General features: G+C 38.1%; 4 protein-coding genes across 11 annotated transcripts; 2 read left to right on the top strand and 2 right to left on the bottom strand.

Moving 5' to 3' along the window:
* The first annotated feature begins 345 nt into the window (after positions 1-345).
* On the top strand, positions 346-13,279 carry LOC137180144 (uncharacterized). 4 transcript variants are annotated; one of them, XM_067585405.1, is made up of 10 exons: positions 346-515; positions 3,920-4,116; positions 4,300-4,420; positions 4,550-4,652; positions 5,472-5,559; positions 5,662-5,795; positions 5,969-6,167; positions 7,072-7,168; positions 7,299-7,377; positions 9,910-13,279. In XM_067585405.1, exons 2-10 carry the CDS (start codon positions 4,017-4,019, stop codon positions 10,912-10,914), a joined length of 1,926 nt encoding a protein of 641 aa, XP_067441506.1. In that variant the 5' UTR covers positions 346-515; positions 3,920-4,016; the 3' UTR covers positions 10,915-13,279. The 4 variants fall into 4 exon arrangements, with proteins under 4 accessions (XP_067441506.1, XP_067441505.1, XP_067441508.1 ...); XM_067585404.1 differs by having other exon boundaries at positions 347-515; positions 4,547-4,652; XM_067585407.1 differs by having other exon boundaries at positions 351-515; positions 4,547-4,640.
* LOC137180145 (snake venom serine protease-like) lies at positions 12,363-15,754 on the bottom strand. Of its 3 annotated transcripts, none has more exons than XM_067585411.1 (5): positions 15,477-15,754; positions 13,875-13,922; positions 13,380-13,565; positions 12,886-12,947; positions 12,363-12,565 (listed from the first exon to the last, which is right to left on the bottom strand). In XM_067585411.1, the coding sequence occupies exons 1-5, from the start codon at positions 15,563-15,565 to the stop codon at positions 12,363-12,365; spliced, it is 588 nt and encodes a 195-aa protein (XP_067441512.1). In that variant the 5' UTR covers positions 15,566-15,754. The 3 variants fall into 3 exon arrangements, with proteins under 3 accessions (XP_067441512.1, XP_067441510.1, XP_067441511.1); XM_067585409.1 differs by having other exon boundaries at positions 13,736-13,922; positions 15,477-15,528; XM_067585410.1 differs by having other exon boundaries at positions 12,886-12,944; positions 13,736-13,922; positions 15,477-15,528.
* A 17,444-nt stretch (positions 15,755-33,198) lies between these two features.
* LOC137180142 (somatostatin receptor type 5-like) lies at positions 33,199-37,402 on the top strand. The gene is made up of 2 exons (XM_067585403.1): positions 33,199-34,038; positions 34,822-37,402. The coding sequence occupies exons 1-2, from the start codon at positions 33,247-33,249 to the stop codon at positions 35,521-35,523; spliced, it is 1,494 nt and encodes a 497-aa protein (XP_067441504.1). The 5' UTR covers positions 33,199-33,246; the 3' UTR covers positions 35,524-37,402.
* Positions 37,242-42,610, bottom strand: LOC137180141 (protein CutA homolog). 3 transcript variants are annotated; one of them, XM_067585400.1, is made up of 7 exons: positions 42,428-42,519; positions 40,819-40,884; positions 40,193-40,341; positions 39,560-39,619; positions 39,303-39,348; positions 38,056-38,105; positions 37,242-37,743 (listed from the first exon to the last, which is right to left on the bottom strand). In XM_067585400.1, the coding sequence occupies exons 2-7, from the start codon at positions 40,879-40,881 to the stop codon at positions 37,644-37,646; spliced, it is 468 nt and encodes a 155-aa protein (XP_067441501.1). In that variant the 5' UTR covers positions 40,882-40,884; positions 42,428-42,519; the 3' UTR covers positions 37,242-37,643. The 3 variants fall into 3 exon arrangements, with proteins under 3 accessions (XP_067441501.1, XP_067441503.1, XP_067441502.1); XM_067585402.1 differs by having other exon boundaries at positions 40,193-40,337; positions 42,428-42,505; XM_067585401.1 differs by lacking the exon at positions 40,819-40,884 and having other exon boundaries at positions 42,428-42,610.
* Between the last annotated feature and the right edge of the window lie 18,338 nt (positions 42,611-60,948).

The following is a 60,948-nucleotide window of genomic DNA, read 5'->3' as shown; positions in this document are numbered from 1 at the left end:
TCAAATTTATGATATAAAATGACAGGCTGTGGGGAGGTAAATGAAGATAAACAATTAACCTGTATGGGGGATAAAAACTGTAGCATCAAGGTGAGTTAACCAGTATCCACATACATTAGGACAGTGTTGTGTATTTTTTGCTTTAGTAGTGCACCACAAGTATTGCTATTAGAGTGAGCAGTTTTTTAGTTTTTAGTCAAAGGAAGACAGAGGAAGAAACTGCTCTGAAGTGTTAAGCCACAAAAAAAAAAAAGAGGTGAAAATGACTTCAGTTTTCACACCTTGCAGAGTGTAAGTGGTGGTTAGGAGTTGGAGCGGATTAAAACCGAGAATACATGAAAAACTGATCTTGACTCGTGATTAAGTTTCTCAGTAGTGACCTTTATAGGAAGCGAACATTATCTACAATCGTCTCTTTTTACAGGGTGACGGGTTTCTCATTTCCTGAGAGGAAACACTTTATGTCTGACTGAAACCAACGCTTTGAAGCAGACCCTGTTCAGCTTCACCAACAGGTAAGACACTAAAGATAAGCCTATATTAAGCTCATATTTTTTATGTTTATTTCCTATATTAGGTCTGTTGATGTCTAACTTGTAAGAAGTGGAATACATATCACTAAGTGTCATTAGGTGGTTAAAAGAGGATGTCATACCTGACAGGCAGACAGCTGCTCTGCTTAAATGTGGGGGTATTATGAAAAGCTAGTAAAATGACTGAATGTACTATATATAAGCCAGATTATCAAAGATGTGGTAATACTTTATAATACAGCCTGCATTTTACAGTGTAACTTCCTATCACTTACCATGTAATTTCCTGGAACTTACGGTGTAACTTCCTCGTATGAATCGGTACATATAAAATACTTAACAGTTGTTACTGGTACTTAAATGTAGGTACAGCGGAAGAAAACAAAACAACGAGAAACAAGAGAGTAACAATTGGGGTTTTAAAGTGTAAGCTCCCAACATTTACCATGTAACTTCCTGAAACTTATGGTGTAACTTCTTCGTATGAATCAGTATGGTATATGTGTATATGTGTACAAATGTTTTTGCTCGTGGCAGTTATGACAATCATTTTTAATGTGTGTGTTTGACAGACAAGTTTCACCCACACTCAAGAGATTTATTATGCTTATGTCTTCCACTTCATTGTATGAATTTGAATAGAACAAGTCGAGAAATGGGTCTATACTTTTGAAAATTAGCTCCTAGCAGCCATGTTGGTCCAGCACTGCAGCAGCTCATAACAGGAAAACTAAACCACATTGTATGTGCTGTTCTCCCAGTCTTACTCTGTAGGAACAGACTAGTTACCCTATAAGTACATGGTAACAACAGGGAGCAGGCTGTATTATTAAGTTCACACTGTTCCCCAGTCCTTACTCTGTAAATACAGACTAGTTACCCTATAAGTACATGGTAACAACAGGGAGCGGGCTGTCTTATTAAGTTCACACTGTTCCCCAGTCCTTACTCTGTAAATACAGACTAGTTACCCTATAAGTACATGGTAACAACAGGGAGCGGGCTGTATTATGTTCTCCCATCCTTACTTAGCTGTTTGGTTCTGTTACCTTTCATGTCACAATCTAACAACATGCAACGTGTCATTAACAACACACCAGACCAACATTTTGAACAGACAATGAGAAAACATTTTTGAATATGATTAAATAGAATATGTTTCATTTATAACTTCTTAACTATATAAACTACTATTATATAATATAATAATATTCTATATAAATTGTACTATATAAAACTTAACAAAAACTATATATAAAATTATATATAAAACTTAAACAGCAAAATAACTCTTAACTAATCTATCTATCATAACTAATCTATCAAAATGTAGTTATAAAATAATTAATTTTAGTAAAAAAAAAAAAAAAAAACAAGAACAAAACAGGAAACTACCTTTACAACAACAACAAAAAAGAACAATTTTCGGGTACTTTGTTCTTATGTTCTACATCGCAGGGTTACAGGGTTACACCGTAAAACGCGGGCTGTATTATAAAGTGTTATCAAAGATGTTTTACTGAAGGTTGTTCAGTTTCACCATAAGTCATTTGGTCAACACCCACATCTAATGAATCAGGTTGTTGGTGGTTTATTAACAGTGGGACTATTCATGTACCAACTGGCAGTACTGCTGTCAGTAACGCTTTTTTAGTAGTAGTTTATTTGACTACTATTTGACTAGAATTATTTGAGAAATAGGACATTAAATCACCAACAGCTACAAAGATGTCAAGATGTCACAATAAAGTCCAACACTTGATGAAAGATAGCATACTACCAATAAATACTGCATCATCAATACGATCCCTCTTACACTATCACTATTCTGATTCCTGGCACCACAGACCCTAAAGGAACAAGTATCCATGTTGGATTAAAACATCGGCGAGCATGAGTCAACAACACTGCAGTCGCTGGGCATGAGAACTTAAATACTGAATGTCACTGTGACATAACAGTGAGACGTGGTTCAGAAGAAAAATTTAAATGAAGTTCCGAAGAAAAATTTAAATGAAGTTCAGCTTTCGCAGGACTTAGAATGTCAAGGGGGAAAGATTCGCCTCAAAACTTGACAATTCATGTTCATTTTAAAGGAACTAAGAGCTGGTGACACAGCTTTATGTCCCTCCGGCGATGGTATAACCCCCTAAAAACATTATGCCATCATCAGCGTATGCCAAAAATCTTGTAATTACATAAAAAAAATGTAAATATTCAGTAGCAAAATAATCTTAAAAGTTGACAAACTGGCTTTCAGAGCTTTCAGCCATATCTTGTGGTCTTTACAACTGCCCCAAATAATTAGGGGTCCGAGAAGCTCCAGTTTCACTACATCTTTAATAAAGGTTTAAGTTACCCCTAAATACTTGCAATGAATGAACTAAACTGGGTCCTCCTGTGGCCCTGTCTTGTGAAGGCATCCTGTGTCAAAATCTAGATGGAAGAGTAATCCTATCACCAGACAAGAATGTAGATATCGGCCAATTCTGCAAAACCACCAAATTACATTCACTGACCACATTTTTAAAATTCTCGCTTCTTACAATATCTGTGCATGGCAGCTAAAGCAGGGAAAGATCATTGTTTTGGCAAAATGTTTAAGATTAGATGACTAAAACTCTTGGTTAAGGTTAGGAAAGAATTGTAGTTACAGTTAATAAAGATTTGATTGTTAATAGCAGGTCTGTGATGGGACACAAACTCCAGTGTCCTGCATAAAAGTCAGACCATGTGTCTGACTTTTACTTGTACATGCCAATACACCCTTACTTTCTGCCTTGCTGCATAAAGGGCACACTACTTCCTCAGTTGGTGTTGAATGTTGGCATTTGACATAAATAATGATGTGCAGAATCATCCAATATGGAGGTAACTGCTACTGATACTGGGCCGGTTGTTGAGCAGGACGCTAAATCCCATTGGGATAATTTAAATCAATCAATCAATCAGTTTGTTTTCTTTATTTCACATTTATAAAACAAAGATAAATTAGATAAAATACAAAAATTAAAGAGATAAAATTAAATGTGGGGCTGTTCATGACCTTTAAAACCTGAGTTAACAGGGAATTTCATTACAAAGTATCAAATTATTGCTGGTTGGGTATTTTTTACATTTTGCAAAAAAAAACCTGGTCAAACAGGTGTTTTGTCCAAACTGTGTAAGTGGAACCAGAATAGAATCTGAAACATTTGTATTTCTGTTTTTCGATCACCTGTTGATATCACAACTGTTTCTTGGTGTGTTTGTGGTCAGGTTTTTTTTTGTGTGTGCGTGTGTGTGATCCCATGCACAAATAAACTGCCAAATACCACAAAGTAGAGCATCATATGTGCCATAGGCCTCTGCCACTTGTCAGCAGCTGCATCTTTCCATCTGTGCAGGATGAGAAGAAGGGGGAAACAGTGAGTTACACCTTGAAGCAAGTATCACATCACATCTCCCAGTCTGACAGCTTTGAGAACCCTAATGACCCACTAAATGGAGAGAAATAAGAAAACCCTTCTGCCTCAAACTCTGCTGCTCACTCTGCATCTGGTCTGTGCCGTCAGAACGGAGGGCTGTCCCCGCCAACATGACAGTTAGTAACGTTTTGATAACTTTATTTATTATTGTAATTGTCTTTAATTTCACAATATTTTGTTACACAAGATTGAACACAAAATAACAACAACAAAAAACATTTCTTGAAAATGATAAAGTCACATACTGTCACAGTTCTCAGATGACACTCTTGGCTTCTCGTTTGCGTTATTTCTCACAGATCTCACCTGCTACAATGACTTCAATCGTACCATCACTTGTGTGTGGAACAGCACAGATGTGTCTGACCTCGCAGGCACCATGTGCACAATACACGCCGAAATGGTGTTTAATGGAGAGAGGTAAGGACAGCGGTTACAAAGCAAAAAGTGGATAGTCATGTACTTACAGTAGAAGCAAATATATGTAACCAAATAAGATTAAGATCTTAAGTGCAGCAAAATTAAATTAGATGTATTCTCTCTAAGAAGAAAATACAGCAGTTCCTGTGACCTGGAGCCCATTGACGTCTCCACACCAGCACTGAAGAAATGCTCCCTGGTCTTCAATAGAGATCGCAGAGTGAGAAACTCAGTAACCAAACATTATTATTACTACTGTAGCCCCCTTCCAAAAAATTTTTCTAATATCTGTGCATATCAATTTAGAGAAGAATGAATCGCTGGATATTGAAGGAATAGTTCGACATTTTAGGAAATTTGCTTTTTGGCTTTCTTTTCCAGTCTCATACATGTCCGTTAAATATGGAACTACAGCCAGCAAACAGTTAGCTTAGCTTAGCATAAAGACTGAAAACAGGAGAAAACAGCTAGCCTGGGTCTGTCCAAAGGTAACAAAATCCATCTCTTTAAAGTGTAACACATTATATCTTGTTTGTTTAATCTTTATAAAAAAACTTATGTGCTGGTTATTTTTCTCTTGGTCATGACAAGACTCTGACCAAGAAATAGTCTAACATAACCCCCCTGTTAAATTTTCACACTTAGGTTTTTGTACAGATTAAACAAATGAAATATAACCTGTTAATTGGTGACCTATAGAAGTGTTTGTAGTCAATAGAAGTTTGTATTTTTCTCCATATTTGGTCAGAACGAGGCTAGCGGTTTCCCCCAGTTTCCAGTCTTTATGCTAAGCTAGCTGACTGTAGCCTTAGGCAATATTTACCATGCAGACACAACAGTGATATCAATCTTCTCATCTAGCACAACGGCATTTACATATATGGCTATTAGCTGGGGATCTTAATCAGAGCATCTTGAGTGCAACTGTCCAGCAGATTATCACCTTTACTATTGAATGTAAAACACTAATTTCAATCTTATTTTGTTTTGTATTGTTGTCTTATCAATGTGTTCTAAGAGCAATATTTTTTTTTTTTCAAAATGCTCTCAGTTTCAGTCCTTCCATGTGTTGTCCTTTAATCTGAGGTGTAACCCTGCGGGGCCAGGTTTGAACATGGACTACAAGCCATCTTGTCACAGTGAGTACAATGGACAATACAGTATATTGCCTCTTTGTGACCTTACCTTGTGAGCTATTCATGATGACCAGAAATATTCTCTGTGTGTTTGTGATATTGCAGTAAAGCTGAATCCTCCAGAAAAACCAGAAATCAACTTTACCACCATTTCCTGGATACCCATGGTTACCAGGAATAGATTTTTTGAATCTTTCACTTCCCAACTGCAGTGGAAACGAGAGGATCAGCCATGGAGTGTGTGTATATATTTTGTGTTTGTGTCAGTATGTGAATGCATAAATGTTATTTGTCAGAGATGAGTGTTGGAGAGATTATTTTGAGAGTGAATGTGGAATGATTTGTACAAATGATCCAAGAGATCAGTGTAAATGAACATTTAACATCCACGTATTTGTTTTCACCCTATCAGGAGGCTATCACGCTGGAAAAGCAAAATGATTGGGACTTTGAGGCTGAGCTAGACGAAGACCTGCTGATAAAAGGGGAGACGTATGAGGCACGTGTTAGAGTGCATCCCGCTGACAATAGCTTTAAATCAACCTGGAGTGACTGGAGCCCCACTGCATCATGGGTTTCACCCATAGGAAAACCCAAACCACCAGGTAAAGGTTACCACATTTAAACAAAGCTAATTGGTTTAGTTTTAAAAAAAAATGTAGTCAGAGACAAGCAACAGCTGCTATGTTCAACTGTAACCCTGCAAAGAGAAATGGTGCATATTTTTAATTTTTGCCCCTTGTGCTCAATGTAATAAGGTGTAAAGTAAAGGTGTGGAGGTCAGGAGGTGTTGGGTTTGTTGTACGCCAGACTTACAAGAAAGATATCAGAGTTTATGTCTTGTGACAGACCTGCAATTAGCCTTTGCTTTTTATTTACTGTAACCTTACCTGTGTTTTAGTTGCCTAACAATGACCATAACTTATTTGCCATAGCCAATGGCAAATCCCAAACCTTACCCATACATTGTAGTTGCAATGTTGCAGATATTATTCGTTGAACATAATCCAAGATTTTACAGAATCATCTAATATTGACATTCTTGTCTGCCAGTAGGGTTGTTCCCTTAGAGAGGCTGTGCCCATCATTACTTTAGATCAGAGGTTCACAACCTTGTTGGCTAGTGACCCCCTACAATGATGCAATGTTTTCCCTATGACTCATAATCACAGGTTATTACCTTGGTGTGGACATGATTGGTGGGCAGTTTAATGAGAGTGATTTTTCCTTCTCAGATTGTTTCATTTGAATGATATTTTAAGGCCCAAAATAAGTGAAAATTTTGTAGAAAAGAAGTAAATGTTTTTCTATCTTATCCCTTTAACCATCTTATGACCCTTCAGATTTAGCACATTACATACGTCTATATACAGATGACTAAATGCTCAAAATATCAAATGTGAAAAAGAGAGAATTGGGAGAATTGCATGAAAACATATTTGTTCTTCACAATGGGATAAATTCAGTATGCTTAGCCCTTGGCTAACATGACATGCTCTAACTTGTCTTTGTCAGAAGTTTCCTGGAATGGCTTGGGTGTGACTGTCATAGGTGCAGCAGCATTCACCTTGTTTCTGGCCATCGTACTTTTTAAGACTGACAGAACCACCTGGTAAGAAACCACAAAGTCGTTTTCCAAGATATTCAGTTTTGATGCTAAACTGTATTCAATTCTACCTTTCTGTGTTCAACAGCAGTATATTGACAACTCTGTTTTAACATGATATTGTTTTGTCTTTTAGGATTTACATGGTAAAGAGGATCAGAGGTCCACCCGTACCGAACCCAGCAAAATCCTTCCTGCAGGATGTAAATTTCCAGGTAAGTTGAAATCTTTTTTGTTCTTAGGGTTTGTTGCATCTTGTTAAGGACAGAGAATTGACTTTACTTTCTTTTTTACAGTGGGGACTTTTTTCAGTTGTTTAAAGTTTTGCAATACAGTGGAAACTGCTTATAGTGATCATGTCTGTCTGGGTCAAATTGATCACTATAAGTGGATGATTATTATAACTGATTTTTTTTGTTTTTCTTTATTTTTTATGCAGATTACCATCTAATTGACATTTCTATATTTATTACATGAATATAAAGTAATGAAACGGGCAGCTTCGGTATTTACTGAATTTTATTGACTGTTTCAGAATACAGCACAGCTGTTTCAAAGGCTTGTTGTTTTGCTGCTGCATCTCGTAGGATCGTTTTTGGCAGTTTGTCATAAGCTTCAATGAAACTACGTTTTTCATTGAGAGACCTTCTTTTCCCATCATGATTTCACTGCACACGCAGCACCAGCCTCAGGTAGCCAGCTGGAAGCAGACGAGTTGTGCATTTAGGCTGCAGGGGTGGGGGTGGAGAAACGCAACTCGTGATGCTGTGGTGGCCAACCACAGCTGGTGATCAGACTGATTAGGGCTGCAAACCTGCCGTGAGGGAGGACAAAAACATTACTAAGAAGAGAGGATGACATTTCGTTTTTTAATGTTAAAAGTAAAGTTAGGTTTTGATGTCGTCTTCCTGACTCATTTTAGAAAAAGACAAGAGAAAGAGATAGAGAGAGAGAGAGATAAGCAGTGGTCGTGAGACACCCACATTTTTTCCTTATGTTTTCATGTATGAACAGACCAAAAATGAACACTGTAAGCAGACTACTTGATTACCATATGCAAATTATTTAAACAGCGTTTGTATTGGAATGATTCTGTCCTGAGCTTTTCGATCAATATAAGCGGTTGATCACCGTAACTGTGATTACTTTCCACTGTATTTTCTTCCTTATAAAATTGTTTATTGTGCACCATAAAAAATGTTACAAGATTGCACAACATATTAAAGCTGCACTAAATACTTTTTGCCACTTGGGGCAGCAGAACAAGCTCTAAACACAGCATTGATGTTATTTTTATGGTGAATGTGTTACCAGATAATTGTCTATCTACATGTTTGGCATGTATATGCAACAAGTCCTCCAAATTAAACGACCACATAGGTTGTTGGACCATGCACTCCAGAATAGGAACGTTTTCTAATCTGGTGCCCCTATCAGCAGTAATCGCCAGGACAACATCATTGGACAAATCACTGTTAAAATATAATGATGTTTTATGATGTGACAATTCTGTGATTAAGGTTTGGTGAGGTTTAGGCACAAAAACCACTTGGTTAGGTTTAGGGAAAGATCATGGTTTGGGTTAAAATGATCAATTGAAATGTGGTGTGTATTAAAGTTACTACTTACTTAAAGTTAGGAAACCTTCATTATTATGGCAACAGTAAACACCACGACAATCGTAGTTATGTTTTTTAAAAAACTGTCCCGACTAGCGATTGGAAATGGGACACTTGCGTTAGGAAGCAGGAAGTGAACAGCGGTCTCCTGCAAAAAAGTCCACTCTTTGCAAGTTAGGATCTAACCAGCCATCCAAATGTAGAAATAAAATATAGAAAATATAATTTCTATAAAATATAGAAATTTGTCACCTTATACAGACATCACCTGAACTGCGTCTCTTCTCACAGTCATATTCACTGTGGCTGCTAGATGGAATCTGTCAGTAAAACATAACTATAGGTCATTTTTGGCGACTGACATTACCACCTATTGTGTTGTTTTTCTTAGAAGGACTGTCTCTGTATATGGGGTAGTGTTTCTGGCCACCATACGCATTTAAGTCCAATATTCACTTTTCTTTTTGCTCTATTTTGGTGTCCACCAAGCTCAGAAAAAATATCTGTCTCTTTAAATACTGGATGTTTACCTTTGTTCACCAGCTAGTTGCAAACTTTGTCTGTCAGCTGTTTGGTGCTGGGAAGGTAGCTTACAGTTTGTTTGTTTTTTAAATGAGAACAGTCGCTCGCTACCCTAAATTTGCCGGCCCACCAACCACAACAATGAGCTGAAAGATGCTGAAAAAGCTGAGAGGAACTGCAGAGTTGTATCATCATTTTCTGTGGCTTTGTCACTATCAGCAACCCCTTTCATATAACCTATACTCATTTGATCCATTGTCAATATAATAATGTTGATTAGTGCAGCTTTAAAGAAAGAAAGCACAACAACATGACATGAAACAGCAAGTTTACAGCCCACATAGGCTCTGAAACCAGACAGAAAAAATTACTCATCAGTCAAGTGACATATTACTTTTCTGCTGACATATTACATGATCCAAAAGGTTTCATCTGTGTCATTGTAGGAGTGATGAATGAAAACAAAAACACCATAAACACTCCGTATATGCCTATTTACAGAATGGAAGATCAACTCATAGTCTAGTGCAGATTTCATTTATTCTGTATTTTCAACCTTTCCAATTCCTCCTCTCACTCCTCAACTTTTGACCCTCTATCCTCCAGAGCTGGCTGAGCCCTCACTTCACCAACGAATTTCAGTCCTTCTTGAAACCAGTGGAATTCGTCTCAGTTGAGTTAACCTGCAATGTGGATGGTGTTGCACCCTACGGACCAGAGATGGCACTGCAAGAGAAGATGAAAAGCAAAAGCAGCCACAATTCAACCAATCCCAGCTTCTCCAACCCCAGTTACACCGACGTGGATCCTCCTCCTCCCATCACCTCGCTCACTGCAGGGAATCTGGAGCCCTGCCCTGCTGATACACCTTATGGGCCTGTTGGTAGTCAAAGTGAAGCTAAAACCACAGAACAGGATAGGAAGGTAGAAGGAAGAGGGAAAGAAATGGAGATCCTGCAGTTGCTTTCCAAAGGCAGCAGCAACAGGGAGATGATGCAAGTCATTTTAGACTATAATAAGGTTGAGAAGCTCCAGGCTGAACACGGCAAGCTCCAGAGTCTAGATTCAGGTGTGTGCAGCAGGGAAGAGGTCAGTCAAGAGAGCCTGGAGGCAGATAGCATCAATGTGACTGATAGTCATGATGAGGAGCCACAAGGCAAGGAGGAGAGGGAAAAAGAGAATGGAAAAGATGTAGATTTTCGGAAGTTATTTGGTAACATCAGCGGTGGAGGTATTTTTAGCAAAGGGTCCATCCAGATTTGTTCCGATTATGAACGAGTCCAGAAGCTGCAGACTGACAGCAATGAGCTTCTTAGCCTGGATTCAGGCGTTAGCAGCGGGGGTGAGGAGCAGGTGAGTCAAGAGGAGAGCTCGGAGGACGTTGACAAGTCCACTGAATCTACAAGCTTCCTGTTTCCTCCTTCACTCTCTAGTGCTTTACCCTGCTCCCTGCCCTTTCTTGCACCACTGCCTTTCAGCTTCTCTGGGCCAGGTTTGAGTCCAGCTCAGCAACCATGTCACATGCTGGGGAGGATTGCTCAAATGTCAACGTCCAGGTCAGTGGAGCCCTCTGGAGATGGATATATGCCAGTGACACAGGAACAGAACTAAAAACAGACAGAAATCTAATTAAAGCTGCAAGCAGCTTTGAACGGGCCCCTTTTAGAAACGTACAGATTTTTAACCCACATGACCTAGTCAAAGTTTGATTGAAATGTGTACTGTCAAGTGTGTAGAGACAATAAGTAACTGCAGCTGGACACAGAAAAATACTCATACATTTGAATGGAGAGTGTGAGCGAACCCACACCTTTTTGAACATTTACTGCTTCCACATAGTTTTAGATACAAACTTCATTTGAACTTTAAATGAGTCACGAGACTTTGACCTACAAATCTTGAATTTACATGGTTTTTCTATCTTTTACTGTTTTTGAGATATCAGAGTGTGAGTTTTAAAGTATTTTCTTGCTCCTCCTGTGATTGTATAATGAGTGTGTATTGCAAAATATGTCACAGCACTGAGGGAGTGACATAACGAGGAGCAGTTGGAAAGGAGGATTTTAGAGTACCTCATAAATCCCATTACTTTGGCCAAATCTTACATGAAAAATCAAATTCTAGTAGGAAATTCCGTGGCGAATCCATTGATACAGATTTGAAAGTGGTCAGACCTATAGTTAAGATGTCAGAAGCCTCTGTTTGACACAAAGTCCATGCCTCCCCCATTGTTTTACATTGTAAGGGGTGCATTTGATGTAATGTGGCACTGAAACTTTCAGGGCTTATAAAATCCAAACCGTTCGAGTTATTACAAAGTTTTTAACAACTTTTTTTCAGCACAGTGTCATAAGTCATCTATTAAAGTTTGAAGCCGATACCACTAACGCCCTCGGAGGAGATAACGTTTGATCGGGAGCCAAAATCGAGGAATATTAACCAAGTGTTTTAGTTGTTTAACCACAGCCAGCCTCTTAACAATTGTGCTCAATATTTATTGTGAATTTACTGGATAAAGGATCAGATGTTTTTTTTAAATTTTTTTTGTAAAAATCCAGTGAATTAAATGCCTGACAAATAAAGGTACTTTATCACACTGGTGCAAAAATTATTATGTTTATTATTATTAACAACAACAATAATTGTAGTCATAATAATTATACAGAATACAATGGTTCCCAGCCTGACTCGTCCCCAACCCCTCCCCGAAAGGGTTGCAAGATAAAACTCAGGGGTCAAAAGACGATTAACAGCAGAGAGGACAGCAGAAAGAAACATTTATGCTATGCAAAAATTATATTTATTTTTCCTGATATTCTCCTAACCTTTGTTGTGAATTACTGAAGGATTTTACCTCTTCAGTCATCTAAAAGTATTTAGGTAAAACAAGGGACATACATACAATACCTTATATGTACAACAGATCACAAGTAGATTGTGTAGTAGTAGTATTGCTTCATTTTAAATGGTCACAAGCCAAAACCATTAGGAATCCCTAGTGACTGTCCCAGTCATTTTGCTTCATGTAATAAAATCATGATTTATCTTGATGACCCAAACTATAAGGAGTCTACGGGTGATAAGTAGAAGCCATGTGAACTCACATCACACGCATCCACTCTTGGACTTTTGCCACAGAACAAATGAAGATACAACATTTTTTGGTAGAAATAGGGATTCTCCTTCTTCAAAGTTTTTTTGAGCCCCTTACAGCTGACAACCTCAATGTCTGCACATTGGAGAGTAAGTGATTTACTGGGTGCTAGAGAAAAAGAGGGAGATTGGAGACTGTAAGTTATGATAAATAAACAAAGCCAACCAATGGGCTTTGATCATTTACATGATATAGAATTCTTCTGAATATGTTTGAAGATTTTCAAAAATCACATACATATCAACATAACGTGATGATCTGCTTTATTTCAAAATATTGTTAACTGTTTTTCAATTTCAGCTGCTGAGCTGCATAAAAGAAATATAGTTTTTTTTTTGAATATGTAATTATTACAGACTAAAACCAATACAATGAACTTTATGAAAAGAGATTACATTTGTCAAGTTCAAAAAAAAAAATAATCTCACTTCTTGTATTATTCGGGCCTCCAGTAGTGGCAGCGTGACCCGCGATCTGAACTTTTTCACTTCTGGAAAAAAAGGAGAAACAGTTGTGGTTACAAAAATACACCATCTGATGTAAATATTACTGTACTAATTTTTCCTCTGTTTAAAAATGTGAAATCCCACTAAATATCCTGAAAGAGTGCATAATGACTAGTTCTGGACTTGAAACATTTTTTTACAAATTGGATTTGATTTAGGCATCACTTGTCTTGATTTGAGGCTTGACTTGAGATGTGACTTGGATCTTTATTGCCAAGACAAGCACAACAATGGCTTTGTCCTACTGTACCTATTGCTGTAATATCATTATAAAATGTATCTCCTTAAACAAAAATTAAAGCGATATCAAATTTCAGTTTGACTTTGGGCTGTTTTGTGTCACATAGCAAAATGTAAGTAAGTATAAAAAAAACTTTTAATGAAGACAGTTTTACTTATGAGAGAAATATACTCACATTTTAGGACCTTTTCGACAGCTGGGAAGAGGTACAGGTTGAATCCGAGTGGGACTGGGTAACTTCAGTAACATGATGTCATGGGACCTCTTGTTGTTATTTTTGTCTGTGAAGATCTCAGGTTGTGCTTTAATTCCCACAGACTCTGCTTTACCATGATGTACACCTAAAACTGCATTTATAGTACTGCAAGTAGGAGTTAAAGAGAAAAATCACTCAATTATACTGTACATCAGGTTTTAATATTACAAGTCTTGAAAAATGCAAAGCAATGACATCTTTATTAGGGCACTGAAGCTCCAAGAGATTCAATTAGATGTTATGTGCAAGAAATACAGTATATACGTTTTTCTCACTATCCTGGCTCCCAGCAGTGAGCTGCAGTAAGAATCCACTGATCACTGATCAGAGAGCCACCACAAAAGAACTCAGCAGTACTGGTATTAATTATCAGTTGGACATGGTACAGACGCTCATTTGAATCACACTCTTGACCTCCGATGATTTTCTTCTGTAGATCCACCACTGTGTTCACTGTGACACCTGAAAGAGAAAGTCCACCACCAGGTAATTGTGAGTTAGAACAGTGTTTGTTTGTATTTTTAAGAAAGTGACATATTTGCTCTTAGTGGACAAAAACAGCAGCGTCCATCAGTGTGGGGGAAGTAACTTCAAAAATGTAATTAATTACTTATTATTACCACATGGGCAGCTCTGGGTGTGAAAAGTGAAGCCAATGTGGAAGTGCCTTAAACCTGCATCCTCTCAAATGGCCAGCAGGGGGTGACTCCACTGGCTGCAAAAAGAAGTCTGTTTGTATAGAAGTCTAGGGGGAAATGACCCTACTTCTCACTTGATTTATTACCTCAGTAAACACTCTTCTAATGATTTTATGCTCTCAGTTGCTATTTTCAAGATTTCTTCAATATAGCATGATGTTCATTTTGAAAATTATGGCCCGATTTAGAGTAAAATAGTAAGATATGCTTTAGGGAGTGAGGTACTGCTGTTGGACCCTGGGGAGCTCCTCCCTAGCTCCATGCTCTTGTCCAAATATGGTCAATTCTCATCACTCCTGGTTCCAAAAAACTAAGATGGTGACGGTCAAAATGCAAACCAATGTGTGATGTCACGGTGGCTACGTACATTTTTATACAGTCTATAATTATTACTCATTAAAAAAGTAATTACATCGCTTCAATTTCTCAATATAGAATGTTGTCATAACATTATGAATTTAATTACTTTCATTACTTAGCCATGCTCTGTCAAAGGTGTCTACTAACAACTCTAAAGACCCCACACGTCACATTACCAGTTTTTACCACCTATAGAACGAGTGGTTTAACAAGAAGCCAGGCTACGGGTTCGACTGAATTTTTACTGACAATCAATAACTAGTTTAGCCCTGGTGACTGCAGACAGCACTCAGGAAGCCACCATAACATATAACCAGAGAGCATGCCGGTATTTCCTCGTCTCTTGAAGCCAACTGCCCTCCCCCATTTCCATCCCATATGCCAAACTAATATGTCCTAGACCAGCATGTCCACTCAGTGCACTGAGAGTAACTTGATATCAACTTCCCATCCAACTCTTGATACAACAACTAACAAGCCCACTACCCAAAATGTCATAGTAATGTTAATGGATTTAATAACTGTAATGTGATAAGTGAATTTCAAATTGTAATCCCATGTATTACTGTTTACTGAAACAGTTTACAGTAACACCTTACTCAGTAATTCTTTACTACACAACACTGGTGACCATTAGTAGAACAGAAAACAGACAAAATGGCAGATTTGTGCAGCTGATGTAGGTTTTAGTCCATATGCAGTATATCAATTTCAACAATTCATTGATGAATAATGAACAAACATAGATAAATGTAAGGAGACAGTTCGACCCAACTTGTAAAAATTTATTTGTAAGGTTTGATGCAACTTGAATGTGAAGTAACAAGCAGACGATGCAACGATGTATCCGATGGAGCAATGAACCATAAAATGACATCATCTCAAGAGTGTATTGTTTACAAAAATATAATTGTAACTCAAAGAAAAAGGAATTATGAGAAAGTTTTTGAGTACTCACAGACCCACAGCGAAAGGAGAAGAGGCGTCAGAAGAGCCATAACTGTCATCTTCCAATGACTGAATGTGGTTACACTGTTCTGTTTGCATTTGAGCCAACAATCACCTCAGAGTTTATCAGCGCAACCTCATTGGCTACAAATTTCACGTTTTTTTATCCTTATCAAATGAGAATGACTGGAATTAAAGCAGAAGCAACGAAACAGTCAAGAACCTTGACCATTTCTTAGTGAGCGAGTCTATTTTATGCTGTATCACACACCACAAACCTATTCCTACCACTAGTATTTCTCTAAAAGCATCTTCAAAGTCCAAACGATCCTGTTCTGACCTTTGTGACTTTTTGACTTTTTGTTTGCATGTCATTTACAAGTCAAAATGTCACACCCTGCCTGGACTTTGTGTGTTTTTTTGGTCTTTTTATGTTCTTGTGTTCTTTGGGGTCTCCTGGTTTGCACTTCTGTTTAGTCCTTCGGTTCATATGGGTTTTCTTGTTATATTTGGGTGGTGGGTTTGGACTGCCTTTTGTTGTTCAGCCTGGTGTGTTGTATACTTTAGTTTAGGTTCATGATGGTTCTTGGACAGGTTGGTGTGGGTTGTATTTAGAGTATTGTGTTTTCTGGGTTTTAGTTTTGTTACTGTGTTTCCCTTGTGTGTTCATGTACTCCTCCTCACCTGCCCTGCTTCACCCTCGTTAGCCCAGCTCTGCTCTGTGTCTTCCCCCACACCTGCCCTGTATCAGTCTCGTCAGCCCTGCCCTGCTTCCTGTGTTTCCCTCAGCCAATCACTCCTAGCCTGCCCTTGTGGCTCGTCACCTGTTCCCCATTCCCTGATTAGTTAAATCTGTATTCAAAGTCTGGTTTTGAGTTGAGTCTTTGTTGGATCATTTGTTTTGTTTCGTCTAGTTCTGTTCAGCTCTGTTTGCCTGTTCATGACTATCCACGATTAAAGGAGAATTTTTCATCAAATCTGCATTCTGGCCTCTGTGTTTGGGTCCACTCCTGCTTCCCCAACCTGACACAAAAGCACACTGGGACTCCTTGGACTGCATGCATACAAACTGATATTAGACGATTGAGCATACTATGGAATATATTGCAGAGTAACTATAGTCTTCACCCCGCTTAGACTTTTTCAAGTTTTTGGAAAACACTGAATCACAGTGCATCTACATTTTTGGCATAAAAAATAACAAAATTAAATTATCAAAGTAAAAACAAATACCTGAGATAGAGAGAGACAGAAAAAAAGCAACCTTTGTTGAATTTACAGTTAATTTAATTGTAAATATATCAACCGTAAATTAAGAGCAATTAAACAGTTTTCTTAATGAATGTGAAATGTCTGTTATATGACAGAATATTTAACAGTTAACCATGCACACATAAGACACTTATTTGTCCATGTAATAGTATTTTTTTTATCCATTGTATATATTCACAGATGTCCATGAATCCAGCTGCTTCAGAACAGGCATTGGCAGGAACACCAGTAAAAGAAACGACACCATAAATCATGTGCCGCAATACCCCTCCTCCACCAGAGTCCCCCTGTGAAAGAGACATACAATATGTATTGTTAGACTTTTGCATCATTTATTGAAATATGTATTAAAGTGATAAACCGTGTAACGACTGTAGGAAAGATATACGGTTATAAACCGTGCCAACTCACTGGACATGCATCCAATCCATGTTTGGCCACAGAACCAGTGCCGTATGTCTGAGCCTCTGACAGTCGACAACTTGATATCTACATGTTGGAGAGTATTTGATATACCAGGCTCTGGGGTAAAATAGAAAAAAGTGTTGTGTTTTTTTTATTAGAAAAAGAACTTAATCACACTAAAAAAAAAGACACCAACATATGAATGACATATTACCTTACCAGTGTGCATGCAAAGATGCCACAGCATTTTTAAATCAAGTTTTTTTTGTATGCTTTATTTAAAAAAGATGGTCAGTTTTTTTCAATATATCTTGAAATGTGCTGAGTTGAGCTTGAGAAGAAAGCCTAGTGGAAGATTTATTTATTTCTTTTTCTTTGCCAAGGTGACATCTTAAAGCCTCCCACAACCTTTGTTTCCTGAATACTACTGCTAACAGAAGAACTGCTGACACAGGAGGAGAAGAGAGGAGAGGGGAGGATGAGGGGAGAGAAGGAAGCGATGAGAGGAAAGGAGGGGAGAGATATCCAAATATGACTGCATAGACTATTAACCATGTAATGCATATTTATTTGTGTCAGTTGCCAGACATAGTAAATAACTAGCCTACCTGAGTTCACTCCTTTTCATTGACAATGCTTAATAATGGTGGGCTATTGCCTACTGTAAATTAGGCTGGCTGTATTGATATGTTTCAATGGTGATTTAATTCCACAACAGTGACAAACAATATCGGGCCTTAGGGAAAACACTATCAAGGAGACGTGGATCATGCAGGACACTTGATTTGCGTGCGTTAACTGCGGTGGCTGTGACAAGTCCAAGAAGGAGGGGCAGGGGCTCATACGGTCTTGCAGAGTTAGACGTCAAATGCAGTAGTCAGGCTTTACAACACGCTTCTAATTGAGAATTGATGCCATGGGCCAAATTTAAAAACTAAAATGTAAAATTAGAGAAATAAATAGAAAAAATGTCTTACAAAAAAGGGCACTTATCTAGTCAGAGGCCAAAGGGTCAGATACTTGAGCACCACCTGGGGTCTATCTGTGCACGTTCCTGCTATTTACTATATAATTGTTGAGCAGTGGTGGAAGAAATATTCAGATCATTTACTTAAGTAAAAGTAAGTAAATAGCAGCAAAATGTACTTAAAATATTAAAGTAAAAGTACGTTTGTTACTCTGACTGATATATTATTATATATGACATCATTAGATTATTAATACTGAAGCATCAGTGTTAGAGCAGCATGTTACTGTTGTAGCTGCTGCAGGTGGAGATAGTTTGATCTACTACACACTGCTTTTTGTAAGAGGTCAAAAGCCAAACAGGTTGGAAACCACTGGAATAAACTTTAACAATGTGTTGTATTTTTAAAAGCTCTGAAAAGTAACTGAAGCCAAATAAATGTAATGGTAATGAAAGTACAGTATTTCCCTTTGAAATGTAGTGGAGTGAAAGTATAAAGTAAGTACAAGTACCTCAAAATTGTACATAAGAGCAGTTCTTGAGTAAATGTACTTAGTACTTAATGTAGTTGTTGGAGCGAGTTTGAAGATGCAGATTCCAAATTATTGGAACCGAATGAAATATCAGAAATTGGTCGGTACTTACATGATTAGCATCCAAACTGACTAACTTATGACAGACCGAACACACACATTTTGGATAGAGGTGTGTGTGTGTGTGTGTGTGTGTGTGTGTGTGTGTGTGTGTGTGTGTGTGTGTGTGTGTGTGTGGTTTGGGGGGTAAAGGCTGTACCTATAGCTGTTCAGAGCGCAGATGGAGAGCTAATGCGACAGTTCACAAGTATTATATATATATTGGAGAGTATTTGATATAATCACACTAAAAAAAGACACCAACATATGAATGACATATTATCTTACCAGTTGTTTTTTTCCTCAATATATCTTGAAATGTGCTGACTTGAGCTTGAGAAGAAAGCCTACTGGAAGATTTATTTATTTCTTTTTTCTTTGCCAAGGTGACATCTTAGTATATATACTATTTAAAGTGTCCTTTCTTTATGGCATTTTGAACGGTACGTGACTACTGAAGGTAGACTAGTTGTTACTTTGTATAAATGAATAAAATAAATAATAATGTTAAATATAGATAATCACAACGTTCATTTGTCTTAGACGCTAAATTAATGAGACTGAATGCACTCTGTTATCTTTATTTTCTCCCATCTCATCTTCTATGAATTAAAGCTGTGGGTCACAAAGAGCCAGTGCGTCACTAAATCGAAGTTATATTGCACGGGATAAAAAAAAAAAAGTCTTGCAGAAGGGAATGAAATACAGATGATATCAACCTGCTATATTACATCCTACAGAGATACAGAGCTATAAAACCTGCAGACAGCAGAGGAAGCGTATGTGCAGATTCCTGATTATTGGAACCGAATAAAATATCAGAAATTGGTACCAATAATTGACTTAACTTGTTTAACTGAGGAGGGGAAACGGAGATGGCACCTGGTCGATACCTCATTAGCATCCAAATTGTATGTGTGTGTATGTCTGGTGTGTGTGTGTGAGAGCAGAGGATCTGGGGGTGGAGGCTACAGCTCTCTGAGCGCAGACGGAGCTCTGTAACGCGACAGTTCACAAGCCATATTTAATCTGATCTCATGTGGAGTCAAATCCAGTTTCTATGAGGCAAAAACACCAACGACTGTAGACAGAGGTGAGTTTTATTTTTTTTACACACACACACACACACACACACACACACACACACATATATATATCAATTGCTGTCTTAGTTGTATTTTGTCTGCCTTGAGTGCATGAATTTTAATGTCCATTGATAAGCATATAAAGGTTTAAACACGAGGCTATACTAACTAAATGTGAATGGTCATAAAATGTTTCCTCTAGTCGTTGGCTTATCAAAGCAGATGAGCTCAGGTGTGTTCAGGCAAAGTTTGTCGGTTATCTAATTAATTCACCCTATATTATAATTCACACTTTCCTTATCATGTCATTAAATATATATATCTCTTCTATCTGCTCTTCTCTACGATGCTACTGTATAGTAATAGGCGAAACTTAGGCAAACATAACAGCACATGCGCTCTAATGCGTGTCATATAGCTACAAGTGTGAGTATTTATATTTGTATTTAAAAAAGTGCTGTTTTAAAAGCATGCAGTGCACATAGATTAAATGTATATGCATCAATGCATGTCAAAGTCTCCTTAACGCACAGGATCTTATCAATGGAGCTGCGTTTGCATGATCCACCTGTTTGTAATGGAGATTTTATACATGAGGGTGTTTTCTGACATTACATTGTAGCGTGGAGTTAATATTTTCAAAGTTTATAAAATATTCTGCAGGTTCCTTTTCACAAACGCTGTAGTATACACTGTGTGTCTGGTTCTGCTGGTAAATTGTCTCAAATGTTTTTGTTTGTTTGTTTGTTTGTTTCTTGTACACTCATGCACAATGCATCATCTCAGGTGCCAGTGCACATACAGGCATACAGGTTATCAAATCACAAGCAGCATCAGGTAAGACTCTGTCGGGTTATGAGAAATGATCGGCTACTATACCCCTGGGAAAAAAAAAGAGGAAGAGAGAGAGGAAATTAGGAAATAGAGAGAAGTGAGGTGAGACTAGATGAGTAAACAAGATGAGATGAATCGAGGGGGAAACTATTGAGTCATAGAGAGGAGATAAGTCTGAAGAAGAAGCCAGATTAGATATGAAGAGAGGAAGACAGAGGAGTCAAGAAGAGATGGGAGAGGATATAAGATATGAGAGGAAATAGGAGAGAAGAGGAAAGAAAGGAAGGGAAGGAGAGAGAGAGAGAAAGAGAGGGAGCATAATCATAATTGCAAGATGATGAAAAGAAAATTTGAATGATGACTAAAGTAAAACCTCTCTGCTCTCTCCTGATTTATTTTAATCAGTTTGCACCTGTTAGTGAAGTCTTGCTGCTTAAACTAATGAATAACAGTCAAATAGAAAAAAAAAAAACAATTAAATCTAGCCTCGCATGACCCTTCTTTCTCTCTCTCTCTTTCTTTCTGTCTGTCACTGGAAAGTCAGGAGCTTTTTATTTAATTGCACAACATCCACTCTAATGTAGCAGGCTTTTTATTCTATTCTGTTCATCTGACCAATTTGGCCTGTAATTACATGCATTTGTATAGACTATACATGTGTTCTGCACACTGTTATTGCAGCTTATACTTGATTGTATTGTTTTTTGGAAGAACTGTGGCATCGCATGTCACCACAACATAAATACACTCAAACATGTACAAACACTTTTTTTTTAACCTTCTGAAAAATCCATTCTTTATTCTCTGTGGGCGTCTTTTTAACCTTTTAATCCCTCACTCAGGGCAAAGTGGCTCATTTGAATATGTGTGTGAACACTAGCACACCTCTGCATGATTATCTTAGTGTGTATGTGTGGTTTGGGAAAAAGGCAACCCACGTTAAAAAAAAAACGTAACGTGAGTGCATGTGTGGTTGCGCGTCTGCACATGTTTTTTCAGGAGTATTGATCAGACCCTCTGGCTAATCTGTGAGCTCTTGTCAGTCTTTGTAATGAAAAGTGCGGAGGCGGCGATGTTGTGGAGACGTAGGCTGGATCCAGACCTGCAAATCCGTTAATTGAGCAGCAGCGGAGGAAGTAGACTCCCCTTGGGGAATAAGACTGATGGATCGCCAATTAGCTGATGGTGTATCTCTCTTTCACTTATATTTTCTTGTTCTCAAGTGGAATCATTATGGGAGATGGCGTCGGGGGGGCACTCTTGTTAATCATCTGTCAGCTAAATAACCAATGGATACACTTATTGAGGGAGAAACTCTTTTGCTTCATACCCTACTGTAATGTGTTTCATGATGAGCCTGACAGCCACATGCTGAAATGCATTGTTCAAACAATTAAGTCATTCTATATACTACAAGTGTTGCTGGAGTTTTGACCTTTGACCCTTCTCTATGCATCTTGGAAGTAGGTGAAGTTGTGCATGAAACCCGTACTCTGCTTCTATGAGGGAGAAACACACGTCTTTATTTATAGCACAGTTGACTACCTGATAATAGCAGCGTACTGTGAGTTCTACTCAAGAATGATCACTTTGTGTGTGTCGTGACTGTGGTTCCACTTGTGTGTCTTTGTAAAGGCGTTGAAGGACAGGTTGACAGTTTTTCAGGTCTGTCTTACAACAGCAGTCAGTTTTCCTCGCTGTAATCATTCCTCCTGTTCATACTGGCTATTAAAAGATCCCCTTCAAATGTGCTCTTAATGGAAGTGACAGGAGCCACACAGTCATTTTGTGCAAAAATTACATTTCAAGTTTATCTGAAGCTTATATGAGGCTTCAGCAGTCTGAGTTAGTCATATCAAGTGAATATCTGCCACATTTATAGTCTTTTGAGCATTAAAATTCCCTCTTTGTGTTTCCCTGTTGAGCTGTGGTGGAAGTATAGTAACAAAAAGAGCAACTTTGGCACTAAAAAGACTGTAACGTTGAGAGATGTCTACTTGATTTGACTCATTTGGACGCTGAAGCTTCATATTAGCTTCAGATAAACTTTTAAATACATTTTTGCACAGAAGGACTGTGGATTTTGTCTCCCATCACTTACATTGTAATTGCATTATGAAGGGATCTTCTGATGGTCAGTATGAACAGGAGGAATCATCACAGCAAGGCAAACCTGTTTAAAATATTCATTTGGGTACCTAACTATTGTTTAAAGGCAGACTTGAAAAATTATGATCTGTCCCTTAAGGCTTTGTGTTTCAGTGAATATACTGTATTTGATGGAGCGTTTCCACTTCTGAACAGCGTGTCTCAAAACATCATTATTGCAGAATAAAAACATTATTAAAAAGCTCCACTACAAGTAAAAGGACAGCATTGAAAATGTTACTTTAAGTATGAAAGAAAATAATTAACCAAACGGCACCTTTGAGTGTTATACTATTATATATTACTAGATTATTATTGCTGATACATTAATGTGTAAGCAATTCTCATCTCATGTTTTGTAAATAGTTACTATAGCTGTCAGATAAATATAATGGAGTAAAAAGTGACATATTTCCCTTTATACTGTAATACATTAGAAGTATAAAGCAATCAGTGTGAAGAACACACACATCTTTCATGTCCAGGTGCAGAGACCAAAAACATGAAGATGCTTTCTGTTTCTCAAAGACTCACAGTAGAAGTATAAAGTGAAAGTACCTCAAAACTGTACTTAAGTACTGTACTTTAAAAAATAGTAATATAATAGTAATATTTTATAATATACACTGTAATATTCTATTCTACTACAGTACCTTTACATCTACTGTTAATGATCATTTTCTGTATGTTATGTTTAGACTATTTTGTCTCTTTTTGTAAAGCAACTGTTGATACATTCACTTATACAAAAAAAGGATACCACTTTCCAATAGGTTCTAATAAAAGGGGGTTTGCAAGTGATTAATAAGCCGTTAATAAGAACAACTTTTGGGTTGTCAGGTTGTGAAAAAACTCTCTTACTGTTGTTTCGTATTTGTCCTTTGAAATAAGGATTAATGGGTCCAACTTACTGATGATAATAAGTCATCGATTCTTTGGTTACAAATGTTAATAGAGTCATTAATAAAGGTCTGAGAGTTCTGACTGGCTAATAAGCCAACAGGTTTGTAGATGTTAATAAGTTTAATAAGTTTATTTTGGTCCAGATGCTCTGCAGCTCTTTTCCAGAAGGTCAGAGGTCAAGAAACAATCATCAGCCACAACCTGACAATTAATGATTAATAGCTGATGTGTAAAGCATTAATAAATTATTTGCAAACCACTTATACCACATAACAGTCTTTCTCACAAAACATAGTTGGGAAAGCACAGGTGTGATTAATAAAATGAATGATGGCTGAATTCCATTTAGCCGCTACAGTTTCAGGGTCGTGGTATTGTACATGCTGGCTCACTGTCACACTGTCATGTCTTACCGGGAGACTTGAATAGAATTTTGTTAATAACGCCGGTGCTTTTCTTTTGACAAGTTAAAATGTCCACTGCAAAAAAAAGACCAATTAGTTACAACTTATAAACCCTGTAAAACAGGTGCCTTATTAGAAAGTGGTACCTAATAACATAAGCCATTGTGTTTCTGTGTAAGTGAAACTTGCAGAGGCTCCCAGGTGAACAATTGTGCATATCTTTAATATTTCAACCAATTTTTCTCTGTGGTTAAGGTGGGAAGGATGTCCAACAGCTTTAGCTAAAACACATCAAACTCTATTGAACCAAATCAATAAAGTAGAGCCTGACCAATGCTGAGTTTTTGAGGCTGATACAAAGGCCAAGGGTTTAAAATGTCCAATGAGGATATTGTTTTCTTTTTAAAGAAACATTTTTGCTAAAGATAACTGAAAGATCCCCTCCAGACATGTTTTAAGATGTGTATAAATTACTTTGAATTTGTGTCTGATATGGTTTTCCACACACAAAAAAGGTCAATTATCTTGTTAAAATCCTTAAAACTACACTCCTTCTCCCCAGAATCTATAAATATGCAAATGTATTTCATTTAATTTCCTACTTAACTGTAAAGTGCAGTCTCAGACTCAGTGTATGTGCGCTGGAGGCTTCAAGTTTCCACATCACACTTGTGTAAGTTGATTATTGGAGCAGAATTGGTGATGTCACAACTCATGCTCATAAGCCGACCACTTGAAATTGGATTTTCAATGGGTGCGGAGAAACTTTCCACTTTCAGCAGATGAATGTTAAAATAGCCTTCAAGTGTTTCATCTCTGCACATACATCATTCTGCACAATGAAGTTCAAACAGTCAACTGTAGGAACAAGAAGAAAAACACGTTTTTGAGTCGAAGGGTACTTTAACCTAACCCTATCCCCTAAGTGACATTATAATAACAATATCATTTGTTATTGCTACCTTTTGGACAAATGATGTAATGTGGAGACACAGTTTGTAAATGTCCTATAACATATCTTTAACATTACTGCAATTTCTTGTTATTAATTGGCTGCTATATGCTGTACACAGATACGATATCCATGATAAGCTAAGAAGGCTGAGGGACTACAGATCAGCAAATTCTTGCCGATTTATCAGTCTAGCTTTACAAGACACCAAACTGCCAAAGTTTCAAGATAGAATTTCCAACAGATTTTTATTTTGTTACAGTCATTTTCAGAGGTCGAAAGCATACTTTATATATTATTAATTTCTTGTACATCATGTTTTGGATGCTACATTGCTTCATAGGGGCAGACACCTACAGTATTTGAACTCCACACAGTGCATATTCACAGGAGTGTGTGTCAGCCTTCTGTGTTTGCATGTCTATATGTGTACACTGTGGAGGGTAGCATTGCGGCCACATAAGGAGGTGCTGGTTTATGTCCTGTAACACCAGATGTGGTTGATTAGGTGTATGTGTGTATAGAGTCATTACTGTGCAAAGCGTGTGAAGAGAGGGTAGAGAGGTTTCTATTCATGTAAAATAACTCCTCCAAGCTCAGTATTAATGGCAGCTCAGTAAAAAAAAAAAAAAAAAAAAAAAAAGGTGGGGAGGCGAAGCACTTAACTGGTACAAAATGTTGTGCTAAAATACCACGCAAATGCATTCTCATTGTCCAAAACAGGTCTCCAAAAGGATTAGAAACCAGACACAGTGTAAAAGAAACAATGGAAATGCCCTAAAATGCACTTATTGAAGGTAATGGCCATTTGAGCAATCAGCATAAATTAATTTCACTAACTAAATATTTACCAGACAGGCATTTGTTTTAATGGTAACAGTAGGTTGTTTGTACTAAGCTGTGGCTTCAGCAATTATGAGGTAATTACACAGGCATCAATAGTGTTTTCAGTGAGGAGGAAGCGGCTCTTCACCCTCAGTATCAACCATGTAATCATGAGGAGGCCTCTCATACACAGAGTCAACAATACTGACAGTGTAGCACTACTGGCTGCTTTTAGAAAGCTGTGGAAATGTATTCAAAGGCTGCATGGTTGGTTGTCAAATATGCATTTATATGTGTTTGTGTGTACATGTATGTGTTTGCAATGTTTATGTTTGGGCTCACATATTTATCTGTATAGAAGAGTAAATGTGTTTTAACTGTACCAGACGTATCACTTTTAACTTTAAAGGACATGGCAAATCATGTGCAGAGCCAAACTGACAATGAATTGATTGACTGATACTGTTAAGTATTGTGTTTGTATCCAAAGCTTTATATAGCTTGTTCCTCTGTGCCGTAGATCACCACAGTTTTCCAAAAAACTATTAAAAACACAGAAAGAGTCATGAAGAGTTTGGATACAGTAATTTGTTTAGAAAAGGCTTCAAAGATTAATAACAGCGATCATGTTTTTAGTCTCTGGAGAGCAGTTCAATGTGAACTTGGTTCCAAGAAACAACCTCTTGACTGTGCACTACATTGTACATTGTATATTTCGCCAAGAATTTCGATACAAAGTCAAGAAGTCGTGATATGTAGCGAAACAATACAATACAAACAACTTTATTAATTCTCCTAGAGGAACTTTATTTGGAGCAGCTTGTTGCATACACAACACACGTACAAAAAAAATAATACAGCACACAAAAGGAGTAAAAAAACACCAGGGAGCTGTATGTGGCATGAAAATCGACAAAACGATCAATAAATCAGCTTGATAAACACAATAAAAGGATCAGAGAAAGCATTCGCTAACAATGACGATGCTAAGACCTACGGAGCATTTTGTAGTCAAATTGCAGAGGGAATGAACAATTTAGAGTAGCAGTTGGTTTTATAAGGACGCACCGATGGCGACAAAGAAAATTCACTTGCAAGAACAAGTCTAGAAGAAACCAAGATACTTGTGGCTTTCTGGAGGATTTGTTGGTTGCAAAAAAAAAAAAGAATTGAAATCTCTTTGTTTCACTCTGGTGATCAGATTTTAATAATGCTGTTCAGGCGTTTTCTGTCTTTTACTGTAAGGCTGTGAAACCAGCAGATAAAAGAAAAGCTCAGAGGACCCTCAATAAAAGACTGAAAAAACAGCAGAGGATGATGGGATTGATAGAAGAGGAACTTAGTTTGTAGAGAAGGTGAATTCTCACAATAGCATCTGTGTTCACATCAAATTTAAGGTGATCATCGAAAATAGTACCTAAATATTTGTACGATTTAACCATTTCCACACTTTCATTATCTATCATACACTCTTTGGCTGCATCTCTGTTACATCTAAAATCAATATACAAGTGAAGCACTGTAAACTATAGATTTGTTGGCAGTGACAAAAATATAGAACAGCCATATCCTTTAATTGACACTAAGAATATACTGTATGTTATGAGTATTCGACACTGACTGCTTACAGGGTTGAAAGGTGACTCTGAAAAGATGTAGCCACAGCATAATTCACTTCTCCACCATTATGTTCCAGACAATTGCCACTTCACCAGTAAATCTCTACTTCCAGTGGAGCTTTAGCGTTATGAGGAGGCAATAATATAAAAGGTATTGAATCATAGTGTGTTGTGTGTATGTTTGGAAAATACTAAACATACAGTTCAACGCAGTGGATACTGCAGGGGTTGCAGGCTTTTTGTATCATAGCATAAATGAGTTCACTGTGAGTACAGAATGTTTTGTCAAAAGACCTTGTCGAGGTGTCGAGCATCCGAGCATAAATAGTTCTTTAGTGTCTTTCTTCTCTTACTAGGGCTTTCACTTTTTAAAAGATTAAAAGTTATGACCAGATTTCACTACCCATTCATTTGCATGGGGACCAGGGTGAGACACATTTGCTGGCAGTCGCAAATTGACGCCGCCTGGTTCACTTCACATAAAGTTCAATCAAATCGAGCTCTGATACGTGAAATTGGCTGCAGTGACGGCAAGGGCATTAATAGAGGGTAATGACAATAGTGCATTTGGGAAAACACTGTGTAATTGTCTATTTGTCGTTAGTCCTGTAGCCAGGGGCGCCGGATTGGTTTCAGAAGTGCGGGGGCCAAAAAGTGTGTATGTGTGTGTGTGTGTGTGTGTGTGTGTGTGTGTGTTAAGGCCTTTTCATACTTTCCCTGACCAATTAGGTATGGAGTTTTGATGTTTCTATGACATCTTGAATTACATTCAGTAACACCTGAATGACATGAATGTAAAATTCGGACAATCTAACACGTTTCAAACCTGCCTGAATCACATTAACAGCTGTAGCTGTAATACCAGAGAAGTAAAAGAAGCAAAATACATGAAAGTTGGTTTGTGATTGTGCAGAGCTCTGTGTGTGTGTGTGCACCTCTGCCAATTAAAGCCACACAATGTCAGCCCAATCTCAGCTGAAGTGTTGACTTCTCTCTCTATCTCTACCTCTTAAACTAAACCCATCTACCTTTATTTGTTTTAGACAAATTTTAAATTGTCTCATGTGTAAAATCTGAAACACTCCTGACTGTTGTACCCTTCAGTGATGCATTAAAAACACACTCTGGCAGACATCAGTGCACATCGCTACCTCCTTACCTCCCCCACTTCCTCCCCCCCATGGGTCTGACTTGGGGACACTGAGAAAAATGGACTGAAAGCAACACACAGACTGCACCAGTTTTCAGCATTCTTGTCTCTTTATCTACATTTTTTTTCTCTAATACCAAATATTGCATCTTTAAAAGGTCAGTGGAAGATAAACATTAGGGTGTGTTGTGGCTTGAACAGAGTGAAAGGTTCACAAAACTGCTGAATTGTTGTCCCATTCCCTCAATCCAGTCTCGAATAATGTCTCGATAATGATGTTTCTGTTGTTTTTCTCACAGTGTGAGCGGTACAATGATTTGACAAACTGGCCAAAGAGGTATCAGCAGTATAGCTTAGATCATCAGTCTCTGCTGAGCAGAAAACTTAGATTCAAAGAAAATCACTGCAGGAGTTGGACAGATACTGTATTGTTACTGCACGCAAACAACCTGCTGGTCACCAACAAGCAACTAACAACATCTCTCTGTCTCTCTTTGTATTGTGATTGTGAGGGGACAGGGTGAGAGATGATCACCAGTGTCTCTGCATCAGTACTTTGACTCCATGTGATTACCTTGTCCTACTTTACCTTTACCTATCTAGATTTTTGCATTGTTATGATGGGAAGAAAAAAAAAACTGTCATTGGATTTTGTGAGATTTGCTGCATTGTGAAGGAAGAAGTAAATGATGAGTTGGACAAAATTGCAGGAACACCAAACTTTAGTAAGTGCCATTTAAAAAGCATGACTTTACGATCCCTTTGAGTCTCTCCACTGTTTGCAAGCCTTCAGACATACACAAATAGATTTTTTTGTCCACAAGGTGCAGTACAAAAAGCTGAAAACAGAACCGTGACATATAACGGCCTTACAAAGTTGTTGTGGGAAACTTTTTTTGCATTCATTTGGAGTCGTGTTTGTGTTCACTTTTAAGTCCAATATTCATTCTCAGTTTAGCTTGGTTCTGAATGACAATTAGGTGTTTCAGCAGCTAAATGCTACAGTATGTTCACCAGCTACTCACTAAATCTGTCTACTGTTTCAGGGTAGCACACAGTTTGTTTATCAGAGCTTTTTGCATTGAAGACAGCTGACTGCCGCGGTGGGAAATGACACTGATGAGAGCCATGAGAGTGAATCAAAATAGTAAAGTTTCAAGCTGGAAAACCAAAACAATGAGCTGAAAGACAGTAAAATGCTTTGCACAGCTGAAGGGAGCTGTAGAGTTGGGTTGGTTTGTCACAATGAGTGACTATTTTCACATTACAAATAGCAATTTGACTCATTGTTAATATATAAAAATATTGATTAGTGAAGCTTTAAGGGTATATAATCTTGCTTAGCAGAAAAAATTTATCTCATCTAAATCTTATAAGACCTGAAATAACAAGACCTTTCTGAGGCATCCACTGAATTTGATATTAGATTTTCCCTCCTTCACCTTCAAAAATTGTTCATTCTGTACAAACTGTACTCTGTAGTATCATTTTATTCAGGAATAAAAACAGCTTCCTGAATTCCTGGATTCAATAAAAGAAGTATTACATTATATTTAGAAAAACAGAAATACACTGGTTTCAACTGGTTGTTTTAACCTTTAAATAATATGAAGCTACATCAAAGTTTCATTGAGGTCTCTAAATCTACGGTATCTGCAAAAAACAGATGCGCAGAGAGTTTGCATACACACACACACAAAAACGCACACAAACACACACACACATATGCACACAACGCTCAATATAAGTCATTGTTGCCTTTGTATTGAATGAATGTAAATGGCACCAGCTCTTCAATCAGCATTCATTTAGTTTCTCTTGTTTATCTCTTCTCTTTGCTCTGTGCAGGGCCTTTTGGGCCTTGTCTTGACCCTCCATCGCCATAGCAACATCTCCCAGGAAGTTTTTCTTAGAGCCGGCAACAGAATGGCAGACAAAAGAGGTGATGTCTTCTGGGAAGAAAGATTGTCGGTCTGCTCTTATTGTGTGTGTCAGAGATTAGGATGGGAGGGTGTTGAGCTCACACATCCTGGAAATCAGGAGCTCATAGGGGAAGTGTGTGCGCATGCGAATGTGTGAGCCTGCCAGTGTCTTCAGAGGAACATTTAGTGGATATATATACGTTTCTAGTATACATATTTGTCTCAAAATTTCCTTCAATGGATCTGTAATCACATATGATTTAGAATAAAGCTCAATCTGTAAATTCATGTTCTGTAACCATTCAAGGTGGTCATTTCTCTCCTCTTGATTATACCAGTGGGTCCAGGGATTCAGGTCTTTTGGTGGTGGCATTGTTGTGATATATTTTTAGATTTATCTTGTGCATTTTTGTTACTTTTGTTATGCATATTTCATATGTTCCAAGTGAGGTTTTAATTAGAGTTTTTCCTTCATTTTCCCTGCTGGAGAAATAGCAAACAGACGTTGTTTTAATCTATCGTTTTCCATCTAACTTATTTTCTCTGAATGTAGGTGTTATGAAGTAACTTTACTATGCTGTAACTATAACAGAGCTGACATAATACGCATCTATGTATGTAGTAGTGGTAATACTTTGGATACTTTTTGAGAGCTAAGGGACAACATCAAATGTGTATTTTCTATTAGAATATATCAGTCATATTCTCTTAAGTTTTAATACTTTTCTTCAGCCCTCAGCAGGTGATAGTCATGCTTCATGAAATACAGGCCATGCTACATCCCACATATCATTGCTCTAGTCACAAGGCTGGACTGGAATAATATTTACACAGAAAATAACCTCCAAAGAATCATACATAATGCATAATCACAGGACAAGGTTATGAGCCGTTTTGCAAAAATGTCCTTTGAACATAGAAACATTTACTGTACAAAATTATACCGAGCTATTTTATTTATTTACAGCGTATAAACTGAACATTATACACAACACTTTGCAGGCTTGTTGATTGACAGTGCAATGAATTGTGAATGAATTCGCCTTGTCGTATATTAGCTTTGCAAAAGCACCAGTCAGGCTCAGGTCTCAGTTTTAGGTGCTACTGAATGTTGTGCCGTTCTGTATTTTCTAATATAATATTTTGTACTTCACATGGATTCACATCAGGTTTTATGAGCTCATAAACACCCCAAAACTCTAAAGCTGCAACACACATACATATATACGTATGTATATGTACATATATATATACATATATATACAAGCATCTCACAGCTACACAGCATGTACCATCCTCTGGCATTTATATTTACTAATTGAAGCTCTGACCTCTGGCTCTTACATTTGGCAGCCTAGAAAGAAAACATACTGTACATCTCACTGGTTCTTTCCTACAGGAAAAAGATTAATGTGCACCAATATATATATATGTGTGTGTTTGAACAGAGAAGATAACTGGGAGGTAGTGATGTTTTTGTCTTTGCTGCCCTTTAGTTTGAAGTCAAATGCCTCTCCAAATCCAATTTCTGTTTGTGGAAATATTTTATATACAGCATAAACACACTGACTGTTTAACTCATTGTTTCAGTATTTTATCGTACATTTTGCCAGTTTGTCGGTGTAGTCTATATATCTGACTTATCTCCTTTTCCCCCTTTTCTCTCTCCATTATCCTCACAGTAATGTAGTTAAGTCAAGGTTGTGGAGGACATATATAGCTCTGTTATTTTTTTTCTCCATAGGTCAGTGCATTTTACTCCTAACAGAGCACCAATTATTAGCCATCGCTGTGAGGGATGAGGGTGTGCCTGCATGCAACATCATGGTTATTAAGAAGCCAGGACGGCTTCATAAACAAGTCCTGTACTAATAGAAGTCAATACGCTATGTTTTTGTTCCAGTGCAGGCTTGTTTTTGTTATGACGGAAGAAAGGCTGTTAAATTGATTAGTAGTTTAGTATTCTACAAGCCACCGGGATGAGATCGGACCAAACTTTTAAAACTTTTGACCGTTGACCATGTTGTCACCCGCAGCAGCCGTTTTGACCGTACACATCCTATATCCCTGATATCTCAGTTAAGGTGTGTCTTTGTCTCTCCATTTTAATTTCTCATGTGTTTTCTCTCTTTCTGTTAAAAGAAAGTTGTATATCTCATGCTGTATTTCTTATTCCAAGTCTTTAAAGTAAAGAGTTTGACATTTTGGGAACTATGATTATTTGCTTTCTTGCTGAGATGAGAAGATTCTCATTTGTATGCAGCTGGAGTCAGGAGGCAATCAGCTTAGCATAAAGACTGAAAGCAGGAGGACACAGCTAGTCTGGTTCTCTCTTTAATCTACAACAGAATGATAAAAAATTGTGATTTTCAAGGAGAGAGGTGATTACCTTAGCCAAGCTTTAGAGGATGTTTCGTAATGTAATTATTTCTTAACGATCAACAACATTTTACTCGTCTGCCCAGAACCTTGGACAGACAGCTGTTTCCTTCTACTTCCAGTCTTAATGCTAAACTAAACTAATCCTCCTTCTCTTCTAACTCGAACGTATTTCCCAAAATGTTCCTTCAAATTTACCTTGTATGTGAAATGTGCTAAATAAACTTGCCTTCCTTTGCTTGCAGGGATGTTGATCTATCACTGATGGGACCTACGTTGCCTCATGGTCTTTAACGCCTCCATGGAGCTCATCCAGGCCTCCCAGGTTTCCTTGCTGCCTACAGCTACCTGGAGCAACAACTCTGTCCCTGCCCTCTCCCACTTCCTGCTTCTCTCCACTTCCTCTGAATCTCTTCTCAGCCTCACCCAGACCGACAACTCTTTCCTTTTTAACAGCACCTGTCAGAACTGCAGCAAACCTGAACCTGGATCCCTCCCTGGTTTAGCTGGAATCTTCATCCCTCTTATCTACGGGCTAGTGTTTGTCGTCGGCCTGCTGGGCAACACTCTGGTCATCCACGTTATTGTCAACTACACCAAGAATGAGTCGGTCACCAACATCTACATCCTCAATTTAGCCATAGCAGATGAGCTGTTTATGCTTAGCCTGCCATTCTTGGCGGTGCAGAACGCTCTGTTCTCCTGGCCCTTCGGCTCTTTGATGTGCCGCGTGGTCCTGACGGTGGACGCCATCAACCAGTTCACCAGCATATTCTGCCTGACTGTGATGTCTGTAGACCGCTACCTGGCCGTGGTTCACCCCATCCGTTCGACCTGGTGGCGGCGCCCCCGAGTGGCCAAGGCCATCAGCGCCACGGTTTGGGCCGGGTCGTTCGTGGTGGTGCTGCCGGTGGTGGTGTTCGCAGACATACTGAAAGATGCTGGGAACTGCAGCATCGTGTGGCCTGAGCCAGCGGAAGTGTGGAAGACGTCTTTCATCGTCTACACGTGCACTGTGGGCTTCTTCTTCCCCCTGCTGGTCATCTGCTTGTGCTACCTGCTGATTGTCATCAAGGTACAGCATTTACAGTAATACAGATATGTTTTTTTATAATATGATTATATTATGCAGTGTTATGCCAATGCTGTTTGCAAAAAAATATTGAATTTGTGCTTATTCACAAAGAAATCCCTCCAAATAAAGCTCTATCTCAGCTTTAATGCAAAAACAGCTTTCATCACGAACTGCAAGAACTGGTGCACACTAACATCCTTGATAATAGGACTGTTCTCTGATATCACTAATGATGTTGGAGGGCATTTATACAGAAGCAATTTTTGCACAAAACATAATGGAAAAACACACTGTGCCAGAATGGATATCCTATGACTCTGTTAATACTGTAAAAAATATCATTTAAAAAATCAGAGAGAAACTATTCTCAACAAAAGTATAGCATATCAGGCTAAACCTATTTGATTACTTGCAATATACTAAATATTTTGTCATGTAAAGGTGATGCTATCAACAATGATTTGTCAGATAAAAGTGTTGCTCTACAAATGTTTGTACTCCTTTAATGGATCAGTTTAATCCAAATGACAAAAAAGCATATTTTCCTCTTACCAGTAGAGATATCTAGCTCTGGTTACATGTTCTGTTTTTGAGACATTAATCTCTGACATCGCTGCTCTGTTGCCACCAAATATAATGGAGGTCATATAAACACTTTTACTACTCAAAGCATTGAAATATTACAAAAACTCAGCAGGAAAGTGTCTTTCCAGTGTAAATGAGAAAATGTGTTATTATTAGTTGTTAAAGTGTGTAAAAAGTTCTGTATCTTTTCTTTCAAAGGTACGTAGTGTTGGAAAACGGGCGCAGGCCACATCCTCTCGGCGCAGGAAGTCGGAGCGTAAAATCACCAGGATGGTGGTTGTCGTGGTGGCGGTGTTTGTCCTCTGCTGGCTACCGTTCTATGTCCTCAACATCGTCAATCTCCTGGTGGTCCTGCCCGGAGACTTTAGGGGGCTTTATTTTTTTGTAGTTGTGCTTTCATACGCAAACAGCTGCGCCAACCCCATCCTGTACGGATTCCTGTCCGACAACTTCAAGAGAGGCTTCAGGAAGGCCCTGTGCCGCACTTCACGCAGGGTGAAGAGCAACGACAAGGCCGTCACCGAGGTGCAGCGACCCACGGAGGAGTGGGGCGGCATCATGCACCAAACGCAAAGAAGCGAAGGAGCCACCGTTATGCACAGGAAACACTGCGGTGTAAAAGAAGAAGAGGAGGAAATCAATGGAACACAGGGAGGCATACAGATGAGTGAAATACACAGAATTTCACAAAATGGAAACAGCAGAGGAGTGACAGAAGGCACCAGGGGGAAACCTGAGCTGGAGCACTCAGGTCAGAGTGCCAAACACGGAGAACAGGCCAGGAAAGGCTTTGATCCTGCTGAGGCAGTGTCCTCTTTGGCCACTAACAGTGGAAGCAACAGGTCACAACCTGAGGCATTCATGAATGAAAACTCAGTGCTTGAAATCAGCTATCTGTAACCGGTGTTATCAGCTTTCCTGCCATTTAATGTATTTCTGACAGTTATTCTAATCATCAGATATTAAGAACAGCTACAGATTGCAGGTTCAGTGTTGAATCATTTGGAGTGACTGTTTTTCAATGTGCAAATCATTGAGGACTTTTGCAGTATGTAATAGGGTGCCAATATCAATACAAATTTTTTTTTCTATAATTGTAAAAATAATGAAATTTTGAAAAAACTATAAATGTTGGCATGATGTGAACCATGTGGGATTAAAACCAATGGAACTAACACTACACCTTGGATAAAGTGCAAGTAATATTAAGGATAGTATCAAATAGTAATGTAATGATTATGTGTTTAATTATTGTAGTAAATAATCAATAACATGCAGAAACACTGGTTTGGTCCTTTTTAATTAACAAAAAACAGGATTTTACACTAAGATGGTCATGAAAAATTGATTGACGTGACCCTACATTCGGTGGGTGGAGGCTTCAGTCACTTTAATTAAGTGAAGTCCTACGCAAAAGACCATCATTTCTCTATATTTATTTGTTCCCGTTATGTTGTCTCTCACTTCTTTTAATTAATCAGTAACATCTTGTTCAGAAATGGCTAATGCACTGTATGAATCACGTCCCGGTGGGAAACGACACGACTAATGAATGAATGAAAAATGTCAATTATGTTTACACTTTACTTTTACTGCGTTGACTTTTAAAAACAGGCTCTCGAAGGTAAATTGTATTGTTTTCATAAAGACATCTCAGTCTGTTATTTAGTGCTTTTGTTGAAACTTCAGTGTAACAGTATCCATACTGTGTGTGTGAGTGTACATACATACAGTACATTGAGCTGCACATGGATAACTGACTAATGAACTGACTGGTAACTTAGTCAGTGCATTTCTTCAAAGTAACAAAGTGGTTTCTTTTCTCCGTTTAAGGATAACTGACAGCTTTAGCTCACTACCTGAGATGTGCAATAGCAACAACACAAGATGATAGAAAACACAATATGTATTTCTGAAGGGAGAAAAAAAAGATCTTTTACATTTTGTCACACTTAAAAATCCCCATTAAGTGATTTTTTTTCTCTTTTTTCTCAAAAGCATTCCCTGCTTTATGCTCATAGCTGCACACTATGTTGAACTGTATATACAGTCGATGTGAAGTATCTGGATGGTTATGATGATTGTAATAGTAGTGTATTGTGAATTCTATAATTCATGTCTTATCTAAGGTCTAACAATCAGCACGCTGAGTAAGGGCTTGGCTTAAAACATCTGTGCATTTAATATTTTGTGCTGAAGTCTTTTCAGTTGTCTTACGTGTTCTTTAAGGCCCATAAATTGAAATCCAAGGCAAAAGGTTACAGGGCCAACATAACTGTTTGTTGCCTGTGATCACAAGTGTCCATGCAGTTTGTAGCTTTTTAGGAAAGTCAAAATAATTTGAAACATCTGCTTATTGTCCGGGCTTTAGTGAAGTGCTAAAGTCATGTGTAACTTGTTAAAAATGGGCTAAATAAATGTTTACAGATGCTAATGTAATGTAAATATGTTCATCATATGTAACATCCAGTGGTGTGTGCAATGATGTCACTTGCACTACTGTACATAGTAATTATATGTATGTGATATGTAATATGTATATGACATGTGTGCAGCTGAACTCTTAACTGTATGTTCACCGAGAAAGACTTTAAACCCAATGAAAAATAATCCTCCACTTTATTGCAAAATGGTTCTTTATTCAAGCAACTCACAACTTGTAGCACAGTCTTGGTTAACTTTGAATATAAAGGAACAATGCTGCCCTCTAGAGGGGAAAATATCACCCACTTACAAGCCTCAAATGATGGAAATATTTTAGAGAACATAACGGTTTTAATCACTTCAAAACATCCAATGTGTCACTTAAAAATTCACATGATGAGCCCTGTCTTGTCTTGTAAGCCTTAGTTTGTAACAACATTACCAATTTGGATAGTAGAGGCCAGAGTGTGTCCAAGCATCGGATGTCATTTTGAAAATAGGGTACAGTATGTGTAATTTCACATTAGTTTAGATTGGTTTGCATATCCATCCATCCATCCATCCATTAATTCATTCACTCATCCATCAGTCCATCCTTATTCAGGGACAACTTCTCCTATCCACTTGAGGTAAGGCGGGTTCCCCTGGTCGATGGGAAGGCTGATGACCTCGGCTACCTCGTAAGGATGGTTAGAACTGGAGGAGACAATTTGATTTTGATTTTTTATTTGTTTACACGTATGTAAAACATACAAATTGATGCACATAAATGACTTGGCTTGATCAGGGGACTCTCCAATACATACCTTACTCCATTAGAGAAGGGAAAAAAAACTATGAACAAGTTGACTGAGTGCACAGACAGGCACACAAACAGCAGTAATTAAAGCCATAGTCCAACTGCATGAGTCATGGCCTTAATGGGAGAAAATGATCGACACAGTGTTCCCCCTGTGAGTTAGGTTGGAGGACAGCATTTTATGTATTTGGTTTGAAAAATAAACTTACCGGACATATTCAGCCAGAGCAGGCACTTTGGAACTTCTTGTTTTAATCATCTAAATAAAGAGAGAAACACTGGGTCAGCTCGACCGACTTCATCAGACACTTCATAAGACTAACAACAGGAGTCTTTAAAGCGTGTGCAAGCACAGACTACACAATATCTGCCATCATAAAAATGTGTGTGGATCAAGGCTTTTTTTTGCTGGAAGTGTGTTTCCAGCCCCTCCTGCTGCTGCTCGGGCCTTGTATTCTGCAAATGATACAAGATAACGTTGGTTGGGGTTCGACATAAGCGCTGTATCCCGAATCAACACTACATAGTAATATAGGAAGACTTTGAGTAGGTAACATGTTCACATTATGTATACTTTAAACAATGTAAATTAAAAACAGTAAGTTTATTTAAAAAAAACACTTTTTGATTTTGAGTCTGCTGCTGACACTATTCTCCCACAATGCAATGCAAAAGGGAAAAACTGAAGAGCTATTCAGAGTTTGAACAAACTAATTGTGGATGGTGGTGAAACACTTCCAGCAACATCTCAGACAATAAAAAATGAACTATTGAATTTTTGGAAAAACCTGTTGTTCTCTTTGATAAGTTTAACTGACAGAAACATTTTAAAGTCACGGTCATATTGACTTCAGATGGCACAAGTTTTGTATCATTTCCTGGTAGTAAACAATGGTTTGTTGACTCACTCAGTGACAGCAGAGACTAAATAAAGCCGCAGAGATGCAGGATTCTCCACTGACAGCACTGCTAATCTAATCTCAACAACTATAGCTCTATACTATAGTCCTGTTTCTTTACGTTAAATTCATATGTAGTGAAGAGCCAAAACATTCAGACTTGTAATTAATTAATATCTATTTTTATAAATTTATATCATTTCCCAAACTGTAAAATTATATGTGAATTAAGTCTTGTACAGAAAGTTTAAGCCACAATGTTTTGTCAAAAAATACGGATGTTGTTAGAGAAATATCAATAAGGTTATTGATAATTATCATTGTTGATAAGAAGTATTGTATAAATAATTGTACCGGAAAAATCCTCCTACTGCTAGCTGTGGCTGAAATTGTAATATCTGTGGCGGTAGAATTGTCGTTGTAGTTCTTGTAGACGTAGAGGCAGATATAGTAATAGTTGCAGCTGTAGTATATATGTGTTATTTGTATTAAAAGTGTGCAGTGATGGTAATTTACCTTGAGCTGTAGAAATATTACAAACTGTAGTCAACACTCACCAGCAGCACCTCACTGTCCTCCTCAATCTTCCCCTGCCATTCATATCTGAGAGGAGACACAAGACACAATTTTAGACAATTTATCATCTAATATGTCCAATTTTTAAAGGACAAAATTATTTATTTAATCTATTGTCTCCCAAAACTCTTCATTTATGTTCTGTTTTTAATTAAAAACACTCTGTACATATAGAAAACACAAACGTGCATCACACAGACAACTCTGCAGCTGCCTCTGACCAACGTTCAGAACTTACACAGATGTGATCGCTGGGACGATGTTGACACAGGCAGCCAGCTTCTTCTGCACAATACCCCTGTGAGATAGAAGAAATCAATTCATCAGACACAAACGACTACCCATGATAGCGTTGACAAAATATTGCATCATACTGTTTGAATTAGACTTGAAACTCTATATTTGTGTTCCAGATTAATCTATTAGTCATTAATCTATTTTTCTAATCAATCTCATATGATTATTCAAGCAAATGTTTGATGGTTCCAGGTTCTCAAATGTGAGAATTGCTGCATAAGACATTCTAGTAAATTTAATATTTTAGATTATCTGATCATGTCCCCTTGGGCTCTAGGAAAATGTGATGCATTGCTTCATATTTTACAGACTTACAGAATTAATCACTTAATTGAAAGAAATAATCAGAAGATTTATAGATAATGAAAATAATTAGTTCATCATTAACTGCAGCACTAATGCAGTGTCATCAAAAAGATTTCCAGTTACACAGGAGATGACATTAGTCAGTAAAAGAGAGGGAGGATAAATCAACGATAGATTCACAAAATCTTTATTCTGTCGTATAATCAAATAAAAATAAGCATAAAAGAAATAATAGTTTTTCTAAACTGTGTGTCGCTGATTGTCTCACCTGGCCAACTCTTTAGCCACCGTGTCGTTAGGACAGGTGACGAAGGCAGCGGAGTGTGTGCCCGACGTGTAGGTCTCAGATGCCATGGAGAACGCCCTCAGTCCAACAGTCCTCAGCAGCTGGAACATAAACGCACTCAGGAGGACTGTCTGGGAGGAAGAGGAGGAAGAGGATGAAACCCAGACAACAACAGGGCAGTAGTGTGTCCAAATACATTAAAGCAAAGCAATGAGATCAACAAACATCAACAAAGTATCTCAAATCAAGTTGCAACAGTTAGTTTCCAACTATTAAACTGATTGCCAACTATTTTGATAATCGATCAGTTGCTTGTAATTTCTAAGAAAAAAAAATCCAAATTCTGTGATTATTTTCTGGTTTTGTCCTCTATGACAGTAAACTGATTATCTTTGGGTTGTGGACTGTTGGTCGGGACATTTCAGGGATGACAGTGACATTTTTCACAGTCTTTTGCCATTTTATGGATCAAACAACTAATCGATTAATCAAGAAAATAATTGACTAATTAGATTAATCGATAATGAAAATAATTGTTAGTTGCATCCCTAGTCTGAAGTGAAATGAGTATAGTGTGTTAGAGGCATCTGTATGCTCTGCACACTCACCAAAATCCAAGCTTTTAAGGATCCACCTTGCAGTGTCTCTGCACCGGGCAGTCCAATGCGCATTGCCTGAACAGGTCAATATGATATAATGGTTGGCAAAAACATGTGCATGCAGTCATTACTGCAATGTTTTATGTCTTAGAACTGTTACACACTCAAAACTGGATTTTATTTATACGTTGATTTTGTCTGATCGGAAGGATTATCTCCCATAAAGGGGGCATTTGGCGTGTCATTTGACTCTTCTTCCACACGAAATTGACCAATCGCATGTCGCCTCCCTCAGTCAGGAGGGACAGGTCATTATAACGGAGAGCTATGAAGAATATAAATACATTATCACAGCAAAAGCAACATTATTGCTGCAAATAAGAGGAGAGAGAAATTGCTGATCATGTAACTCTTAAACTTTAAACTTGATGCAGCAGATTTACACATTATACTGAAAAAGTGCATTTAAGTCTGACTCTGTCCCATAATGAAGGATACGTGGAAATCACTTTAGTTTTTGGCCAAATCAATGTGAAATCAATTTTAAAGATTGAATATTATCTGTGATAAACACCAATAGACTCATCGATTTTCTTTTTTGTTGTTGTTGTTGTTGTTCAAAGTATTTTTTTTCATTAGTTTTCATTATAGTTTTTTTTTTCTTTTACAATTTGAAATCCAGTTTGATATATTTTAACAAAATCCCACCCAAAAAGTAACCCTAACCGATTGCACCATTAGAAATGTACAATATGACATATCGAAATAACAGTAAGTATGATAAAAGACCAATCAATCCGGTGATCTAATAACTGCAGTACCAGCAGTGTTAAACGGACTTGGCAGTAAATCAGGTAGTCAGTGAAAGGGCGATGCTTTTTATAGCCGATTTAAAGTGAAACTCGGAACATAACCTGCTCCTGACCAGGTTAAGTGCGCAGCATTGAGTTACCATGGTGATCTAGCCAGGTTAACAGAGAACCACCTTCGTGACACTGGAAACCCTAGCTTTAGGCTCAACATACCGCACTAACCCACTAATCTCGCTTCGTAGTAGCTACACCCCTCAGGACTTGAATCCTGCTCTCTGAATTACAGACATGAAACTCTATATTTGTGTCCCAAGTTATTACTGCGCTGTTTTATGTATTAGAACTGCGTATAAAGTCTAGGCAGGGTTACACTATAGTAGGTGTACAGAAAGAGTAAATATGCTGCATAGAAAAACCGGATTTTCGTGTTTACCACCATTATATCTGTAAACAGAGCTGCATTACAGTAGCGGTGTATGCACTGGGTCTTTTTTTCTTTAACATACTTTCACATTTCTCAAAATATCAACAGACTGTAGAAATCATATAGCACTTTAACATGCAGGTGTTAGACAAAAACAGCCACAGTTTTCTAGTTTAATGGTGACTAAGTTACAAGATGCATGTTAAGCCAACTTAGGGGCGTGTTTGTTAGCACGTTAGCTGATGTTAGCTGTTAGCAGACGCACTACAGAGTTTATAAAAGGGTTATACTGCAAGACAAACTGACTACAAACGCCTGACAAATTGTTTGATACCAGCGCAATAAAGCTAGAACTGTTTAAGGTGATTTTGGGGAAGCCTACCGTCTCACACCTGCCTGGCTGCAAGCAACTTACTGCCGTAAAGTGTGACGGAAGTATGTTTGAGAAACTGTCGTAAATCAGCTTCGGTGTTCTGCCGAGTTCTGCCGAGAACTGCGTGCACCTCGCGGGAGCGCGCACAGCTAAAGGGAAAACTAACCTACCAGACATTGTAATGATTTTTAAGGCAAAGTACTGTTTAAAAAACGATGTTGTCTTCTTTGTCGGGGTCATCAATTTTTTTATTAGACTTAATAGTCGCATTTCATTGATACGATTAGTCTGAACACATTTAAATTGAAATTGTATTAATGAGACATGTAGACATTAATGAATTAAATGTTATTTATTGAACAATCTTGACAACAGTTAATAGTCATAATATTGAACAAACACATAGAACCAGTGGTCCCAGGTCACACACACAATACATAAAAAAATAAATAAAAAAAATGGAATTTGAGAAGCTGGAATCAATTATCAAAATATTTTAATAGTTTAATTTAAACTATTAATAGATTAATTTAATAGTTGACAACTAATTGATTAATCATATAATTGTTGCAGCTCTAATATATTAGAACATTAAACATGTGCAGGTTCTGCTAGTCCTTTGACAAGGGAAAACTAACTTCTGGGGCTTTGAACAAAGTCCAAAACGAATGTTTGAAATGAGTGAGCCACCACAGGGTCCAGCAAAGGTAACCAGATTCATTCTATACACAGAAAGACTTGAAATTGTATCATTTTTGTTTTGAAAATAGAACAATTTCTCATTTTCACACATCAAAACAGCAATCTTATAAAATACTAAATAGAAAATTGAATACTTTTAAATAAGGACAAAATGAGCAAAAGATATTTATACACGTGACAACAAACACTCTCCTTCTCCCTGTCTCTCATTTTCCCTTTTCAACTTCCCATCTCTGTCTTTCCATCTCATAAAAATGAGACTCCTGGAACTCTTTCCAGGTCACCACCTTCCCCATGGCCTGATCTTTGTACAGTGAAAAGACTTTCCCTGGGCATACTAAATGTATTTCACCACCACTCCAGGGAAGCCAGCGTGAACATGAGGACCGTTTGGGTCCTGCTTCCTCCTCCATCTTCTTCTTTGTGGCATTCAGTTCCCACTGAAAGAACTCTGTCTCTTTCAAAGTCTTTGAAGGGTATTTTTGGGTTTGTCAGACCTTCAGCACCATACATTTTAAAAACCTTATTGGAGCGGTAGAAGAATCTGACGGGACCATGCTGGTAGAAGAAGTGGATGGTCATTGCTCGACTTTTTGTCTGCTGCCTCTCCATGATGCTTTTAACAATTTTCTCAGTGGAGACTCAGGTTAGAGGTGCGGCCAGGGTCTCAGCAGGTGGAGGTGGGTTTACTACTGCAACAGGCATGGTAACAATTGGCATATTGGTAGTTTCACTCCCCACTGTCAGAGAGTGCCAGAGTTGCTGCCTCACTTGGAGCTTTTCTGGGCTCGTGTTTAAAGAGGAGCTGGCATTCATCGGCTTGACCAGGTGCTTTACATATTGTGCAATGTGTAATTTGGTGGTTGGGTTTAGCATGTTTGGGTCTCTACAAGAGCTGTGAATGAGAGCAGCATTGGTTGTCAACGGCTTTCTTCATTGGGACTGGCCAACACTTGTGGTCTAACCCAAAGACCCTCCCACCAGCCTTCACAGGTCCAGTGTGAGCGGTAGTTGGTGAGGACAAAATTATTCCTCCTCTCTCCATAATAACCATAAATCCCTTCCCAACATTATCCAACTGCAAAAAACATTGGGGACAAATCCACAGTAAAAATGTATGGCTGGACTGTCTGCAGCACTGATCGTTTTAAGGTCCTTGCCCTAACGAGGACCGCAGTCCAGTTTAGTGTGTTCAACATGTTCAAATTCTATATTTAATGTTCTGTGTTGAACTAGAGCTCAGGTGATGTTTCTCTGCACCCGGAGGGGGCTTCCATGGCACCGGCTGCAGATGTAAGACTTCTGAAAGATTTTGGACTTTGGGTAACACTTGTTCTATACTAAATTATGTATGTTGTTGAGCTTATTGATTTCCCCTCACTAAAAAAATCCCACATTTGTGAAGCTCCAGATGAGCATACATGATGCATTCTGAGTTTTACACTTTGGTCTGTTTGGTTTGGTCTCAAACAGTAATTTTCATCAGATTTCCCATTTACGTGTCTTTTTTTTTTTTAAACCTGTTTGATGCTCAGTGTTCTGTGTTTGATGGTCACTTTTGAATACATTAAAAACACTGTTTGAATGTGTGTCAATTGTGTATTTAAATATGAGTTTAAAAACAAGCAAATGTACAGATACTTAGTTTTATCTTATACACACACCTAGATATTATTTCCTCACTGAATTTCAAAATCACTTCAGGTAAGGTATGGATGGATAGCAGCTACAGACATGATTGTGCTAAATGATAATATTTTTTTTGTTACTCAGGGATTTGGCTAAGTACAAACGTCGTCAGTCTGCTTGAGTAGACATGAAAACCAGAAGGTTCTTTTAACTAGACCATGGTGGGATGAATTTCTAACCAGTCTGCAGAAGTGTGTTTTGAGTGTGTTTTGCCAGTTATCAAGTGACTCCATGTGATCACAGCTGATGGAGGCTACAGTCCAGTGAGAGCTTAATTCTAACTGATGCTACCTGGATGAGGTGTCCCAAACAGATTTACTGCACAATAGTTGATGCTTCATATGATGCTCACTTTTTTTGTCTAGCTGTCAACATATCCATATTTCAATTTATTTTTGAGACATTAAGTGTACAAACCTATTGATGAGGAGGTTCACACAGTGCGACACCTGCTGGTCATTTTTGTAACTACTTTTGTTGTGCTAGCTGTTGGTTCTGTGCCATTGATCTTTCTAATTATTGAGACTTAACACAGTACATCCTGAAGAAAACTTACTAAAGTGCTTTCATTTTCAAAATAGACATGATGCATTATGGTCACTTAACTGCACATGATCAGGTCATACAATAAAACACTGTTGCATTACTGCAATTGAAAATGAAAAACGGCATGAAATTATCTTGATATGAAAAACATTTTTATTGTCATTGTAGGTCATGAAAATAAAATTTTGTGCGGCACCTCTCAGTAAGAGCATAATTATAAATTATTATTAAATTATAATCAATTCCTAAAGGCTAAAGGGCATCATGTTTCATCAGTGTTTGGGCTCCAGAGCTCGAGATTTCAAAGCCAGCTTTCTCCAGCTCCTGCAGGCTCTCCTCACTCCACCTTCAACCAGCCAACATGTTTCTGTGTACAGTATTGTAAATAACTTTGCAAATATATTTAACAGCCCAGTTTCTGTAGGGGTGGATAGCATTTTTGTTTAATATCTTTTCTCCTGTTTCTGTTAAGTTAGGAGTTATGATTTGCATTTTTGTGTCTTTGTGTTTAAATAGGTAATTTTACGTTGGTTAGCTTTAGTTCCCTTTTGTTTGTTGTCTTGCTGTTAACTCACCCTGAAACTACAACTATGAAATAAACATTTAAAGGCTGCAAAAGCTGTTTCTTGGTAGCTGAGGAGAGGGAGTGTCAATTACATGTTGCACCAGGGTTTCTCCTAGGCCGGGTCATAACAATATATTTTTAAATTTTCTGCTTCTCCCAGTTTAAAGGCTCCTAATGATAGACCCACAGAGGTGTTTTTGCCTATTTTGCTTGATTAGACCTCTAATTAGGAGTGTGTAGGCCTGTATAGACTGTCTTTGATTGACATCTTCCCTAAAGAAGTAAAACACATTTCCAATCCACTGCAGATAGAAATATGAACGTATATTCAGACCATAGTATACAATATATATCATATCTAAGTTTCATTCAGCATATTCTGCTCATTCATCAGTTGGATCACTCATTCAGTATACTAGTACAGCAGGTTTAGTGTGTTCATAATGGAAAAGTGACAAAATTGATTTTTGATTGATTTTTGTGTGCGCTGTTGATAGATAATATTATCTCACAATGCAATGCACAAGACAAATTAAGGGAGCTACAGTACTCACAGCTGGACACAATTAAAAGGAAGAGTGGATGGTGGTGAGACAGCTACAGGAACATCTTAAGAAAACAAAAAATAATGATTTCATTTTTGAAAAAAATACTGCAAAACAATGTGGTACTGATTTCTTGTATTCTTCTTTTCTCAAATGTCATGCACAGTAAATTGCACAGTCCCGGACTAAATCAGTCCACTGCATTGTAAATACTGTATTGGTATTGTAAATTACTTATAAAAATAAAATTACTTTCTGTACCATAAAATTAGCGTTGACTGTATTCCTACATGATACATCTGATGTGGTTATGAGCCATATTTTGGCCTTTTAATTTTTCTAGTTAATTTGTCTGACTCAATATTGTCAAACTTTTCATCCTTTCACTATTCTGTGGGGAAGTGGGTTTTCACCCAATTCTGCAGATGTTTTGTGACAGGTTGAAATGCAAATTTCAACTAGAAATGCATTTCCTGAGGAATGCTTTCAGCATCCACATTAATAAATAAAGATTTGGATAACAATAGTGAAGCTGAAAGCATTCACACTAAATATAGACTGTATAGAAAATACATTTAATAGCAATCAAGCTGAAGTGTAAATGGTTTTTGAATGGCTCTCCAGCTCTTCATCTTTATCCATCACTGTGAAGCCAACAGGCAAGAATTACAATGTCCTAAAAGTATGTCTACACTGTATTTAGGCTAGTATGAATAAAATCACCACAGAAATTATTTAACTTTATCCCCTCTGGTGTACTAAAACACTTTGGTTACCATGACAGCATGTTTACCTTTTTGACTGAAAAAAAAAAACAGGAGCATGTGAGGTTTGAGTCATCAGAGGAGGGTCTGAGGCTGGCTGCTGCTGCTTTTGCAGGTATTGTTGTAGCTTGTGCATCTTTGTCCCTGGAGCACAGCCTTTCTTCAGTATAAAGGCTGCATAGCCATCATCCCTGCTGTCCTAAATCTCTGGCCAGGTGTTGCTGGCACGAGAGCCAAAACCAATCAGCTGGTCATCCTCTGATGCTGCTGCTGTTGTCGCAACCGGCTTTTTGGAGTCACAGCTGAGAAGAGACTGGATTTCTCTAAAGCTGAGGGCATAGCTCAGTAGGCTGTCCTTGCTGTGCCCCTCTGCCATGAAGACTCCTGCAGCATCGTCCTTTTCATGACTACTTGAGTAGGTAAATGGTTTACCTGATGTTCTCAAGGAGCCAGCAGAAAGACTTCCCCTTCTATTTCTCAAACTGCAGGATGTACTCTCCAAACACCTCTGTTTTGTCTAAGGAATCCTCTCCTCTCTGACGGACCACAGCGAGAGCATTTTTTCTGACCAGCTCTCCCCTCACAGGTGCAGACCCGTCCTATAGAGACAGGTTGTCTTTTACCAGTTTGGCTGCATCAGTAGGATCCCGGCACAGGAATCCAAGTGGTCTCTTATGAAAGTAACACTAATTCTAGTAGTTTGTGTATTTTACCTGTAATAAAGAAAATAATTTGGTCTTTTTATACATTATAGACAGGCACTACTTTTGTCTGAGTGAGTGAGTGATGAAGTTACACCATTGGTCGGCCAGCCGTGTTGGAGTTTCCCCATTGGCTGTTACTCTTTCAAAATGAATCAGCGCGAAATGATGGAAGCCGAGGACAGCAGCGATGCAGAGCGATTGCGTTTCCTTCTCTCAGCTCTGTTGTCGGTTAAACTCCTGTTTAAGCAGATGCACACCAGTGTCTCTACGTCTCCTCCTCTACCGTCCAGTGTGATCAACTCTCCAGCTGGCAGAGCTGTCAGCTGCCGGCAGGAGAGACGCTCCACGGTGGGTTTGGATTGTATAACTGAACTAATAGCAGGACACAAGTTTTTTATTTCTCTGACGTTTCCACATCACAAACGATGAACAACAGCATTAAAACAGGAGTCTTGCGGGTAAAACATGCGACTCAAAAGCTGCTATATCAGTTTAGTGTGGGGCAGCTGCTCTGCAGGTGCACTTGATTTGACAGTAACTGCACTAACCGAGCGGAGATAAGCCTCCTGAATTTGCACCCAAAATGCTGTCAAAACTTTCTCACTGCAGCCTCCTTAACTGGGAAAGAGGCAGAAAAAAAGGTGCATAGAGGCATGAGGGAGTTAAAGCACAATTAAAGCAGCCCAAATAACAATCGCTGTAACAAAACACTCAAAACAGAGAGAAAAATGAGAGACATCTGCCATAGGGAATGCCCATGTTTGATTCCCGGCCAATGCAACTTTATTTTTTAACTCTACACACACACACACGGGGCAAGCATTATTTTTGTGTAAACAAACCATGAAGTGGTTGTTTTCTTCATGTAAAAATGCTGTGACTTCCACCCTAACAGCTTGTTATTTTGGCATTTTCTGCAAGACCGTCTGACAGTCTGAGACAAATACAAATAATTCAAGTCAAGTCAGTTTTTATTTGCATAGCCCAGTATCACAAATCACAAATTTGCCTCAGTGGGCTTTACAATCTGTACAGCAATACAACATCCTCTATCCACAGACCCTCGATTCGAATAAGGAAAAACTCCCAAAAGAAACACCTTTAACAGGGAAAAAGGGGAAGAAACCTCAGGAAGAGCAACAGAGGAGGGATCCTTCTCCCAGGATGGACAGACATGCAATAGATGTGTGTACAGGACAACGAAGTTATATGCAAATGCTATCTGATCCATGTAATATGCACAAATACTGGTATCCCGCCATAGCCACCAACACTTTAGAGTTATTAAACATGCAGTAGCAGTGGACAACCATATGATGGCAGCTTTTGTACAGCATAACATAAGAAAAGGATGTGCTTTATGATCAGCTCTGGTAGTTATAACACACATACACACACACACACGCACATACGCAATAAATCAGTTCCTGTCAACAGGGTACCAGCGACGTCTGTGATTGTCTGTGTGCACACAAACGATGCCTGCCCTGTGTGTGTTTGTGTTATTTCTGTGCACAAGACAGAGAGCCACTCTGTTTGATAACATCCACCACCTCCCTCACACTTTCTTCTCTTCGCCCTCATCTTTGATTAAAGAATGAGACAAGCATGTCACACATACTAATATCTACACACACATACACACTTAGAGCCCGTGACACGTGCACTCAGAACAAGATAGATTGAGCTGTAGCTGATGTGAGAGCTCTACCAGGAATGCATGGACACACATAAAGACGCAGCGAGACGTATTAGCAGAGCTTGTCAAGCTTTTGCAAGAGCAATGAGGAGCGATGGAAGGAGGAGGGATATGGTGGTGGTGGTGGTGGTGGTGGTGGTGGTGCTGAAGGGGGTAGGGAGGGGGTGGGGGGGCTTGTTCCCATGGAAACTGTGCAGTCAGCACATCTGTACGTGTTATGCGCTGTCCTTTCTCATCGGCATCCCGTGGCCTCTCCCCACCACAGCTGGACATGACAGCATGTGCTCACATGTAGAAGATGTGCACACACGCAAATACGCGCAAACGCTGCCCTGACCCAATTGCAGTAGTGACCACGGAGCCTTCAACCCATGGGATGTTATCTTAGTAGGCTATTTGAAACAATGCATATGTGTGTGTGTGTGTGACAGAGACGAGACATCCACACAAGTTGCTCCTGGCACTGGGCAACTGTCTTGCTTTCTCTTTTTCAACACCAGATTTTATCCTCCTTTTCTCTCTCTCTCTCTTTTTTTTCCCTGTCTTGTCTTTCTTATTCTCTTGCTCCTCCTCTCCCTCCAAGCATGAGGAGAATCAATATGTTTTCAATTTGCAGCAGAGCCTTCCTCCTCTGCATTCTAATCAGGCTCCACTGGCCCTTTAACTTCCAGAGAGAGAGAAAGAGAGAGAGAGAGAGGAGAGAAACACAGAAAGAGAGAGAGAGAGAGAGAAGAAGTGGGTAAAGGCGGATCTCAACTCAAAGGACATTTCAAATATGCAGCTAAGATGTCAACTTCAGGATCAGTGAAGCATGTGCTGAAGAGCGTTTTTCTGCTGTTTCACTATGGGCTTTATACTGTCATGTGGACACACATGGAGAGCCGAGCTCCTGACGTCACATCCAGGGTATCCGCTGTTCCACCAACTTTTGTAACTCAGTGCAATCTGGATGCAAAAAATGAAATGTGTTCCCTGGCTTTACCATCTGTAGCCTATTCTAAGATAAATGAGTGTCTTCAACAGCACCTACTATTAGAATTTGCACCCTTTGTGATTTTAAGTTAAACTAAAGTGTTTACTTGTCCATTCTCAAAGCTCACCACATGACCGGCTGCATGCCGTGTGGAAAGGATGTTACTTACATGTACTTACATTTTACAATATTGTGCAATCCAACCAATGCAGATCCTCATTTGAGATGTATGAGATTTCAAGATGATTAATAACCAGAATGTATCATAAAATTACCTTTTACTGCTTGCTTTACAAAGCACTTCATTATTTTTACATAAAAGTTTCAGAATTAATAAACCAATTAACAGTCATATTGAATTATAATGTGGGTCTGAAGTTGATCAACCCAATAAGAGCTCAAACAGAATACTTAACTAGAATGTATTTATATTTTTGTCATTCAAATTACTTCAACAGACATCAATAGAAGCAAAACAGTTTTGTACATTGTGTCAGTACAATATCCCATCTCATCCCATGCTCTGAGATGGTTCAAAATGTTAGTGAACATGAACAAGTTGCTCCCACATCCAAAAAATATTTCGCTAAAATTCAAATTAGTGATGTCATTCATGCAGAGTGTTGGAGCTTTTCTAAAAACAATGAATTGAGAAAGATGTTATTGATGACACTGAGAACACCCGGGGGGATGTTCTGAGTATACGGTAGGGTTGAGCCGATGGGCAATGCCATCGTCCAACACCAATGGCTGACAGTCATCAACCACTGAGCCTCTACCATCGTAACATTGTGATTTAAAAGCCCCCCGTCGTCTGTCCATCTTTTGCGTGGATTAAAATACTCTTATTGGCTTTTTACTCATGGAACTTTTATCGCACTTACGGTAACTGTAACACGGTAACACTTACGACTGTAGTTGTTGCCAACTCGAGTACTTCACGTGGTTTACTGTCTCTCCTCTGCTCCGCTCAGAAGACACACACTCACACATACTCGGATCGATCGGCCCTGCCCACGGTGAAACAGAGATATCACTTTTTTAATGATGCACAGCAGCAAAAAACAGACAGGTTTCAGCCCTAGGCTTTCCTTAGCAGTAGGATGGAACATAGGATACAACAAACATACATTTTATAACCATTTGGTTTTGATATGTAGCACCAACACCGAGGTGCATCAAGACCTAAATACAATAAGCATCAAGACCTAAATACAATAGCTCTCTTTAGCCTCAAAGTGGCAGGTTCTGAAGAATGATGGCAGTGTACACACAATATATAAAAAATATCCTTTGATATATTGGATAGTTGCTTGTAATTACTTTCAAATAATGCTTATATAAAGTAATGATTATTGAAATTATGTTTTTGTGAGCCATTTTCACATGATCCTATTTTTTTGTACAGTATAAAACCAATATTTACCAGGAATTTACTGTAAATAGATGAGATAATCACATACAATTAAAGCCCAAAGCTCTCAAGATACTTTTAATGGGTGTTAAAGGAGGATAATTTGAATATAATTTTAGGTAATTTGTTAGTGTTTTGCATCCAGAAATCTGTGCTTTGATTGGACATCCTTAAGGATAAACTATGAATTTACAAGAAAATACTGTATAAAACACGCCTTTATTTAAATTAGGTCATTTTAAGGTATTTCTTCAATGTTTTTTCATTTTTTTGTGTACATTTATACATTTGTTTAACATTCTAGCAACATTTTATATATTTTTTTTAATTTTACAGTTTTACAGTTGGACTGTAAAAATGCAGATAATGTCTACAGTAAATATCTGTATTTTTTTAAAATTCTCTGTTTAATAACCAAAGGTTTTTTTTTTTTACCATTATTTGATGGTAAGTGTTTGGCAACTTTTGCTGCCAGACTTTTTTTTTTACATTAAATTTAAAGTTCTGCTGTAAAAAGAAATTTTAACATTCAGTAATAGGATGTTTATTTTTTGTATTTTTACATAGAATTCAATGTAATTTAACATTCAAGACCATTAAGTGATTGAATAATTATTCCATTATATTAAATTACAAATTACAGCCTTTATTTTATGGTGAATATTTTCAATAAAAATAATTTACTGTGTTTTTATGGCATTTACACTTAATGTAGAAAAAACAATAAAACTGTAAAATAATACAGTAAATTTCTGTGAAATAACTTTTTTTTTTTTTTACAGTGTGGCTAAAATTAATTTTCACCCACTTTCACCCAATTAAATACTTCAAATTGGATTACACAAATGTGTTTACTATCTCCTTAACTCCTCAGCGTACTCTAAATTCAGTATTTTTAACCTCTAATTCTAAGAAAAACACTAATATTACACTAATAGGGTTGTAAAAAGATATATCTACTGAATATATCAAATATCTAGTACAGTTAAACTAATAATTACACTGCATCTAGATGATATATGTTACAAAAAAGTAAAGCTGTTGGGTGGCTGTGGCTCAGGAGGTAGAGCGAGTCGTCCACTAATTGGAAGATCAGCGGTTCGATGCCCGGCTCCTCCAGTCCACATGGTGAAGTGTCCTTGGGCAAGATACTGAACCCCATATTGCTCCTGAAGGCTGTGCCATCAGTGTGTAAGTGTGTGTGAATGATTAGAAACTCCTCCTGATGAGCAGGTTGGCAGCTTGCATGGCAGCCTCTGCCATCAGTGTATGACTGTGTGAGTGCTTTGAGTGGTTGGAAGACTAGAAAGGCACTATATAAATGCAGTCCATTTACCATTTATTTCAGATATAACTTTACTTCACAGAATCAAAGGAGAAATAATTAAAACTGATGGCCTTAACATTACCCTATCAGATTGTTGAGTTATCAAGGACGCTTTCGTGTTTTTGTGTCAAGAAATGTTAAAGATATCATTAAAAGAAAACCTTAACACAGTGTCAATGAGGAAAATACTTCTTGGTGGCGGGTCCTCTGGTCAGCCAATAGCAAAGCTTCAGTTTCTGGATTTGAAATTCAGTTCATCTCTGGGGCCCTCTAAAATCTACATTTTTATTGAAAGATCATCAAATAGTTACATAAGATAACACAAATAACATAAGCTCAGATAACTACACAACGCAAAGATAATGACTCAAACAACATGCAACTACTGTACGTGGTTTCAGTGATGGCAGCATCCATAGCAACCACCATAGCAACGATAGAGAGCCTGAAAACTATCTTCATAATAGCTGACAAACTAAACAATAAATACATTCACTAGAAATGTTACCAAAATGCATTTTTATGCTAAAACTATTTTAAAGTATTGCGTTTTCCACTGAGAATAAAAGGAATGTCAACCATCTTTTTGTATGTTTGTTTGATTTTGCAGACAGAAACTTGACAGTCATGTGATGTGGACGCAGGCCAATAGAAAAGAAGAAAAGGCCAATCAAACAACGTATTCAGTCATTTAATTTGGAAGGCTTGTTGGTCTTTCCACCAAAGAGTAGCAAAGCAAATGTGCTACGGCTGCAATGAATGGAGATAGATGTGACAGTGAAAAAGTAAAACTCATCTGAATCACCAACTAACCCTTTGCTACGATAAATATTTTATCTTCTTGCAAGCATCAGTGTATTCTGCACATGCAAAATAAATAAAGAAAAATGTGTCTGTTTGATTATGAGATATCTTTTGTGTGATTTTGCCATCCTCTGACATTTTGGTAGGAGGGTAGTATGTTCAAAATGAAAATGGTTCATCCTCTGGGAGTCATGAATGTGCTCAATAAATTTCATGTCTGCGCATTACATTTTCTTTGTGTGTGTGTATACAAGTGGAAACTTTGGCCTGACAATGGTGTTAGAATAAAGGTCAAGGGGTCACTAAAAACTCAGGACTGATCCTGCAGGGAATATCAAAAAATAATTTTCATAAGAATTAGGCCATTAGATCTCAGGATACATTGTCATTGACCAAAGTGTTAATGGATTGGAAGTTTCAACCTGAATCATCCTCTGGAGACAATGAACATTGACGCCTCATTTTATGAGGAAAAATTAAGAAAAAGGGAGCCAGAAAACGGAAAAAGCTGAAGGTGAAAAAAAGGAAAATAAATCTTGATTGAGTTCCTGCCTTTCTCTCTGTTTCTCCTCTGCCCCCATTAACACTGACTTCTGAAGAGAGAGAGCTGCCTTGGGACCTTCCTTGTTCACCCAGGAGACGAGAGGAGAGAGAAGTTCACCTCTGCAACAGCAGGGTCTGGGAGACAATACCTTGGAGGAATGAAAATCCACAGCAATTAGCTCGTCTCTCCCTCTTTTCCCTTCATTGTACTCATTCCTGCATTTATCTGCTTATTTAAATTGTACCAATGGCTTAAGGACAGAGACATACATGTTGTCTGGTGATTAGCTCTTTGACCTAGAGTCTCGACCTTGAATACAGTATGTGATGTTTTTTTTTTTTAGGTGACTCGCCCCTTGTCATGTGTAAAATGTTTTTTAATTTGGATGCTATTTTAATTGCATTGTACTGCTGTGATTCTCGGACCCAGTGTACAACATCTTGTAAAACACAGCAATTCTTTTTTACATGACTGTATGTGAATTTTCTGAGATGATAGCACACATCTTTGGAGCTTTTGATTTATTTAGACATGTTTTGTCCTACCAATAGGAAACATGAAATACAATAAAAACATGTTTTATCACTAGAACAGAGCATGTGAACATGGAAGGTTTTTGTTTCTTCTCTCTGAGCTACAGAAACTCACACAGAGAATAATAGTAAGTCAGACTCTATTATTGGTCTACATGATCTACATTATTTTAGTCTGTATGTTGCCATGTTTAAGATTTTTTTCACTTCTTCCAGTGTAATTGTATTTCAAATTGAAAACATGGTTCTAATGTGCTTAGGACTATTTGAAACATTTTTTTTCTTTTTCCATTGAGGTGAATTTTCAGCAGATTCCTCCTTTAGTCTGATTTACTTTCTCTTCCTATGCTGAAGATAGTCCAGGACTGAAGTCCACTGAGCAACAACACAGGAATCTAGAGTCACAGGGCCAAAGGAAATCTAACACAAATGAGGTGAACAGTTTGATTTAATTTAAATGGATTATGAAAGGAGGACAAGTAAAACCAAAACAAAAATAATGTGACCAATAAGCCCGCCATCCCTTTAGTCGAGATAAGTCGTGTTGAAGATACCTCAAGAAGTAGAAACTAAAAACGAAACTGCACTGAATCTGCATTGATTACACAAAGGGCAATAGGAAAATATGTTTTTCTTTTGTGATTTGAGTGAATTGACCTTTTAAAGAGCTTAGCATATTCTCTGATCAAAGCAGTAATGTGCCATTTTATGCTTTTTTAAAATAACCTCATCTCTCATACTCGAATTTTCGTGTACAGTGCGCATGTTGCTGTTTACCCCTCTGGTAACAGCTTTTGATAACAGTGAAAATTTATTCTGACCGGGTCAGCTAAAGTGAAGACCAAATAAACAAGAATTAGAGTAAAATGGCAGCATGTTAAGTGTAAGACTGCGCATAGTAATGTACCAGATTCCACACAAACCCATTTTAATGCAGTTTACAGGCTACCTGTCGTGTCAGTGATAGTCTAATTTGTTGAGGGTAATTATAGTAATGTCTGTGGATATGATTTATTTAAATGCTTCCACTTAAATGTTTCCGGTATAAATGAAAAAAAGGAAAATAGAGACATGGATCAGCATAATTGAGCCAAAATTTTGTTTTTTCCTCTCAAGCTCCAGATAGAAGAGGAAGACTCTAAAGAAGAGCAGGTGAAAAAAAGAACATCGACCAACAGATGTGGTTGTATTCATTTTGGAGTGATCTCCAGCATCTGGTTTGTCTTCACCGCAGTGGCAGCAGATAAAATCTAGAAGCCCTTCATACCAGCGCTGCCAAGATATTTCCTATTGTTCTCCCACTGAAAACAATGAATAACCAGTTTGTCCTCTGCGGAGTGCTGCCACAATATGAGCAACATTGAGGTGCTCTTAAAAATATATTAAAAGCTACGCATTTTTCTTTCTTTCTTCCTCTCTCATCTACTGTCTTCCTCCTTCCTTCCACATTGCTAATTTACCAGCCCACCACCTCTTTCTGTCTGACTGTGACTTTGCTAGTGGCGCTGGAGGAGAGCAGAGGAGGAACTTTTGAAGTAGGCCAGGTTGCAGCAGGTAACGCAGAGTCATTCATGCAGACTGGAAGCTCGCAATGAGAGCGAGAGGAACAGGACACCCTGGCTCACCCTCAGGCAACCAGGAGGTAAAGAAAGGAAGAAAAGGGGAAAGCAAAAGGAGGATAGAAAAAGTGCAGCAGCAGAGGAAGAAAGATAGTAATTACGAGGTTTAAAGAAACAAAAAAAATGCAAGATAGAGAGCAAAAAAAAGGGGGTAAAAAAGACGGAAAGAGAAGAGGAGAAAAGAGCTACACTAGCCTAAATTAGACATGTGCAAATAGGACTCTACTGTATGTTTCTAAGATATGTGAACTAGCTACTATCACAGATCCACATAAATTATTATATTACAATACTTGCACATGGCCAAAACCAGTTATGCCAGCAGAATTCTGTTAATTTGAATGGAACTGCTGGGATCAGTGCATTAACTCATGGTGGTAAAGTAAACGCCTGTGAAGCATTTGTATCAAGTTGAACTTGGACCGGGTGGATTTTGGCACAATAATGGAATTGACCAGTGGATAACCATGTTAACCGTGTCTCCACTTTAACACTCTGGATAGTTTCCAACCACAACACACAAAAATCTGGCTCATTAGCTGGTTAATTATCCACTTTCTTAAGTTTGCTAATGTTTTCTGCCGTTTGGTGCCAGGCAGAGGGTTTATCAGAGCTTTTTCTTTGAAAACAGCTGAGGATGGAAATGGGGCTGATGAGAGAAGTGAGGCTGAACCTAAGCAGGAATGTTGTGGGCTGTCGAAACCAAAACAATTAGCTAGAAGACACTAAAATGCTCCATAGGCTGGAATTCATCACTACTAGTGACTCCTCGTGGAGTTTACTGAAAGCTTGAATATAAACACTAACAGAGCTGAACTGATACAGATAAAAAAAAACAGTTCTTAACCAGCTTTATGATGCTGGATTGTCATTTGATATAAAAATATTGATTAGTGAAGCTTTAAACTGATATGATGTTGCTGAACTAGCTAGTGAGCTCGCTAGTTTTTAGCGCATATGATCGGAACAACATGTGAAGGAATTCAGCTGATCCGCAAGGTATTTTTTAGGAAAACTCCATGTTCAGTCTGGATAGTCAACACAATATGACAACATATTGTGACTTACATTGTCCCAAGACATTTATGGATATTTATTATTAACTGGCTTCCAAACTTTCTATGATATTGGTGTACAGCCTCATTTGTTATCACAGGACCCAGTAGAGCCACACAAACCTAGAATAGATTGCATTTCCAGTGAGATAAATCACAAAGGGAATTCTAATATGAAAACACATGCAAAAGGACATAAAGCATATTGGTCTAAAGCTCTTGATTTCTGACAGATATTTGGTGTTGTATTGAGTATGTGCCTTGACAAACTGGCTTTGATCATGAGGTTTAAAAGAAAAAGCCTTTTAAGCATATCAATGTTGCAAGTGCCAAAACAACAGACAAACTACACATGTGTCAGTGGCCCGTCGCTTGTGCAGAACGAGCACATAGGATGCAGCAGCAACAATGCGGTAACAACGCCGTGCTGGTCATGATTAAGGGATTTTCTGTGCCTCTCCTCTCGTCTCTGGCCATCAGTAACCAGAGTGCAGCAGGGACTTGAGGCTGTGGCTGGATGAGAGGAGAGGAGGAGGAGTAGAGTAGAATGTTAAACATGTCCTCTAGACCCCAGAGGAGGAGGAGGGAGGGCGGCCAACATGGCAGACTGTTCTCTCTCTGCCTCTCTCTTCTTCTCTATGCTTCTGTCTCTATCACTTTCTCTCTGTTTCTTCCTCCCACTCGATCTGCAGCTTCATCTCTTCTTTGGAGATCTTTTGTATCTGTAATTTGCGAACGGTTCGGTATCCGTCATCCTGCATGTCTTTCTGGAATCTTCAGATTTAGTTTTGTTTTGCGGTAATTGTAATTCACTCAATGTATGAAATGATATTAGTCCAAAGGATTTGCGTCACCGGATGAGGTAACGCTTATTTGAAAGAAGTTAAATCTGGTCAGAATTATTGATGGTGCAATATCATAATGACTCGCTGTACCCTTTTAGAACACACCTTTTTGCACACTTGATCCTTATACTTTCTGAACAACTACCTTAAAGAAAACATTAACCCCCTTACTGAGGATATGCAGCATATTGTAAGGGAGCTATAAAACTACAAAGCAACTAAATGACAAGTTATCATACCCAAATGTTCAAATATGTGCCTTCTGAAATGACCCATATAAGTTTTTATAATCCAGTGTCCTCATGGGCAAGAGAGCATTGTTTTTCAAAGCCTTCCAAAATGACCATTACAAAAATAATTCAAATGGCTAAATGTCAAGTAAAGCTACTTGGTTAGGGCAGCATTGCGGTCATGGTTAAGAGAAATCAATGTTGATTGTTGGTAGGAAACAGGATGCACACAGCAGTCCCTGCTTTCACAGTTGAACGCTGTACTCTTTTTATGTCTAACCCTATCTCTCAGTGGTTTTGCAGGCTTGTATTGACATCATGCTACTTGCACCTTTGCCTCTAAGACACAACAGTAGTTATTCACAAAACCACAAGAGGTCATTGGACAGAAAATGTAAACATGGGTTTTAAATGTTTGACCAAAACACTAGATGCTGTCATTTATCCGGTGAGGACAGTCTTGTTGCTTCAGCAAGATTTTCTATGTTAACAGTGGTCATGAAATTAATAAACCACTTATACTCCTACGTTATGTGTTGAAAAGCATAAATGTATCACCTTATCGTTTTGATGAATTAAAGACATACTGTGCACTTATTTGATTTCTTGCTGAGAAAAACAGAGGATCCATACCACTCTCAGATCTGTTCATTCAGTGTGAAACTACAGATATCCTCTTGATATGACTAACTCAGACTGCTGAAGCCTCATATAAGCTTTAGATAAACTTTTAAATGCATGTTTGCACACAATAACTGTGTGGACACACTGTGGATTTTGGCCCCCATCACTTACACTGAAAGTGCATTTGAAGGGGATCTTTTAATAGCCAGTATGAACAGGATGAATGATTACAGCAAGGAAAACCTCTTTCGGTGTTCATATGGGCGGCTGACTGTTGTTTTAAGACAGACTTGAAAAATTGTTAACCTGTCCTTTAAGCTCACTTATTAACATGTTATACATTGTTTGTTTAAAGTGTTGAAGTGTAAAACTGCATTGAGTTCCTGAAGTCTTGTTGTCTCCATGAAGTTGCCAGGCAACCAGTGAGACTCCAGGAAGTTACTGCACCTGGCCAAGAAATAGTCTGTGCACAATAGGAGTGTTCCTGAATACAAATACATTATTCTGCAAAGCACGAATAGTGGGTTTTATATGAATATTTGTTTCATACAAATATTTTAAAAATCATTTGTTGAGGGTGTTCCCCAGAGATAAAGCAGAGATACCGACACATGCAAAGTGCTTCCAAGGGACTCTCCATAACCTGTTGTTCCACTTCTCCTTTCAACGAAGTTAGGTTGTAAAAAATAAGCAATAACTGAGAAGTGCAAAGCAATAATTGCCTTTGAAGTTCCTCCCTACATGTTACACGGTGTGCTGTCTCTCTGTTATGGGTGTATAAATAGGTAGAGGTCTGTCTGCAATGAGGCAATGAGTAAAGTTTTAGCTCAGTAGTCAGCGCAGTCGTCTATGATCTGGGAGACTCCAGTTCAAGACCTGGTGTGGGAACCTCCTTTGTAAGGTTTGTAAGGCTTCATGAACACTTATTGTAACACTTTAATTTTCTAAAATTAAAAGTGTAATAAAAACAAAAACAGGACTTTTAAGCTTATTTCCACTTTTATTCAAATACAAATACAGATGCAAATAATTTTGCTGCCTCAACAAATACAGATACAAATACAAATACCGGGCCCTCTGTACATCCTTAATACATAAACTCACATCCTTGTACACATTAAACAAAGAAGATATCTGGTGTTAATTAATGTGCTTTAGAGGGCGTATTTTGTTACTTTTGGGGACTTGCTGTTTCTCCTTGTTTCCAGTCTTTATGCTAAGCTAAGCTAAATGGCTGTAGGTTTATTTACTGTAGCACAGACAGATGAGAGTGGTACTGTATCAATCTTCTCATCTAACACTTTGCAACAAAGCAAATAAGCGCATAACCCACAATGTTGAACTGTAA

Source organism: Thunnus thynnus, chromosome 3, assembly GCF_963924715.1.
Source record: "Thunnus thynnus chromosome 3, fThuThy2.1, whole genome shotgun sequence".
NCBI lineage: Eukaryota > Metazoa > Chordata > Actinopteri > Scombriformes > Scombridae > Thunnus > Thunnus thynnus.
Note: the sequence above shows the minus strand (reverse complement) of the source record. Positions and strands in the feature narration are given on the sequence as shown.

What these genes read in the sequence shown, in the direction of transcription:
- LOC137180144 (XM_067585404.1), top strand. Translation starts at nt 4,017, where the DNA reads ATGGAGAGAAATAAGAAAACCCTTCTGCCTCAAACTCTGCTGCTCACT. An exon ending in ATGGTGTTTAATGGAGAGAG is followed by an intron (nt 4,421 to 4,546) that starts GTAAGGACAGCG and finishes ATTCTCTCTAAG; the next exon opens with AAGAAAATACAGCAGTTCCT. An exon ending in CTACAAGCCATCTTGTCACA is followed by an intron (nt 5,560 to 5,661) that starts GTGAGTACAATG and finishes GTGATATTGCAG; the next exon opens with TAAAGCTGAATCCTCCAGAA.
- LOC137180145 (XM_067585409.1), bottom strand. Translation starts at nt 15,525, where the DNA reads ATGACAGTTATGGCTCTTCTGACGCCTCTTCTCCTTTCGCTGTGGGTC. An exon ending in TCTCCTTTCGCTGTGGGTCT is followed by an intron (nt 13,923 to 15,476) that starts GTGAGTACTCAA and finishes TTTCTCTTTCAG; the next exon opens with GTGTCACAGTGAACACAGTG. An exon ending in TGTCGAAAAGGTCCTAAAAT is followed by an intron (nt 12,948 to 13,379) that starts GTGAGTATATTT and finishes CTTTTTTTCCAG; the next exon opens with AAGTGAAAAAGTTCAGATCG.
- LOC137180142 (XM_067585403.1), top strand. Translation starts at nt 33,247, where the DNA reads ATGGTCTTTAACGCCTCCATGGAGCTCATCCAGGCCTCCCAGGTTTCC. An exon ending in ACCTGCTGATTGTCATCAAG is followed by an intron (nt 34,039 to 34,821) that starts GTACAGCATTTA and finishes TTTCTTTCAAAG; the next exon opens with GTACGTAGTGTTGGAAAACG.
- LOC137180141 (XM_067585401.1), bottom strand. Translation starts at nt 42,595, where the DNA reads ATGTCTGGTAGGTTAGTTTTCCCTTTAGCTGTGCGCGCTCCCGCGAGG. An exon ending in GTCCCAGCGATCACATCTGT is followed by an intron (nt 39,349 to 39,559) that starts GTAAGTTCTGAA and finishes GTCTCCTCTCAG; the next exon opens with ATATGAATGGCAGGGGAAGA. An exon ending in GCTCTGGCTGAATATGTCCG is followed by an intron (nt 37,744 to 38,055) that starts GTAAGTTTATTT and finishes TGTCTCCTCCAG; the next exon opens with TTCTAACCATCCTTACGAGG.